Genomic DNA, 72,089 nt, shown 5'->3' on the forward strand with positions numbered 1-72,089 from the left:
TAGATGTACCCTCTACTTGTACCACAAAGGATGTACCCTCCAATGTGTTAAGACAAAGTTCTCAGGCGGTTAAACCTTTGAAACTTTGTGAATGGGGATACAAAAGAATTCTCAGGCAGTTAGTCCTTTGAAATCTTTTGTATATGGGAAAGGGAAGAATCAAAAGAATTATGAGACTGTGTTGTTTTGAATTCTTTGACAAGGGAGAAGGGAGACGCAAAAGAATTCAGGCGGTTAGTCCTTTGTTCTTTTGGAAAACGGAGAAGAGAGACACCAAAAGAATTCAGGCGATTAGTCCTTGGCAAATTCTTTTTGGAAAAGGGAGAAGGGAATGAAAAAGATGAATAGCATAGTTTTAAAGGTTTGGAAAACCAGAAAACTTTGGAAAGCTTTTGTCAAAAGGAAGAAGAAGTTGAAAGAGATTCTGAAATCAAAGTGGAAAAGTTGTTGTCAAAAGAATTGTTGAATGAATAATAATTTTTAAATGCAAAGTGTTGCTTTTATAGACTCTTTATGTCTGGTCAAGAGAACCATTAGAAGAGTTATAACCTTTAGAAAAACTTAAAAACCATTTGGAAAAGTTACAACTTTTAGAAAAACTTGAAAACTATTGGAAGAGTTACATCTTTTGATTTTGTTTAGAAACTATCACTGGTAATCGATTACCAAATCAGTGTAATCGATTACACAAAGCTTTTTTGTGAAAGGATGTGACTCTTCGCATTTGAATTTGAATTTGAATGTTCAAACACACTGGTAATCGATTACCAAATCATTGTAATCGATTACAACATTTTGAAAGCAACTGGAACATTGTAAATTCAGTTGAAAGCTTTTTGAAAACCATTTTGCTATTGGTAATCGATTACAATAATCTGGTAATCGATTACCAGAGAGTAAAAACTCTTTGGTAAAAGGTTTTGAGAAAAATTCATGTGCTACTCAGTTTTTTGAAAAAACTTTTTAATACTTATCTTGATTGAGTCTTCTCTTGATTCTTGAATCTTGGTCTTGATTCTTGGAACTTGAATCTTGAAACTTGATTCTTCATTCTTGAAATCAAATTTCCTTTTGAACCTTGAAGTGTTCTTGATTCAATCTTGAACTCATTCTTTGATTCTTGAAGTCATCATCTTTGTTAACATGAAGTGTTCTTGACTTTTGAACTTTTTGTCATCATCTTTGTTATCATCAAAACTCCTTGAATCAATCTTGATTCATCATGAAGCTTGCCTCTACAGCCTTGTATGTCCATGCATTCTCATGATCATGCAACATTTATCCATGCGACAAAAACATGGGCATCTTTTTGCATGATGGTGCATATTGGGTTAGCGAATGTTAGCTCATCACCTCTTAAAAAAGAGAAGGGGGGAAGGCCTTTCATGGATATTAAAAATGATATGCACAGTCAAGCGAGGAATCTTTGTTCCCATTGCTCTTCGTGTTCATTAATCATAGATCTTGATCATTCATCGCATTTTAATTTGTTTGAGTAGGTTACTAAAGATTGCTAATTGGAAACACTGCTCTAAAACATGTGTTCAAATCAAGCTTTTTCATTCACCAAGAGGTTCATAGATGCTAAGGTTCTGACTCCCGGCTTATCTAGTTTGAAAGCACTGAAATAGTTGATGACACCGCAGCAGTGTCAAGATTTTGTCGGTACTTATGGGAAGATTCAGGACTTAGCCATGATAGAAGTGCCTATAGCCACCATTACTGCTTTGGTCTAGTATTATGATCAGCAAATGTGATGCTTCACTTTCAGAGATTTCCAGCTAGTACTTATAATTGAGGAGTTTGAAAAGATTGATGGATGCCCTCTAGAAGGAACTAAGCCTTTCTTCACTTCAGGACACTCTCCATCCATACCTAGATTATCCGAAGTGTTGGGAATTCCTGTGACTAAACTCAGAGAAAAGGAGATGAATAGGAATGGAGTTAGGAGCTTCCTGAAGAAATTAATGGAGGATAAGGCGCGAGAATGTGCCAGTAAAGGAGAATGAGGGTATTTCATGAGTATTCTAGCTCTCTTAATATATGGAGTGTGTGAATGTATGTATACATGATTTTGATGATGTCAAAAGAAGAATCAAACAAAGCTCATTTTGCTTCAAGATTAATACAAGATTGTTTCAACAAACAAAGCCTTGATTCAAGATTTCTTCAAGATCAAGCCTTGCCTCACAATGAAAGGTTTCAAGTCATTCAAGGCACATGTAATCGATTACCAATGGTTTGAAAGTGTGTAATCGATTACACATCATATGTAATCGATTACCAGAGACTCTAAACGTTGATAATTCAAATTTTAAATGAAGGGTCACAACTGTTCAAGAAAAACAACTGTGTAATCGATTACACTAATTCTGTAATCGATTACCAGAGAGGATTTTCAAGGAATATCGCCAACAGTCACATTTTTTCATTAGATTTGTGAATGGCCATCAAAGGCCTATAAATAGGTGACTTGGGCACGAATTTTATGCAGAGAGTTTTGCTTGGCAAAAATGTCTTATCCTCTCAAAAGACAATGAGAGAGATTCCAAAAGAACTTCATTGTCAAATGCTCTCTTAAAAGAAATCCTTGGCCAAACACTTGCAAAATCTATAAGGATTCCTACATGATCTTTATTGTAATATTCTTCTCTTGAAGAGAGAATTCTTCTTCCATTCTTCTTATTTAATGAGATTGGTTAAGAGACTGTGAGTCTCTTGTTGTAAAGCATCTGAACACAAGGGATGGGTTGTCCCTGTGTGGTTCAGACTTTGTAAAGGATTTTACAAAGATAGTGGAAATCTCAAGTGGGTTGCTTGAGTACTGGACGTAGGCACGGGTTGTGGCCGAACCAGTATAAAACTGTGCTTGCATTCTCTCTTCCCTTATCTTATTTATTTTGTTGCAATCAATTGTGTCTTGCATGTTTAAAGAACATTGTTAAATTGATTGTTGTTGCTTCTTCTGTATTCTAAGTCTATCCCTCTTAAGATTATTGAGGCCACAAGGTCCAACAGAGTGGTCCTTTTCCCTAGCATGATTAACCAGATTGATCTGACAGCAATTGACGTGTTCTTAGCCTATTATTATCGACGGGAAAGTCCCATGGTTGCCATCCTTGCTGATGTGTATTGTACTCTGGACTTGATTTGGGAGAAGAAAAGTACTAAAGTCATTTCTTTTTTGCCCGCATTCTTTGTATGGATGGTGTCTCGTTTTGTGATGCACAATGGTAGGCCTACTTGTCCATTAGAAGATTTCCGCATGGCGCCCGATAAGAGCAAGATTAATTGGGAGGAGCTTTTGGCTAGCATGACAGGTTCAACAATTCACTAGTTCCCAAGGTGGAAGGAGGTGCCTAATGTGTTATGTTGATGTGGAGCTTTCCCTAGCATCCCTTTGATGGGAACAAAGGGTTGTGTCAACTATAACCCTATGTTGGGGGATCAGGCAGTTAGGATGCCCGATCTATGGACCGCCCTTAAATGGAGCTATCCAACTGTTCATTACTCGAGGATTGAACGAAGAACATCTTGGTCTACACAAACAAATTAGGAAGGCGTGAGACTCACCAAATATGAGGGACAAGGAGTTAAGGAAGAAAGATGAGGGTTTTGTAGACAGCTATCCACAGTGGTTGGAGAATAGAGTGCGAGAAGTCAAGTTGTCTAAGAAGACAAATGGTGAAAGGGTCGAGATAGATGTACCTATTAAGGTGGAGGAGGTCAGAGAATTGAAAGCAGAATTGCAGAAATCCATGGGGACGAAAGAAAAGTTAAAGGGAGTAGTTATCAGGGTAAGGAAACAATGCAATAGACTAAGGGATGTCAACATGTCAACAACTGAAACATTGGAGCGAGAAATAAGAAGGGCTAAAGGGGAAGAGACGAACAAAAAAAGGTACCAAGGAGCTTTGTCAAACAATAGTAATGAACTCAAGCTGAGAAGGGCAGAGAGGGACCAAACAATATCGGAAAACATGACACTGAGAAATGAGTTGAAGGATTTTTGGGTGTCAAAGGAAAGCTTGAAGGAGCAGCTAGGCATGATGGAAAAGAATATGCTAGTAATTGTCTATCAATATGAGGTAAAGATGATGAAGGAGAAGCAAGATTTGGCTACTATACATGGGCAGGCTTTGAGAAACGAGTAGGCGGAAGTGCTAGCCTTACAAGGTGAAAGAGAAGCAAAGGGGAAAGTGATAGAGCTACTACCTCAGGAAAATAGGAAGTGGATGAATAGGTTTGTGCTTACACTAAATGAGAGTCAAGAGCTCCCGAAACTGCTAGCTAGAGCCAAGGCAATGGCTGATATATACTCTGCTCCCGACAAAGTTTATATGAAATTCTGATACTGGGGACAGATGTCGTACAGGATGTCACGACATCACGCTTCAGAACATGCAGATTATATTTGACAGTGTGCACAGTTTAAGCAAGTAAATAACACAAGAGAATTGTTAACCCAGTTCGGTGCAACCTCCGGTGCAACCTCACCTACATCTGGGGGCTACCAAGCCAGGGAGGAAATCCACTAAAATAGTGTTAGTTCAAGGTCTAACAGCCACTGTTTACAACCTTCTCACCTAACCACTACCCGTGCGATCTCTACCTAAGAGCCACTCTTAGATATGAGAAACCCCGCTCACTCCCTCTCAAACACTCTCCCGTGTTTACAAATAAATCAAAGACACACCAGAGATCAACTCTGAACACTAGAGATCAACTCTACACACAAGAGATCAACTCTACACACTCAGGTCCAACACTTGATGTTAGGGTATCATCAAGGTGGTTCACAAAACACTCAAGTCCCAAAACTCACAAAATAACTCTTCAATCCCGGACTTGGTACAGAACTCGTGCAGCCTCCATGTTTATATAGCAGTGTGCGTTTCTGGGCTACAACTTCTTGATGCTGGATGAGATCTATCTTCTTTCCTGAAAATCTGCACTTAGAGATCTAAGAGATCAAGTTTGATCTTTCAGTTTTTATCTTTAATCTTTAATCCCTGAACGAACTCTTCTACTTTGAAATTCGAACTTTAATTATCTTTTAATTCGTTCCTAAAGATAGATCATCCTATCTCTTGCTAACTGCACAATAATCTGTTAAAGATATAACAGAATTATATGTCCAGTATTATCGGGCCGGATGTCAGGACATCGTATCCGACATCGTGGATCCTGCAGCTTCACTACTTGACTTTTATCTTGCATTATACAGCAACTCCAGTATTCTCGGGCAGGATGTCCTGGACATTGTATCCGACATCGTGAATCCTGCAGCTTCAATTCTTCATTTGACATTTCATCTTGCCTTGTACATTGTGCAGCCCGATCTTATTCTTTGACATAGCGTTGGACATCATGTGCAGCAACTCCAGCTTTCCTTCATTGTCTAAGTGCTTATGTTTTAACAAAATCTTAGCCAATCTTTTAAAACTCAGTAGAGCTAAGCACTAACATTATAGTCTCTTCAATTATTGCCAACACATGGTCGAACTAATAACTCACAATTAAGAACCGCTGATGCATTATTATTTATTTTTGGTTGCACCCTGATGCGATGTAATGAACCTAGTTTTGTTTTAATGAAAAGTGGGTTTGGTTTGACCCTATGTTCTTTTGAGCAGCTTGTATAAAATTTGCAATATTGTAGCAACTTATCATTTTCATGCATTCATGATTATTGGTTGTTACATCTTTATGCATTGCTCATTGCATTCTTTCCTTGAAATAGGAAAAGTAACTATTGTAATCAACAAGAAAGATAACGCTTTACAACACCCTTACTAGATGCTTGCCAAGACCAAGATAATGAGTGAAATAGAGCAGGTGTAGGAACAAATGAAGGCTGATATGGAGGCCATGAAGGAGCAAATGACGACAATGATGGAGGCGATGATGGATATGAAGAAGATAATAGAGGTTAACGTTGTTGTAGCTGCTGCTGCCAGTACCATTACTAAGAGGGACCCAACTCACCCACCCATTTTTAATCAAGAAAGTCACCTAGTGTCAGATGTGGAAGGTCAAGGATGTGCGACGGGGGTAACTGTATACGGGCCTCAGTACACCTAGAGCTATAATAGATATACTTTTCCACCATATGGTATGCCTCCTAACTATACACCACCCATGGTTGTACAGGTGCCTGCCAAGAATGTTACTAATCCTATCCCTGTTTGTATTGAGATTCATCAAACTCAACCCGATCAGACTCAAGCCTATAACTCTAATGCTAGGGAGGAGGCATGAGAAGCTCCCATAGACCATACTGTAACTGGTTTCGGGCTCCATCCAGGATACATCGCTGAAGGGCATGCATTTTCTAGCATCCCTATGTTGAATGCTCATAGAGCCTCTCAATATCACCCGTTATCATAACCCTTGCATTTCGTGAGGGCAGAAGGGCCTCTCAGAGTATCTGAGAAGGAAAAGATTGAGCATATAGAGGAGGGGTTACATGCCATCGAAGGAGGGGGAAGTTATGGTTTTTTCGACATGTTAAAGCTATGTTTGGTACCCGATGTGATTATTCCCCCAAAGTTGAAGGTGCCAGGTTTTGATAAATACAAAGGGACCACTTGCCCTAAGAACCACCTAAGGATGTATTGCAGAAGGATGGGGGCTTATGCAAAGGACGAGAAGCTGTTGATGCATTTTTTTTCAGGAAAGCCTGGCTGGGGCATCTATTATCTGGTAACCTTGAACCCTCTCGGATTCTCTCTTGGAGGGATCTGATGGATGCTTTCATTAGGCAATATCAATACAACTCTGACATGGTGCTAGACAGAATGCAGTTACAAAACTTGTCCAAGAGAAACAATTAGTCATTAAAAGAGTATGCTCAGACATGGTGAGACCTGGCAGCTTAGGTAATGCCCCCTATGGCAGAGAGAGAGATGATAACGATGATATTGGACACATTGCCTGTGTTCTATTATGAAAAGATAGTGGGATATATGCCTATGAGCTTTGCAGATTTGGTGTTTGCTGGGGAAAGGATTGAAGTTGGCTTGAAGAAGGGGAAGTTTGATTATGTTGCTTCAACGAATTCTTGCAGTAGGAGGCCTGGGATGAATGGAGTGAAGAAGAGAGAGGGAGAAGCCCATGTCATGGCTGTAGTTCCCACATGGCCAAACTTCCCACAATCCCCTTATAATCCCTTGTATCAGTATCCCTTACACCAATACCACTGCTCAGACAATATCAGCCCTCCCCCTTGTCCAATACCCCTTCGTCCAAGAGCACCCAATCAACCATCAAGACCACCCCTAAATCACCCACAAAATCCACCCTATATATAACCTAAACCAAACACTAATCCCAATTCCAACCTAAACACTAACCCAAGAAGAGATTTCCTAGAAAAGAAACCATTCCAATTTGCCCCAATTCCAATGTCATACACTAACCTACTACCATACTTGCTCGACAACCAAATGGCAGTAGTAAGCCCAGGAAAGATCTATCAACCTCCATTTCCTCGATGGTATAATCCCAACGTCACATGCGCATATCATGGTGGTGTCCCGGGGCATTCCATTGAACAATGTGTGGCCTTTAAGCATAAAACACAATGCTTGATTTATGCGGGGGTGGCTTACGTTTCAAGATGATAGTCCCAACATCAGAATTAATCCCCTCACAAATCATGGAAGCTCCTATGTGAATGCTATTGAAAAAGGGGAGGGTCGAGAGTTGAAGAAAGTGGAGGATGTGTCGACCCCAAAGAGATTTATTTTAGGGGCGTCACGCAAGGCTGGTATGGTTGAATACGATGGTAATGAGGAGGATCAATGCCTGCTACATCCAGGGGAGTTTCATAATGTAGAAATATGCCCAGTATCCAAGGAGTTATTGTAGAGGTTGATAAATGAGGGTCGAATTGAAATTGGCCACATAAGGAAGGAGGAAGGTGAGGTGTTTATGCAATCAAGTGACACCAACCTAAATAATCCTAGACCTTTGGTAATTCATTTTACTAGAGATGTTACCACTCATATGCCTCAAGGTTTGTAGCCTTTCGTGATAAGGACACCATCACCATTCCTTTATGAGAGTAACAAGGCAGTGCCATGGAGGTATGACGTACAAGTGTTTGACGGAGGGCAGGATGTATCCGTCATGCGTGTTGGGTCTAGCATGCCAATTGCTAAAGTCACAAATATTTCTGGCCAGAATGGCATGACTCGTAGTGGATGTGTTTATACTCTTCTCGAGATACTAGCAGGGTCGAAAGACAAAGAAAAAGCGAAGGAGAATGTGATTGAAAGGGAGAAAATGGACCCGGTAATGAACAACGAGAATCCTATCGAAAAGCCTATAAAGAAAGAGGAGAATTCTAGCAAGAAGGAAATATCTGCTGAGGAAGCAACAAAATTCCTGAAAATCAGCAGAGTGAATTCAAAGTGATTGAACAATTGAATAAAATGCTAGTCAGGATCTCTTTATTGGGGCTGCTCATGCATTCTGAGCCTCATAGGAAGTTGTTGATGAAAATTCTAAATGAGGAACAGGTAGCATAGGACATCTTAGTGGAGAAGTTTGGGGGAATAATCAGCAAAATCCCTGCGAGCAATTACTTGAATTTTGCTAATAAAGAGATGCCAGTTGAGGGTAGGGGACACAACAAAGCTTTGAACATGTCCATCAAGTGTGTGATCATATAGTAGCCAAGGTGCTCATTGACAATGGCTCTACTCTTAATGTCATGCCCAATATGACGTTAGATAAGTTTCCATTTAATGCATCATATATGAGGCCAAGCTCCATGGTGGTGAGAGCTTTCGATGGCAGCCGACGTGATGTGAGAGGGGAGATCGATCTCTCAATTTAGATTGGCCCGTACATATTTCAAATAACTTTCCAAATCATGGACATAAATCCTACCTACAATTGCTTATTGGGTCGACCCTGGATCCATTCTATTGGGGTGGTCCCATCGACCCTACACCAAAAATTAAAGTTTGTGGTAGGAGGCCAGCTCATCATAGTTTCAGGAGAAAAGGATATATTGGTTAGCTACTCGTCTACTATTCCCTATATTGAGGTGGTAGAGGAATCTCTTGAAACAACTTTCCAAGCATTAGAGGTCATGGACAATGCCTATGTGGAGTCTTTCCCAATACAGCCAATAGTGTCTAAGGCCTCTATAATGGTGGCTCAAATTATGTTGAGGGATGGATATGAGCCCAATATGGGGTTGTGCCGAAATAGTGATGGCATGGGGACTTTGCTAGAAGTTTCCAGAAATCGTGGGAGGTTTGGATTGGGTTACAAGCCCACTAATACTGACAAGAAAATAATAGCTCTGGAGAGAAAAGAAAAGTTCTTTGCTCGTCTTCAAGGGTGTGAACCACTGGTAGAGGGGTACCTATTTGCCACATTAGCAAGAGCTTTAGGAGTACGAGATGGATGTATGCGGGCTAGGTTGCCATGCTAAAAGAGGAGGTCGGTGATGATTGGCCAAACTGGGTGCAACCATGCCCTTTGGACTTTAACTTGGGAAATTGGCAAAGCATTGAGCAATCGAGGATTTCTGTTTCAAATTTGATGTAATTGAATAGTTTTAGATCCTATAGTTGTGCATAAGGCTTTAGGAGTTACATTTTTTTGTCGAGCGTACTTTTCTTTAAAATTCTGTGATCATTAACATACTGCATTTTATATTCCTTTTTGCATCTTTGTCTGTTTCATCTCTCTGCATATTTATTTTTGCTGCTGATTGAATAATGAGTCCTATGAAGGTAGAGATACTAAGGCCCTGGATGTCGATTTTGAGTAGTCAGCTAATCAAATTGAAGAGGAAGAAGATGAGGATTGGGGATTGCCTCCTGATTTGTTGAGAATAGTGGAGCGGCAAGAGAGAGATAAAACAATATCAAGAGGAAACAAAGTTTGTTAACTTGGGCACTAGTGAAGAGAGAAAAAAGGTTAAGGTTGGCACTTGTATGCCAGCTAACGTCCGAGAAGAGTTGGTGGCCCTGTTGCAAGACTACCAAGTCATTTTCGCTTGGTCTTATTAGGATATGCCTGGATTGAACTCAGAAATTGTGTAACACAGGTTATTGTTGAATCCTGGATGTTCCCCGGTGAAACAAAAATTGAGGAGAATGATAGAAGAAGAGGTGAAGAAACAATTTGATGCGGGTTTTTTAGCCGTTGCTCGATATCCAAAATGGGTTGCCAAAATCGTGCTAGTCTCGAAAAAGGATGGAAACATTTGAATGTGCGTAGACTATTGAGATCTAAATCGAGCTAATCCAAAGGATAATTTTCCTTTACTGCACATTGACGTTCTGGTGGATAATACAACTTGTTTTGCCTTAGTATCTTTCATGGACGGGTTTTCAGGGTATAATCAAATAAAAATGGCACCAGAGGACATGGACAACATGACTTTCCTTACTCTACGAGGAATCTTCTATTATAAGATGATGTCATTTTGGATAAAAAAATACTGGGGCAACATATCATCGGGCTATGGTGGCATTGTTCCATGACATGATGCATTAGGAGATTGAGGTCTATGTAGATGACATGATTGAAAAATAAAAAATGGAGGAAAACTTAGTCAATTTGTGGAAGTTGTTTGAGCGACTACATAAATACAAGTTGAGATTGAATCCCACGAAGGATTCATCATGGAAGTATGAGAGATTGAATCCTACAAACAAGAATCAAGATTCAAGATCTCAAGAATCAGGATCAAGATTCAAGACTCAAGATTCAAGAATGAAGAAAAGACTCAATTAAGATAAGTATTAAAAAGTTTTTCAAAACTTTGAATAGCACATGAGTTTTTGACAAAACCTTTACCAAAGAGTTTTTACTCTCTGGTAATCGATTACCAGTAGCAAAATGAGTTTGAAAATGTTTTCAAACTGAATTTACAACGTTCCAAATATTTTCAAAAGGCTGTAATCGATTACAATGTTTTGGTAATCGATTACCAGTGTCCTTGAATGTTGAAATTCAAATTTAAAAGTGAAGAGTCACATTGTTTCACTCATAAACTTTGTGTAATCGATTACACATATTTGGTAATCGATTACCAGTGTTTGTTTCTGAAAAATCTAAAGATGTAACTCTTCAAAAAGGTTTTGACTCTTTCAAATGGGTTTTAAGTTTTTCTAAAAGATATAAATCTTCTGAATGACTTTCTTGACCAGACATGAAGAGTCTATAAAAGCAAGGCTTTGTTTTGCATTTTGAATCAATCATTCCAAGTCTTTCTAACAACCTCTTACAATCCTTTACAAGCCTTGAATTTCTTTGAACTTCTTCTTCTCTGTACCAAAAGTTTTTTGGTTTTTCCAAACCTTGAAAACTTGTGTTATTCATCCTTTTCATTCTCTTCTCCCTTTGCCAAAAAGAATTCGCCAAGGACTAATCGCCTGAATTCTTTTTGTGTCTCTCTTCTCCCTTTTCCAAAAGAAGGAAGGACTAACCGCCTGAATTCTTTTGTGTCTCCCTTCTCCCTTGTCAAAGAATTCAAAACGACACAGTCTGATAATTCTTTTGATTCTTCCCATTCCCTAATACAAAAGCGTTCAAAGGTTTAACCGCCTGAGAATTCTTTTGTATCCCCATTCACAAAGTATCAAAGGTGTAACAGCCTGAGATCTTTGTCTTAACACATTGGAGGTAGTATTTTGAGTGACTACATTAACCTCTCATACTTCCTTTTAAGTTATTGCTCTATCCTTATTTCCCAATCTAAGTAAGTCTCTACATTATCCTTCCCATGGAAGTATGAGAGGTTAATGTTAGCCTCTTGAGGCTTTCTTTCCTTTCGTCTCCTATGGGAGTGAGGTCTAAGATGTGACCTATGCCTTCCTTCATAATAGTCACGAAGTTCTTCACTTAGGCTCTTGCAAGAGTCATGACTACTATAGGAGACATGATTTTCTTTTCTTAACTCTTTTATTTACCTTCTTTCTTCTTTCCTTTTTTGTTCGCTCTCATCTTGATTTATTTCTACCCTCTCTTTTCCTTTTTCTTTCCATAACTTGAGGGAACTCAACTCATCTAAGATTCTAGATAGAGGGTCCTTGTGACTAGTACCCTCACCATTAACACTAGATGAATGATGACTCATGTTGGTTCCTAAGTTCTGGTTCTTTCTTGTTGGGGGTTTGCAAAAGTAAAATCTAGGGTTCAAAAGAACTCAAGATAAGCATGATAAGCAAGAAGAAAGTATTATGCAATAACAAGATAAACTAGGCGTGACTAGTAAAGAAAATAAGCTATGAAAGTAAGCAAGAAATTAAAGTCCAAGAAATGTAAACTAGGCAGATCCTAAGAGTGTTTAGATGACCACATTTAAGGTTCCCAACAAAACACTCACTATCCTAAGGGAAAAATTGCTTAAAATTATTACACACAAATGGAAGTTTGGTAACCTATTGGAGGCTCCCAACACACTTCTAATGAAAGGCATTTTTGTTACAAAATTTGAAAGCAATGAAGGTAAGTAAATTGCCAATTACAAAGTTAAAAAAAATTTCTCAATGTTTGTGGCTGTTCTCTCTTTGGTGTTTCACTTAATTTGGAGTGCTTCTTAGTCCAATAGCTCTTAAGGTGGCTGACCCCTTGCTTCTTGACTCAAATTCTTCAAGGGATGACATCGATCCTCCTTTCCAATTTTCTATATGACAACTCACAAACGAGGAAACAAAGAGACAAGCAATAACCAAAGACAAAAAATGAAATGAAAGCTAAAACAATAGAGTTTTAACAAGACAAATTTTCAAGGATTATTCAACAATTAAAGCAATGAAAAACACATAAAAGCAAGCTAGGACTCAAATTGAAACCTAGAAAGGCTCTAGAGTAGAGTAAAAAAGAACTAAAAAAAAGACTCAAGAAACCTCTAGTTTTGGAATTTTTTTCACACTACTTTTCAATTGAAATTTCAGAACTAAGATTGCTATAAAATAAGCACCAATTATAGAACAAATTTTGAGCCAAAACAACAAGTACACTTTCCTTTCACTTTTATTCTAGACACTGATTTTCCTTCCAAATTGTGTGATTTTTCTTATTTTTTCCTTTTATCCAAATCACTTGGTTCTTTTTTTCTAATTTTTTTCCAGATATATATAAAATTCAATAAAAACGTTCAGCTCAAAATTCAAAGTATTAAAGGCATGGTGGAGTTAAGAACACAATGTGCCAAAACTGACTGCAACCAAAATATCAACCTACAAATCAAGAGTAGTGTTTATGTGCTTAAGGCTTGGATAGTTACAATTTGTGTTTGCTTATGCTAAATTGTCTTGAATAACACAATTTAAGAGAGTTTAAGACTTATTTTGATTCACAAATCCTTCCACAACTCAATTTCTTCATAGGCATCATATAGGAAACTTAGAAAATAAAAAAAAAAGGTTTAATAACAAGACTACTTCTAGGAATTGATTTAGAACATATTATGAACTAAATAACATGCATGAATTAGACTCAAAATTCAAATGATAGACTAAGAATTTCAAGAATACATGAACAAATGTATCTAGAATTCAATCAACAAAATCCAAATTAAACACAAAATTAGAACATAATGTTACAATTATTATGACTATACATGACTTTAAGACAACATGGATTAAGTGATTTACACTTAGATTTTTTTGTTTTTTTTTTCTAATCAATATTTTGCAAGAAAATTGAGATCAAAAGGTTTAGCACAAGAAGATTATGTCTAAAAATGATAGAACCTAAACTCAACATAAAAACATGACTCAAGAGTAGATCTATAAAATTTGAACCATAGAAATGAAAGAATAAGTGTAGATCTAACATTTAATCGGTTTATTTTTTGGATCTACTCTAAATAGAACCAAACCACAAGACAATGGAGGATATAAATGGATAATAAGATGAAGAACAAGGAATTAAATTGAATTGACCGAACAAAAAGATAGAGGAAGCAAAAGAACATCACCTAGTCGAAGATGCCCTTGATACCACATGATGTAGCTCCATGTGAAGTTTGTAGCCTTGGATATTCTTCATCAATTGAGTCCTTTGCTTCTTGAAGATGAATGGTAGCGGAATGGAGGAGGAAAAAAGATGATTGGAGACGCCACTTCATGGAGAAGATGAGTCATGAACAAGCTCACCACCATAGGAAGCCATGGATAAGAGCTTGAATGTAGGAGAAGATGAGTGGAGGGAGAATGAGAGAAGGAGCACAAAATTTTATGCCTTAAATGTGGTCTGAACTTTGAAGTTTAATTCTCAAATGATCAAATTTGAAAAAATGCACACACAAGGCCTCTATTGATAGCTTAAGTGCCACATAAAATTGGAGGGAAATTTGAATTTTTATTCAAATTTCACTTGAATTTGAATTTGAATTGGTGGAACCAAAATTTCACTAATTATGATTAGTGAATTTTAGTTATGGTTCATCCCACTAATCCAAGATCAAGACCTAGATTCTCCATTAAGTGTGCTTAGGTGTCATGAGGCATGTAAAGCATGAAGGACATGCACAAAGTGTGACTATATGATGTGGTAATAGGGTGTAGCAAGCAAATGCCTACCTCCCCCTTAAGATGGTCCAAAATTTAATTGGATTTGACTTCTCCCAATTCAATTAAATTTATCTCCCAACACACATACATCAAATAGTGCACTTAATGCATGTGAAATTGCAAAATTATCTCTAATACAAAAACTAGTCTAGGTGCCCTAAAATACAAGACTGAAAAATCCTACATTACTAGGGTACCCTCTTATGGACCTTGTGGCCTCAATAACTTATGAAGGGGTGAATTAATTTTCCACTAACAAACTTTTAACCCCCTTCTAAAAGAGATAGGCTCAGAATGCATAAGAAGTAGTAATCAATTTAATAATGTTCTTTAAACATGCAAGACACAATTGATTACAACAAAATAAATAAGATAAGGGAAGAGAGAATGCAAACACAGTTTTATACTGGTTTGGCAAATTACGTGCCTACGTCCAGTACTCAAGCAATCCACTTGAGATTTTCCACTCCCTTTGTAAAAATCCGTTTACAAAGTCTGAACCACACAAGGACAACCCTTCCTTTGTGTTCAGCATTCTTACAACTTAAGAGACCCTTAATCCCTTAATCAATCGCTTTGAATGAGAAGAAAGAAAAAAGAATTATCTCTTGAAGAGAAGGATATTACAATTGAAGTCCATGGAGAAACTCTTAATGAATTTGCAAGTGTTTGCCCAAGAATTTCTTTTGAGAGAGCATTTGACAATGAAGTTCTCTTGGAATCTCTCTCATTTCCTCTTAAGAGGATAAGAAATTTTGAATAAGCAAAACTCTCTCTTCAAAATTCGTTCCCAAGTCACCTATTTATAGGCCTTTGATGGCCATTCACAAATCCAATCAAAAGATGTGACTATTAGCAGATTTTCTGAAAACTCTCCACTGGTAATCAATTACAATGTTTGTGTAATCGATTACACAATTATAATTTGAAGGGTTATGACTTTTGAATTTGAATTTCTAGAGTTCTGTTGCTGGTAATCATTTACAAACATATGGTAATCAATTACATGTCCTAAAATTCAAATTCAAAACCCTTTTCAACAGCTTTTTTTCAACCTTTCCTTCTGGTAATCGATTACACTTCCTAGTAATCGATTACCAGAGCCTTGCATGACTTTGAAACCCTTTGTTTTGAGGCAAGGCTTGATCTTTATTGAATCTTGAAACAAGGCTTTGTTTGTTGAAGCAATCTTGAATTAATCTCGAAGCAAATGCTTATCCTTTGAAGCGGCCTTGTTTGATTCTTCTTTGGCATCATCAAAATTCATGTATTCATACATTCACATTCTCCCCCTTTTTGATGATGACAATCAAGTGATTTCATTTCAACATCATCAAGATATGCATGATTCACATTCTCCCCCTTTTTCAAGCAAATTCTTTTTGACATCATCAAAACCTACATGGTTTACATTCTCCCCCTTTTTGATGATGACAACCATTATCCAAGGCTTGATCTTTTTGACATCATCAAAATCTTCATGATTTACATTCTCTCCCTTTTTGATGATGACAACCACCTGTAGGTTAGGAGCAACAACAAAGAAAAAATATCTATTTGCATATAGTTTACTCCCCCCTTGGTTTTGCAATGATTTCTTATATGAGACAATTGAAGATTTCATATTTTTTTTCATATATAAAAAGTTGTCTCATAAAGAATAGATAATTTTTCCTTACTATTTTATCTTTTATCTTTCTCTCCCCCTTTGTCAACATAAAAAACAAATCATGAATAGAGAGGAGAAAAATGTTACCTCTTGTTGCAATGTATGAGAATCAAGTGATACCAAAAGGCATTAAAACAATCATTCAATATTAATCAAGCAAAAACAACTACAATAACACATCAATCAAAAACACAATCAATCAAACACACAATCAAAAGCAATCAACAAAACACAATCAAAAACAATTATTAAAGACAATCATCAAATACAATTAAACATAATCAATCAAACACACAATCAAAAGCAATCATCAAAACATAATAAAAAACAATTATCAAAGACAATCAACATAACTATCAATCATAATCATCAAAGACAATAAAAAATTTAAGCAGAAAACAAGCATCAAAACTCAATCAAAAGTTAACAATCATAGACAAAAATCATCAAAAGTAATCAATCAAAGACAAGTGTGTTGGTATCATTTGATATTACTTTTTGGGCTTGTTGGTCAAGTGGCCTTTGTTTGTTGTCTCCATAAATCATATATTCACTTTTCTTGGGATTCAATTTTCTTGGGGAGAAGCGTGACCTTTGTTTGTTGTCTTCATAAATCACATATTCATTTATCTTGGGGAGAAATATGAATAAACTTTGATGCATGCCATGTGTTTTGAGAAATTGCTATCAATGTATCTACTTTGCTCTTCTCCGTTTTCATAGTCTTTCATCATGATACCCAGACTTATGATTTTATTCTCTGAATCACTTGAAGAATTTATGACATTATCTTCCCAAGTAATGTATCCTTTCTTTTCTTTCTTATCTTTGAAATTCCTCTTGTTAGATTTTTTATTTTTCTTTTGAAGACAGGACAATTGAATCTCATGTGCCCAGATTGATCGCATTCAACATTTTGGGGCTAAGGAGGAATCTTCTTCTTTCTTCTTTCATCATCATCTTCTTTCTTCTCTAGTTTTTTTTTATGTAGTTGCATTTCTCTCTACCATTGTAGGAATAAAGGAATCAAATTCAATGACTTCCTATATCTTTAAATCTATGGCTTCTATAAAGATCTGCATTCGGGTTTTCCAATAATGATAACCCTTACCATTGAACATAAGAGCCTATTGATAGAATTTCCCTCAGGAAATTGAAATTTGGATGAGGCCATATCTATTCTTGAAGTTTTTAAACTTTATACAAGAATCTTGCTCTGATACCACTTGTTGGACCTTGTGGCCTCACTAACTTACGAAGGGGTGAATTAATTTTTCACTAACAAAATTTTAACCCCCTTCTAAAAGAGATAGGCTCAGAATGCAGAAGAAGTAGCAATCAATTTAATAATGTTCTTTAAACATGGAAGACACAATTGATTGCAACAAAATAAATAAGATAAGGGAAGAGAGAATGCAAACACAATTTTATACTAGTTCGGAAAATTATGTGCCTACGTCCAGTACTCAAGCAATCCACTTGAGATTTTCAACTCCCTCTGTAAAAATCCGTTTACAAAGTCTGAATCACATAGGGACAACCCTTCCTTGTATTCAGCATTCTTACAACTTAAGAGACCCTTAGTCCCTTAATAAATCTCTTTGAATGAGAAGAAAAAAAGAAGAATTCTCTCCTGAAGAGAAGGATATTACAATTGAAGTCCATGGAGAAATTCTTAATGGATTTGCATGTGTTTGTCCAAGAGTTTCTTTTGAGAGAGCATTTGACAATGAAGTTCTCTTGGAATCTCTCTCATTTCCTTTTGAGAGGATAAAATATTTTGAACAAGCAAAATTCTCTCTTCAAAATTTTTGCCCAAGTCACCTATTTATAGGCCTTTGATGACCATTCACAAATTCAATCAAAAGAAGTGATTGTTGGCAGATTTTCTGAAAACTCTCCACTAGTAATCGATTACAATATTTGTGTAATCGATTACACAGTTATACTTTCAAGGGTTATGACTTTTGAATTTGAATTTCTAGAGTTCCGTTGTTGGTAATCCATTACAAACATATGGTAATCAATTACATGTCCTAAAATTCAAATTCAAAATCCTTTTCAACAGCTCTTTTTCAACCTTCCCTTCTGATAACCGATTACACTTCCTAGTAATTGATTACCAGAGCCTTGCATGACTTTGAAACCCTTTGTTTTGAGGCAAGGCTTGATCTTTAGTGATCTTGAAACAAGGTTTTGTTTGTTGAAGCGATCTTGAATTAATCTTGAAGCAAATGTTTATCCTTTGAAGCGGCCTTGTTTGATTCTTCTTTGGCATCATCAAAATTCATGTATTCATACATTCATATTCTCCCCCCTTTTGATGATAACAATAAAGTGATTTCATTTCGACATCATCAAGATATGCATGATTCACATTCTCCCCCTTTATCAAGCAAATTCTTTTTGACATCATCAAAACCTGCATGATTTACACCCTCCCTACACTATGAAGCCCTAAATACAAGGCTCAAAAATAATGAAATCCTAATCTAATATGTACAAAGATAAGTGCGCTCATACTGAGCTCATGGGCCTAAAATCTACCTTAAGACTCATGAGAATCCTAAGCGAGCTCAATTTTCTTGTAGTGAGATAATAATTTCCATGCAACTTGACATATGTTGCATAGTTCCATTTGATATATAGTACTTTGGATGTAATATATGTTTCAAACTATCAATGCATTACTACAAAAAGGTCTTTTAACGACAGTTAAAAAACCCTTTTAACGATGGTTTACAACCATCGTTGTATGTAAAGTTGTTAAAAATGAAACATTTTTAATGATGGTTGTTATAGTAACCGTTGTAAAAAGTAAAATGTTTCTAAGACGATCATACACATAAAATCGTCTTAAAAGGTGATATCAGACGTGACATTTTAAGATGGTTATTAGTAATAACTGTCTTAGAAAGTGAACTTTCTAAGACGATTCTCAATTAATAACCGTCTTAGAATGTATATTTTCTAAGATGGTTTTCAATTGAAAACTGTCTTAAAATATCGTATGAGACATGACTTTCTAAGACAGTTTTTGGCTAATAACCGTCTTAGAATATGTACACATTAAAAAAATGTCATACATTAAAAACCTGGTTATTGCACATAATACAACCTAAGACTTTCTCAAATAAACATATGGTTTTACCCATCATTACCTACCTAGGTGGTTCAAGATAGATTTAAAAACTAAGCATACCTCAAGTGTGGTGCCCCTTCTAGTCTAGCAAAATAGCATTGAACAAAAAATTCGAAGGGTCTAATATATATTGAACTGAGATCATGTATTAGCCATTAATTCATGATAAAAAGGTACTTCAACAACTACAAACTTCCGACATTAATTAATAAAGAAAAAGAGAGAACATTCCACTAAAGCCAAATCTAGTTCCAAATATAACAATTGATGTTTGCCTCAAGATACACAGCAAATTTCCAGCATAAAACATTTGTTTTCTACAACACTCAGGCAACCTCAAAAAATATTCTAGAATAGAAAATAATCAAAATTATAATATAATCCATTTATATAATCTGTTGAAATGACATGCAAATTAAACAAACAATAAATTTAAAGCTAAAACCAAATAAAAATGTTTTCAAATGAATGAGCCAATGAGATATGCCCTGTAGAAAGCTCCAACACTTCCAAATGAATAGCATTAGAAATGTCACTCAGCGGGAAAAGAAATTGCGTCATAATCTGCTTCTATGTTTAATGCCTATTGCCCAATTTAATCATGCCACCGGTAATAGACTTTGGGGTGATGATCTTCCAAATTATTTTGAAACAGGATAGTTTACAAACACTTCTTGCTTAAAATCAAAATTATAAAAATTCATTTTTCTCATGTACTATTGTGTTAGGTTAGGGTGCAATGAATTGTCTGCAGTTACTGTTGCAACTCCATGACATGCAGTCCCTAAATTTATTTTACAATATTTTTTAAAAAGAATAAAGAACTTAATGGTGGTAATCTTCTCGGTTATAAAAAAAGGACCTTAACCAATTGCATGATAACGCTAAGTTAACAATACAGCCAAATAAATTAATATATTTTGAAACTTTTAATTAACACCTTATCCCTATGAATTCAAAAACTTTTACTTAGATGCCTAGATGCAACTTATTATGTATAAGATAATGATGCTCCTGTGGTATACTAGATATACGGATTAAATTAAATAAATAAAAAATAAAACTTAGTTATTAAATATTTAAATTTTTTTAAAACATAAATATACTTACAAAATAATTTAAACATTAGTTATATTGTTGTTGCGAAGAGATAAAGAGGTAAGAAACAGATTACATGTTTCGTAGCCCAACCCACAAACTAGGGGTCCAACTAATTTCATTCAAATAAAAGGTTACTAATTTTATTTAATTTATTATAAATTTACTATTCCAGCTAATTAAACCATTTAATCTTTATTAAAACTTTACAAATAAAATAAAAGTTTATGACGACATATGTTAAATATGATTATAATTAATGTGTTATTAAATGATATATATATATATATATATATATATATATATATATATATATTACAAACCTTATACAAATATTATTAATATAAAATTTATTAAAACTAATGAAGGTTAAATTAAATATTATTTTCACTAAAACTTATAAGAACTAAATTAAGAGGGCCATAAAATTTTTGTACATGGTGGTTTGACTTAAAAGTAAGTGGGGTTATATGCGGTATTTAGTTAATTTTATTTATGAAGAATCTTTTGTTAATATTATTTCTTTGTGTGTTGAGTTTTTGTGTATGATAGATTAATTTTTGTACGTGGATTGGGTGTAAATTTTAACTTAAGAATTAAGTTAAGGTTAATTTTTTGTCAAAATCATGCTAAAAAAAGTTTCCTAAATAGTGAGTTTCTTTAAATATTTATTTTCATGCATATTTAATAAATTTCTTGCTAATTGAAAAATACTAGTAGTTAAAAAAGAATGTACTTATAGTTTAGCATGAGAATCACATAATGCTGATTGTCGCAAGTCAACAAGACGAATTGAATCCTTTGAACTGCTATATGCCAACGTATTACAATGTGCAGGGTGAAATTCTGGTGATGTTGTAACCTCTGCAATAATAATATCTAGGGGTCAAGGCTCAACCAATACTTTTAAAATGGAACTGAGCAGCCAAAAAAACAGAAAGCAAATTATTATATGTTAAAAGATACTTTATACCAGTTTCATTAAAATAATACAACCCCCCACCTCACCCCCACCCCGCAATAGGTATCAATAAAAACAGATCCACAAAACAAGAAATTTGGCAGAATGATAGAGAAAAAAAATTGTGGTTCTATATTAAACCTTTTTTTGCTTAAAAATAGTTAACAATCACAAGCTCAGATAATCAATGGGTGACAGTAACTGTAAAAAAGTAAGGCCATCATACTCAGTCTTTTACCAATTACTCATCAAACAAATGAAATTTTTTCCTTAAATGGACAAGGTTTGGTTGATATCCTTTATTCTACCATGGCATGCACCTTATTGCTTAAAATAAATTGTTAACAAAATAACTTGAGAGCTTAGTCTAATATCCAAACCAAGACTTCTGCAACATCCTAATATCAAAACATAACATAGCCAACATAAAGAAATATCTAAAGGTTACTAAGAAATACATAGTATACAGTACCAAGCTAGGATCGAGATGACATTGTCCTATGCCAAGTGAAGTACTTAACAGAGTTTTTACCAGGTTCTAAAAAGGTGTAGTGAAAAAAATCAGATATAGGATCCCATAAATAGCTTTCAACAAAACCAAGCACTATAGATAGAGACAATTTTAAAAAGCTTATAATCTCACAGCACTTTGGAGAGTCATTATAATCTCACAGCACTTTGCCTAAGCAGAGACAAATGAATTAATTAGATTATAAACTTGGAAGGCGGAAAAACAAAATGAGGGAAAAAGAAGGTTATTGTATATTGTAACACCAACTAGTCTTTAAAAATCAAAAGCTGCCAATACAACACGTCTTAAGCAAAGGCTACATTCAATGTTGGCACAATGAGCAACTTCAACCTGTTGCAGCAACAATAGAACAAAGTTGAAAAGGACCTGTTCCCCAACAGGTTAAAGCTAATTATGATGCCTCAGTACACAAGAATATAGGTATGGTTTAGGAGTTGCTTATATAGCTTCCAACAACAATGTTTATAGGAAGAACTGTCAAACCAAGGCAAGCAAGAAATTAAACTTACCACAGGTGGGTTGTCTAGTGCACTGGTTGCCCATAGTCGTCTTTTATACTTTTCATGACCGGTAAAACTCCTAATAGGATCTAAACGTGGTAACAGTATCATAGACATAACATAAAAAGAGTGGCAGAGCTTGAAAATATTTATTGGAATAACTAAACTATGATATCAATTCTTAAGAATGAAGGAATAACATCATTAAAGTTTTTGAGATAGTTAAACGTCTTTATGTTAAGAATTTTGCTAATGAGTGTCTTAGGAGTACTAAATTTTTTATATAAAAAAACAATAAAATCATGTTAACACTTAATAACATTAAAGGAGAAACCACAATCAACAAGAAATCTGAAACATGAACATAAAGGAGAAACAACATTTAATTTCCATTAGGAATTAATTCAGTTTTGGGGTATAATCTTTAGTACTACAACATTCCACCAATTTTCCCTTACAAGTTTGACAGCTTGGTCAAATTTCCAATTGAATGTAGAAGTGAACCAGTTAAGCCTTTATTGTGAGAGAGGTCTCTACAAATCAGAAACAAGGAAATCAAAAGTGATGAAATCATAAATAATTTATTGTAGAAGCATGCTGAATGCAATAAATTAAAGACCTATAGCGTCTCCAATTCAAACACTAACCCGATATCTTCTGAAAGCTCGCCTTTTATATCCAAGCCTGTTAATCTTCTGAAATACTTGCTAGCAAGCAAGTTAATATCAAATTAAATCTACAAATTAACAACTTTGAAAGGACATTCAGAATAGATATATGTGTGTATACTACATGGAAGTAACTCGTGACGCGAAGGGTTAATAACCTTAAATGGATACCACATTTAGAGTAGTGAGTAGTTTCCAACATCACCAAACTGATCAAGATCATCAATCCCTCAACAACTCCACCACAAGCAGCAGCTCTCGATCCTCCAGACAAGAACAAAACTATCCCTACCCACAAGAAGACGACGAAGAATGCTTCAACTTTTTCATGGATGAAGAAGACTTATCCTCGTCTTCTTCCAGGCACTACTATCCCTATCAACCCCACCCTTCCTCCACTACCGGCATCGATGATGCCTTCCCCTTCGAGTTCTCCTCCGGCTAGTGGGCTCGAGACATCCTCCTCGAAACCGCACGTGTCGTTGTCTACAAGAACACCACCCGCCTCCAACAACTCATGTGGATGCTAAACAAGCTCAGCTCCCCCTACGACGACACCGACCAGAAACTAGCCTCGTACTTCCTCCAAACCTTCTTCAGCCACATCACCCAAGCCGGGGATCGAACCTACAAAACCTTAGCTTCAGCTTCAAAGAAAACATGCTCCTTCAAATCAACCCGCAAAACATGCTCCTTCGTCACCGCCGGCACCACCGCACAGAAGGTCATGAAGGAAATCAAAGCCAGAATGGAGAAGGAGGCTGATTTGGACATTGGATTGGAAGGGTTTGAGTTCGTCAAAGGGTTTGAAGAGTGTTTGAGGTGGTTTAGGGTTTACTTTGAAGCCTTGGACAGGATTTTTCCGAGGACGAGCAACGAGCATTTGATGCTTGAGAGGGAGGCGGGGAGGGCAATGGTGGACCTGGTGGCGTGTTCTCTGGTAGAGTCTGTAGAGAGGTGGGGGGTTTGGGTTTTTTATGGTTCCACTGGAGGATAGGAGAATGGGGGCGGAGGAACGGACATGAAGGTGGCGTTGGGGCGAAGGTGGAGATAGGGAAAAGGGAAGAAGAAGAAGGGGAACAGACGCAAAGAAGAAGAGGAACGAACGTGAAGAAGAACGGACGCGAGCCATGTATAAAATTAAAATTGCTCAAATTCAAAGACGAGTCCGCTACAAAATTCACAATATTTACAAAATTGCCACTGTTATACAAACAAAAACAGTTATTATTAGACAACCGTCTTAAATACTGCGTCGTAAAAAATATTGTGATGGTTTATTTATAGGATAAAATGAATCATTTTGAAGATTGTGGTGTAAATATTGTGAATAGGATAAAATGTCAATTACATTTTGTAAATATTGTGGTGTAATTCTAATTCTAATTCACAATATTCACAATATTTACAAAATTGCCACCCATATGTTTAGGTTGTATTTGAGAAAGCATATTGTGACTATTGTGGTGTAATTCTAATTCTATCAAAAATGTAATTGGCTTATTGGTGCAAAGTATAATTATAGGATAAAATGAATCATTTTGAAGATTGTGGTGTAAATAGGAATAAATGAGAAAGGAAAATTATATAAAAACTAGAGAAAGATTAATGTGTTTTTTATATAAAAAAATATTGTTTTGGTGGGGAAAAAATGCAAAAACACACTTCGTGGCTGTTTCTTACCCACTAGAAAAAGAAAAAAATGTGAAAAAAATGAACTTTGCTGTGATTTTTAACCTCCACAAATTTTCTGACGAATTTACCAATGTTGATCTTAAAACCACCACAAATTGTTTCTGTCATTGGTACTTCTAGCAGTTGAGTCTGACTGTTAAAAATATATTTTGTGTGGTGGTTTTAATGGTAAAAAATATTATTTTTACCATCACAAATTGTTGACTTTTTTAATGGAATATTAATTAATATCATATTTTAATAAGTTTGAGAACTCAAATCTTGATTGATCCTTACATATAAAATAATTATATATGTTGGGAGAAGAATGCCTATATTGTATGCACCTATTCCGATGAAGATTAATCAATGACTGACTACTTATTACAATTTCATGGTTAGAAAAAAAAATTAATCAGTTTAATTACTGGGCACGCGCATGACATTAATATCATATTTAATAAGTTTAATTACCCGTGTTAATGTGTGTTAATATTCTAATATGTATAATTACCCGTCCAAGGGGCTCAGTCCATGACATCTGCATATCACATTCAGCTTGCACTGCACACACTCAGCGTCACAATCACGAACAACATAAGATATCATAAAACCCGTAACTCCAGTCCCAACCATCACGGCTTTCAAAGCAAACATGCAAACAGAAGCAAAGCAACAAAAATTGTTGAAGGGTAAATCCCCCCTTGATCATGATCCCGGTGAAGCAAAGAAGAGTGATCAACCCTCACAATTCCTTTGTGGTTTATGTTTTAATGACAAACCAGTGTCTCAAATGTTCAAAGAAGGTAAGTGTAACCACCCCTTTTGTACTCACTGCATATCCAAACACGTGGCTACTCAGATGCACCAAAACATTCTCAAGGTGATGTGTCCAAACCCTAACTGTCCCGTGGAATTGAAGCCCGAATATTTTCACAACATTTTGGCCAGTGAAGTCATTGTTAGATGGGAAACCGTGAGGTGTGAGTCTTTGATTGTTGGGTTGGAGAAGACCTACTGTCCCTTCAAGGACTGTTCTGTTTTGTTGGTGAATGATGGAGAAAAAGATGTGATCAGTGCTGAGTGCCCCTCTTGTCATAGGCTATTTTGCGCACGGTGTAAGGTTCCTTGGCATGGAATTATGAGTTGTGAAGAATTCCAAGAGATAGAAAGGAGCAAAGATGAAATAGTGTTGAAAAACTAATGGATGTGAACACATTATCTGCAGGTTGTGTTTTGTATCATTGATTATTTTCATGGCTTTTGACTTGCATTCTATGTACTATTGTAATCACTGTATTATATATATATATATATAAAAGTTTGTTAATACATTCTCTGTTAGAGTATTTTAATTTGTTTGATATATCAAATTATTTGGACTAAAAATTCAATTACTTTTTTTATAATAAATTTATTTAGGAATAATATGTTAATTTAATATTTATATTTTTAAAACTTATTTATTTCTCTCTCCTCTTCCTAAATATTTTTTAATTTTAATTTTAAAAACATAAACATTAAATTATATTGGGTGAGACAAGGGAGAGGAGAGAATAAGTGAAGGAAAGAAATAAATGAATTTTAAAATATAAACATGAAAATATCATATTATTCTTAAATAAAATTATTATCACAAAAGAAGAAGTTGGATTTTTGGTATAAATAATTTGGTATAGGTTGTTAAAATACTCTAACATGAGAATATGTCAGCAAACTCATATATATATATTATATATATATATATATATATATATATATATATATATATATATATATATATTATAAATGCTTATTTTCAGATGGGTGGGTTCTCTTATGTAGGCTGATAAAATCTTTGTTCATATCAAATGCTTGATAATTTCTCTCTTTGCTTAATGCAATATGATACCAATGGGATATTACTTAGTTGGTTGAGTAACGTGTGTAAGTATTGTAAAGATCTTGATATCATGTTCAATTCCTAGAGATTAAAAAGAGGATCACTCCATAACAACTTTGCCACCGTCACCGCAAACATCTTCCTCTGCAACTGCCCCACAATAGTAACCTCGATCCATAAGATCTGTGTTGCACTACAGTACTTCGTCATCCCATTTCCTCCACCACTACATCACGTTGTTAGGAACTAGGAATTGCATATCGCACACCCCACCCCATCAAGATCAAATCACCCCTAGTCAAGAACCTGGATTTCTCGTTTTTCAATTTTATTGTTGGTTTGGTCCTAATAAGTGAGGGGGTTGCAAAGAAGGTTGCGGGGAGGTGGGGGGGGAGGGAGTGTTTGAGAGAGGAAAGGTTGGACTTATGAACACAAGGAGGGGGGCAAAAAGGTTTTGGTCTGATAGGAGTGTTGGAAATAAGGCTTTTATGTTTAGGAAAAGTGTTTAGGAATATTGGAGACTTTGAATAGAAACTTGATAGGAAGGAGAATTCTTTATGGAGGAGAGAACTTTGTATTTTTGCTTGATACAAATGTGTAGGATTACATCTCTATTTATACTACTCTAAGGAGAACTCTAGACACACTAATTCTAGAGAGTTCTCAACTCTAGAGATCCAAAGAGTATTCTAGAGAATATTACAACCATAAGAAATATCTAGACACTCCAAACACTACAAGAATTCTCTAGAAACATGACCCATAATTACTTAAGCCCAAAATAACTAAGTCCAAGGAACCAAATAATTAATTTGGGCCCAAATCAAGTTTATATTTCAACATCCCCCCTTAAACTTGATTTGTGACTCCAAGCATACTCCTTAGCTTCACGAAAGTTTCCAACTTAAGTGGCTTTGCGAAAATGTCGGCAGTTTGATCTTGAGACATCACATACTTCAACTTTACCTCCTTCTTCTCAATGCATTCTCTTATGAAGTGGTAACGGGTGTCGATGTGCTTACTTTTTTCATGAAAGACTGGATTCTTTGCCAAAGCGAGTGCTGATTTATTGTCAACACATATTTCCATAGGTTCTTCTTGTGGCATTTTTAACTCTTTCAACAAGTTCCTTAGCCAAATTGCATGACAAACGCATGATGTGGCAGCGACATACTCGGCTTCACAAGTTGATAGTGTGACTATTGGTTGCTTCTTTGACATCCAAGTGAAAGCAGTATCCCCATAAAGAACACAAAACCAGTAGTGCTCTTTCTATCATCCAAGTCTCCACTCCAATCGCTATCACTATAGCCAACAATGTTATAATTGTCAGAAGAGTAATAGTGCAAGCCAAAGTTTGTTGTACCTTTGATGTATCGAAGGATTCTCTTTGCCGTCTTGAAGTGAGTTGTGGTTGGAGCTTCCATGTAGCGACTTACTACTCCTACAGCATAGAGAATATCCGGCCTTGTACATGTCAAGTAACGTAAACTTCCAATCAAACTTTTGTAAAGAGTTGGATCCACATTCTCTCCTTTTTCATGCTTGCTCAACTTGCTGCCACATTCCATCGGGGTGCCAAATGGATTGGCGTCATCCATCTTGAACTTCTTAAGGACTTCTTTGGCATAGCCTTCTTGGGTGATGAAAATTCCTTTGTCTTCTTGTTTTACTTCGATGCCGAGATAATATGCCATGAGCCCCATATTCGTCATCTCAAATTCATTTGACATATCTTTCTTGAACTCTTCAAACATGCTTGGATTATTCCCTGTAAAGATCAAGTCATCTACATACAAACACACAATCAAAATATCTCCACTTTGCGCTTTGATATAGAGTGCACGCTCATATGGACACTTGATGAAGTTCTTGTCTTGAAAGTACTTGTCGATTCGAACATTCCAAGCTCTCGGTGCTTGCTTGAGACCGTACAACACCTTCTTCAACTTCAAGACTTTTCCTTCTTGCCCTTTTACTTCATAGCCCAGTGGTTGCTCAATATAGACTTCTTCTTCGAGAAAACCATTCAAGAAGGCTGACTTCACATCCATTTGATAGATCTTCCATTTATTTTGGGCTGCCAAAGAAATGATCAGTCTAATAGTTTCAAGACGAGCAACAGGAGCAAATACCTCATCATAGTCAATTCCTTGTCTTTGACTATAGCCTTTATCCACCAATCTTGCTTTGTATCTCTCCACTTCTCCTTTAGCATTCTTCTTTGCCTTGTACACCCATCTTACTCCAATTGCTTTGTGTCCTCGTGGAAGTGTAGTAAGTTCCCACATATCATTCTTCGTGATTGACTTGATTTCTTCGTCCATGGCGTCTTTCCACTTTATGTTTTCCACCGCTTCTTGATAGCTTAGAGGCTCACAATCACCAAAAAGACAAAAGAGGTTAATGTCGTTTAGGTTTTTGGTTACCTCATAAATCTCTTCAATGCTCCTTAGTCGCGGTGTCCTCTCACTTGAACTTGTTTCATCCAGCCTTGGTGTCGGTGAGGCAGGTGGTGTAATATGTTCCTCTATGATTGGTTGTTCAATTTCATCATCTTCTTCAAAATAAGGAAGAAAATCATACTTATCTTCTTGAACACTCCAATCCCAACAATCTTCTTCGTCGAACTCCATGTCGCGACTTATGACGATCTTTCTACTATTTGGATTATAGAGCTTGTACCCCTTGGATCTTGAGTCGTAACCCACAAACACATACTTCTCGCTTTTATCATCGAGCTTTGTCCTCTTTTTGTCTGGAACATGGGTATAGGCAATGCTTCCAAACACTTTGAGGTGAGAGATCCCGGGCTTCCTTCCACTCCATGCTTCTTGTGGTGTCTTCTCATGCACGCTTCTTGTTGGGGAACGGTTTGTTAGGTAAACTGCACATGCCACTACTTCAGCCCAAAACTCCTTCGGCATCTTCTTGCTCTTGAGCATGCTTCGCACCATGTTAAGTATGGTCTGGTTCTTTCTCTCTGCTACTCCATTTTGTTGTGGCGATCTTGGCACTGTCAGTGGGCGACGAATTCCATGGTCTTCACAATATTTGTTGAACTTATTTTAAGTGAACTCTCCTCCTCGATCAGATCTCATGGCCTTGATGGAAAGACCACTTTTTTTCTCCACGAGGGCTTTGAACTTCTTAAAGTTTTCAAACACTTCTGATTTCTCCTTCAAGAAATAAACCCAGGTTTTTCTAGAATAATCATCAATAAAGAGGAGAAAGTACTTATTCTTACCAAATGAATTGGGTTTGATTGGTCCACAAACATCGGTGTGTATGAGCTCTAGCGGCTTTGTTGCTCTTGTTGTTGATTCCTTTGGAAAACTTTTACGAAATTGCTTCCCAATTAGACATCCTTCGCAAAGTTGGTCTGGGTGGTTGATGCTAGGCAAGCCTCTCACCATCTCCTTCTTCGCTAAACATTCTAGACCGTCGAAGTTGAGGTGCCCAAACCGTAGATGCCATAGCCACGAAGAGTCGGTATAGCAAGCCTTGAGACACTTTGCCACATCATTTTGAATGTTCAAGAGGAACATTCTATTCTTTGACATAGGCACCTTAGCAATCAAGTTATGTCTACAATCTCTTAAGAAAAGACTATGTTCTTTCAAATGGATGTCATAGCCTTTCTCTAATAATTGTCCCAAGCTCAAAATATTATTCTTCATGTTAGGCACATAGTAGACATTGGATATGAATTGATGACTCCCATTCTTCAAACGTATGAGAATTTTACCTTTGCCTTTGACTGGTATCTTTGAGTCGTCTCCAAATGAGACATCGCCAGTTGCCGCTTCATTGATCTCCACGAACATGCTTTTATCGCCGCACATGTGGTTGCTTGTGCCGGTGTCGAGGTACCACTTGTTTCTTTTCTCTTCAAGTTTGTTTTGGCACGCGAGTAGCAAAGTTTCTTCTTCTCCGCCTTTCTCTTCTACAAAGTTAGCTTTCTCTTCAACCTTCTTCGAGAATCTACACTCGGATGCATAGTGACCAATCTTGTTGCAATTGAAACACTTGATTTGTGATTTGTCATACCTCGACCATGAATTTCCTCTTCCACGACCTCTTGTTACTTGTGGATTCCAACTTCTTTCTCCATTGTTGAATTTGTTGGAGTGGCTTTTGTAACCACCTCTTCCTTCTCCTCCATGTCCTCGTCCACGTCCACGATCTTGGCCGCGACCTCGTCCTTTTTGGCTCTTGTAATTTGCATAGTTTGCTTCCTTTACGTTGAGTTGTAGTAGTTGCTCCGTAGCCTCCTTTTGTTTAATTTTTCTCTTTTGTTTTTCTTCGTATGCTTGTAAGGAACCCATGAGTTGCTCAATAGTCATGGTCTTTAAATCCTTGTTTTCTTCAATGTTGGTAACAATGAAGTCAAAACTTGGATTTAAAGTTCGAAGTATTTTTTCCATGACCTTCACCTCATCATCATCTTCACCATTTCTTTTAAGTTGATTGACTACGGCCAATACTCGAGAAAAATAATCAGAAATTGACTCGGACTCCTCCATAAACAAACGCTCAAAGTCACCTCTAAGAGTTTGAAGACGAATCTTTTTTACCTGCTCAACTCCTTTGTTGCAAGTTTGAAGCTTATCTCATGCTTCTTTGGCCGTCGTTGCGTTGGATATCTTCTCAAATGTATCTTCATCCACCGATTGATAAATGAGAAAGAGAGCTTTCTTGTCTCTCTTTCTTGACTCCTTCAACGTCTCCTTTACACCTTGGCTTAGCGAGGCTTCATCTTGCTCCTCGAAGCCATTCTCTACGATATCCCACACATCTTGAGCTCCTAGTAGCGCCTTCATCTTGATACTCCAATTATCATAGTTGTTCTTTGTGAGCATCGGCATTTGGAAAGGAAAACCTCCATTCGCCATCTTTTGAGGATCTTGAAGCTCTGATACCACTTTGTTGGAAATAAGGCTTTTATGTTTAGGAAAAGTGTTTAGGAATATTGGAGACTTTGAATAGAAACTTGATAGGAAGGAGAATTCTTTATGGAGGAGAGAACTTTGTATTTTTGCTTGATACAAATGTGTAGGATTACATCTCTATTTATACTACTCTAAGGAGAACTCTAGACACACTAATTCTAGAGAGTTCTCAACTCTAGAGATCCAAAGAGTATTCTAGAGAATATTACAACCATAAGAAATATCTAGACACTCCAAACACTACAAGAATTCTCTAGAAACATGACCCATAATTACTTAAGCCCAAAATAACTAAGTCCAAGGAACCAAATAATTAATTTGGGCCCAAATCAAGTTTATATTTCAACAAGGAGAGGGTTCCAAGGAAGGGGAGGAAGGGTTACAAAAACAATAAAAATATGATTTGTTGTTGTATAGTGTACAATGAAATCGTATTTTCATTACGCACATAGAGGTGAAAAAAAGTAATAACAAAAATGTGATTTTATTATGCACAATAATAGAATCATATTTTCGTTATTATTTTTTTCACTCCAACTCAACAACGGCAACAAGATTTCATTAAGAAAACACATTTCCATTAAGAAAACACATGCATTTCCAGTATTTTTGTGCAAGGGATAATTTTGAAATATGACTAAAAGACACCCATGTTTTATAACACAAATTATAGTGATAAAAAATATATCACTCCGTATTTGACTAAGTTATATTTAGATAATTATAAAAGAATATCATGTTGGTTTAGAGTATAGTTCGAAAACAAAGGTAAAACTGTTTATAATTGGTATTTTAAAATGGTCAAAATGAACAAAATTATTAAGCTAGACTATCTGTAAATGTCAGTCATATAAGACGTACGGGATGGAATAATTTAATAAGTTCATATAATTGTTAATTATGAGAGTACATGTGGATAATTATGTGTAATTGTTTTTTACAGTAGTTTTCAAATGAATGAAAATTAATTTTTTTAACATTATATCATAAAATGACATTTATAAAGGCTAGGATTTAAAACGATTAGATGAAAATAATGAGTAACATGGAAACTAAATGTTATATGTTCGTAATACATCATTATTGATTAAGTTTTATAATTCTTATTATAGTTTTTTATATTTTAAAAAGTTTTATTTCGATTTTCTTTATTTTTTTCCAAATTTTCATTTTGATACATAAGTTTTAAAAGTATGATTTTATTCTTTTATGTTTCCAAAAAAAATTATTTTGATCATTTTATTCATTTTTCATTAAAAATGTCAGTGTTATATCAATCTTCTATATTTTGAAATAATTAATTATTTGGCTTAAATATATTTTTCACACACACTTGTAATATACCCTTTTTCCTATTGTTACCTATTAAAATTTGTTTATTATTTTGCTATCTAATCTTTTTAAATTTTTGCCTTTGTGATGAGAATCTTAAAACTACCCAAATATAAGGACCTATAACCAGGTGTAGGACCAAACAGTCAGTGGATATTTTTCACCAAATGGTAGCAGACATACTTAACAATACCCAAGTGGAGAAGGATGAAGGCTCAGCGGTAGAGACACTACTAAGAATATTAATTTGTGAATGTATGTGTATGAACATTTCGATGATGCCAAGATATAAGCAACACAAGATTACTTCAAGTCAAAATTCAAGATCAAGAGAAAGATAAGACTTAGTTTATTTTTGTTAAAAGAATCTTTTATTGGTTAAAAGGGTTTGACCTCAAAAACATGATTTTCAAATGATTATAAAAAGTTTTGAAATATTTTATCATTGCTATAATAAGTATTTTTTCACTGGGTAATCGATTACCTAGCATTATAATCGATTACTAGAGGCAAATTACTATAGAGCAAAAAAGTTTAAAATTTGAAATTTAAAAGTTGTAATTGATTACCACTTTCTTGTAATCGATTACCACTAACGAAGCTTCAGAAATTCAAAATGAAAAGTCATGACCCCTCAATGTATAACTATGTAATCGATTACCAAGAAGTTGTAATCGATTACCAGTGAAAGTATTTTAAAAAAATATTCTTAAAAGTCACATCTTTTCAAAAGTTTTTAAAAACACCACCAAAGGCCTATAAATATGTGACTTGTCTATGGAAATCTTTAGAGTTTTTCATAACCTTATTGTCTTATTCTCTCAGAAACAAATCATTATCCAAACACTTGCAAATCAATTGAGTATTCTTCTAAGATCTTTAACTTGTATCATCTTCTTTAAAAGAGACAAAAACTTTTGTACTTACTAAAAATAATTGTTGGGATCAAGAGACTGTTTGTCTCTTGAATTGTGAAAATCCTAAACCCAAGGGAGAGGAATCACTAGGTGGTTCAGAAGTTGTAAAAGAGTTTTACAAAGATAGGAAAAATCTCAAGTGGTTTGCTTGAGTTTGCATTTCTTTCTTCCTTTATCTCAGTTATTTTATTGCATTTTACTTTATCTTGTGCATTTAAAAGAACATTATTAAATTGATTGTTTTTTCTTATTCTTCATTCTGAGCCTATCATATATCATTTAAAAGGGGACTAAAATTTGTTAGTAAGAAAATTTTAAAACTTAATTCACCCCTCTCTTAAGTTATTGAAGCCACTTGTATAACAAGTGGTATCAATGCTTGATTCTTGTATAAAGTTTAGAAAGTTTAGAAGTCTCATCAAACTTTCTATTTCCCGAAGGAAACTACATTAATAGGCCTCCTATATTTAATGGTGTGGGTTATCATTATTGGATAACCTGTATGCAAATCTTCATAGAGGTTATAGACTTAAACATCTGGGAAGCCATTGAAATTGGTCCTTACATCCCTACAATGATAGTAGGAAATGCAACTATAGAAAAACCCAGGGAACAATGGGATGAAGAGGAAAGAAGAATGGTATAATATAACTTAAAGGCAAAAAATATAATTACTTTTGCATTAGGCATGAATGAATACTTTAGAGTCTCAAATTGTAAGAATGCAAAAGGAATGTGGGATACATTACAAGTAACCCATGAAGGAACAACTGATGTAAAGAGATCTAGAATAAACTCCCTCACACATGAATATAAACTTTTTAGAATGAATCAAAACGACTACATACAAGATATGCAAAAGAGATTTACACATATAGTTAATCATCAAAATGAAAAATAGTCTCTTGATCACAACAATTCTTTTCAGAAAGTACATAAGTTTTTCTCTCTTTTAGAGAACATGACACAAGTTGAAGATCTTCATTCAGAAAGAAAAGAAAAGGCAACAGAAGCGTCAACAAACTTCAGTGTCTTGGAAGCGACAAAGTTGGACAACCACGACACTTCTCTACGCCATTGCACTCGATCATCCCTACTGTCGCAACCTACCCTTCGACGGGAGGGCGACGCGTGACTCGCGGGTGCGTGTTTCAAGAAAGGCATACGCGCGGAGTCGCCACCAACGTTTATTTGAGGAAAACGTCGGAAAAAACGGAAAAGACGTGATCTACGAACTTTAAGTGAAAGGTTCGGGAGTTGTATTTATGCACGGGGAAGGTATTAGCACCCCACGCGTCCGTCACAAGAGACGACAACCTTTAATTAAATGTGCAAACATGACTTCAATTTTTATGTTCCCTTTTACGTCTTTATTTCTTTTTGTACTTTTTATACTTTTTATCTTTTTGTGGTCGACGAGGGGGTTTCCCTTGCTCCTACGTATTCCTTAATTGCGATAAGGAAATTAGACATACGTAGTTCTTTGTGAACAAAGTGTTTGGTTAAGTTGTCTTTATTCTTTTTGCAAGACATGTTTTTATTGAATGAAAGGTCATTTAAGGCGTCGGACCATTAAACAAACTTTCGATTCTTTTGAAAAGAGAGAAGACATTAAGGCATTGGACCATTTAATGTTCTCTTTATTTTTTTGAAAGAGGTAATATAGCTACATGTTGATTTTAGCCCCTTTTGAAATTTACACTTAATCGATAAAAGCGGAAAAGACCATTTCAAGGCTTTGGACCTTTGAAAATGGCTTTTTTAGGCAACGTCAAAAGTTTGGTTTATGAATTGATTTTAGCCTTAGTTTCACTTTGGTTATTAGTCGATTCGATTAAGAAAGAGAAATCCCAAAGGAAAATGTCCGATTGATTCTTTTTGATTTATTTTACTAAAAGATATTTTTGATTATTATATTATTATTTTACCCTCTTTTTTTTTTGGCTTCCAACGTAGTTACAGCATGACCGAACGGTCGGATTTCATTTTAACAGAAACTAACGGATATTACAATTTAAATGATCGGTGGAAATTTATTTTATTTTTTGATTAGATGAGAAAATGACTTAAGCAAATGACTAAAGCACGTCAAAAGGGGGTACGGAAAGTAAATAAAATGAAAATAAAAAGCACGTAAAAACAAATGGGGACCACCACGGGTACATAGAATGAATTGAAAAGCTTGATTTGGAAACTTACCCGTTGAAGATCGAAGAACGATGACGAACGAACGAAGAACGTCGAAGAACGACTAAAAATCTTCGCGAAAATCCCCACGGAAATGTTACGGAAACCTTACGAAAGTGCCTCGGCTCGGATTTTCTTCACGGAACCAATTTTTTTCACTAATTTCAAGTGATCCTTGAATTACCAGGAGGGTTGAACGAAATTCCACTTCATTTCTCCCCCTATTTATAGGAAAATGGGGGAGATGCTTTCCACCTAGCTCGCCTAGGCGAGCAAGGTGACTTCCTCCAGAAGCAACCGCCTTCTGGAGGAATCTTCTGGAGGGGCCAAGTGGGCCTGGTTGCTATTTGCACCCCATTTCTGCTAAATACACCCCCCTGCCCTTTTTTTTGGTGATTCTTTTTTGTAAAGTTATGGAAACTTATGAATTTCGTAACGATACCTGTTTTCTTTCCGTAATGTTACGGAATCTTGCGGATTACATAATCATCCCCTTTTTGACTTACAGAATGTTACAGAACCTCACGAATTGTGTAACGATGCTTCCTTTTGAGTTCTGGCATGTCACGGAACTTCACAAATTGCCTGACGATGGGTGCCAAGTACCTCAAAATGGTTAAATGAAAGTTGCATGCCACCAAGCAAAGGTCCCCAGACGAAATTAGGGTATGAAAGTTGCCCCTCTTTACTTGTCTTTTATTGGAGATAAAAGGGAAGTAAAGATAAGACACTAATTTCATTCGAGCGAAACACCTTTCGGCCAGTGAACCTTTCTGTCAGCGGAACCTGCAAAAATCTGAAAATGATCAGTACCGACACATCATCCTGATACTGTCGAATTTGTTCCTCTCGGTTGATACAAGATGCAGAATGACCATAATTTGTCTCCGCATTTTGTTGGACACGATCGCCTCTGGGTGGCAAAAAGATGTGCGGAATGACAAAGGGCACAAAATTTGTCTCTGCGCGTTTATCACCCAACTTGCGAAATCTGAATGGTAAAGGGCGCAAAATCTATTTCTACGCGTTTACCCACTCAGCTTGCTGTTCCTGAATGATAAAGGGCGCAAAACATGTATCTGCAGGTTTATCCACTCAGCTTGTTGTTCCTGACTGATAAAGGGGTGCGCGTTTATCACCCTACTTGCTTGTTCCTGAATGATAAAGGGCGCAGAATATGAATCTGCGTGTTTACCCACTCAGCTTGCTATCATGCTTTGAGTCTTAGAGATAGCAACAGAAAGTTTATACGGATAACCACTCGGGTATCTCCGCCTGTCAGCGTGACTCAAACGTCAGTATGACAGATCTTGTGAGCGCGGAAGATGACGTAAATCTTCGCGTGTCAACGGGCTTGTTGGGCCGCGATTGAAAAAGGGTGCAGAAGACGACGTTAGTCTCTGCATGCTATCAGGCTTTCTGTCTTACAGATAGCAAAATAATGTTTATACGGATAACCACTCGGGTATTTCCGCCCGTCAGCGTGACTCAAATGTCAGGATGACAAATCTTGTGAGCGCGGAAGATGACATAAATCTCCGCGTGTCAACGGGCTTGTTGGGCCGCGATTGACGAAGGGTGCAGAAGACGATGTTAGTCTCTGAATGCTATCAGGCTTTCTGTCTTACAGATAGCAAAAGAATGTTTATACGGATAACCACTCGGGTATTTCCGCCCGTCAGCGTGACTCAAATGTCAGGATGACAGATCTTGTGAGCACAGAAGATGACGTAAATCTCCGCGTGTCAACGGGCTTGTTGGGCCGTGATTGACGAAGGGTGCAGAAGACGACGTTAATCTCTGCATGCTATCAGGCTTTCTGTCTTACAGATAGTAAAAGAATGTTTATACGGATAACCACTCGGGTATTTCCGCCCGTCAGCGTGACTCAAATGTCAGTATGACAGATCTTGTGAGCGCGGAAGATGACGCAAATCTCCGCGTGTCAACGGGCTTGTTGGGCCGCGGTTGACGAAGGGTGCAGAAGACGACGTTAATCTCTGCATGCTATCAGGCTTTGTGTCTTACAGATAGCAAAAGAATGTTTATAAAGATAACCACTCAGGTATTTCCGCCCGTCAGCGTGACTCAAATGTCAATATGACAGATCTTGTGAGCGCGGAAGATGACATAAATCTCCGCGTGTCAACGGGCTTGTTGGGCCGCGATTGACGAAGGGTGCAGAAGACAACGTTAGTCTCTACATGCTATCAGGCTTTTTGTTTTACAGATAGCAAAAGAAAGTTTTGAAAGTGCAGACAACCACTTGGGTATCTCCGCATGTCACGTGACTCCAGTGTCAGTATGACAGAAATTGTGGGGCGGCCGACAAAAGCGAGGCTCTTGCTCCTACGTATCCTCAAATGAGGAATTCAGACCTACGTAGTTCTGGATAACTTGTGAGACTAAAAATAGTCTCGGTGTTTTCTTCACTAAAATGCGAACATGCTTTAGTAAAGAGACAAATATTCCAAATGATTAGAGCAACATATGCTTTTTGGGAGAAAAACAATGTGTCTACCGGGGAAGGAGAGTACGCTGATGAAATCCTCCCATAACCTCAAATGAGATTTTGGATATTAGCATTTCGTTTCTAAATGACCATTTAGAGGAAACACTAGGTTCAACAAAAATAGAAGAAAATCACTCAAAGTGTATCAATCTCACACAGGTAAGTGTTTCATCCTAATTCCGAACCATAGATATGTCATGACTTGACTTTGCAAATCATTTCCTATCAAATCAAAGATTACATGCGCGATCATGGATCAATAGGACTTTTCTTGGGAATGGGTTCTTTTGGTGGGAAATTTGGCTTTGAGTTTTCTGGCCTTTTTCTTTTCTGTTTTTGTTTTACTCGAGGCAAACAAGTCATCGACGCACAAGATTTTGGTTGGCAATCCAAGGGAGAAAACCACTTTAGGTCGTGGTTTCCTTTCCTTCTTTTTGTTTATTTGGTGACAATTCTGTATTGTTCAGATATCGTCAGGTCCAACGACCTTTCTGCACATTTCCTCTGTTTTCCTTCGATCCTTGATCGGGAATTTTCTTTCCTTCCTTTTCTTTCTCCCACTCTTTGATTTGGGAATTTTCCTTCTTTTCTTTTTTTGCTTTCTCCCGCTCTTTTTCTTCCGAGGGTAAGGATTGACATTCTCACCTTGGGTCAAGGTTTATGGTAAGTTGGGATTTTAGCTCAAGGCTTGTAGCACGGTTGGACATGATATATGTCAGGGTTTGGTTTAGTTCAAGGATAAAAGGGGATGTCTCACATTATTTCCATGACACAAATGCAACAATGATGATTTGGAAATTGTATGCAAAACTAGTCATGCATGCACCTATGCGGACACTCAAGTGTCAAACTTTTATGGTCATGTGATGCTAGGGCTCATGACTCATTTCCTCTATTTTAAGTCAACCCAATGTTTCCAAAAATATTTTCTTTTATCAATTTGTGCATTTATCCGAGTCCATTTTGGGTCTTCGGGAAAAATTTTCACAGCATTCACCCTTCAGGTGTATACACCTTTTTTCTCAAAAACTAGTCATGATCAGTAAATTTTTCAAAGAAAAGTTGGAAGTCATCTCTTTTCAAAAGCATGTTGGTTTTTCAGCTAGACAACTTATTTTTCTCTTTTCTCTTTTTCTTTTATCATTATCATTTGTTTATTTCTTTTTCTTGTTTGTTTTTGTTTTTTCCTTTTCTTTTCTTCCATGAGGTATTTTGCTACCTAAACATGTGTATATTTTTGTGAGGTAATTTTGCTATATACATGCATATCCAAGGTATCTTGCTACCTAAACATACATATATATTTTGTGAGGTATTTTTTGTTTACATACATGCATATCTAAGGTATTTTCTACCTAAACATACATATATATATATTTTGTGAGGTATGACTACCTTTCGAGCTTGTGCTTGATTTATTTAAATTCCTAGGATCATGATCAACTAGGTGTGTCCTACTATGACTTGAGAAACAAAAGTGATCAAATAACAAGCAGAGATTTAAAAGGTACTAGGTTGCCTCCTAGTAGCGCTTCTTTAACGTCTTGAGTTGGACGCATGATGACTTGTCGGTGACGGACCTAGTACTTTGCTTACCTTTGGCTTTGGAATATGGTCACCTATTGGTCGGCCATGTGTCGTATGGAATGCTCTAACCTTTTTGTGGATGAGCAGAGATGAACTCTAGAGGTGGTGGCGGTGCGTTTGTTGCCCGTTGCCAGCCATCCCTAGGTTGTTGTGGTGTTTCGCCCTGCGCCTGCCTGGGGGTGCAATACTTCTTGATGAAGGCTTGATAAGTAGGGGACCTGATGACCTTGCCGGGGGTGACAGGCACTCCGTAGAACTGACAAAAGCACGTAATCAGAGCTGGAAACCCCAAGACCCTGTTGGACTTCTCCGGGTCCACTGGGAGTCTTGCGAGCACGATCCCTGCAAATAGTGGATGGTATAAGAAATCAGTTGAACCATATGCATACTTACCTATGTCAGGACGACACAAACCAACTGATACATCCGCAGGGGGAGATCGGCATTGCGGTCACTGGGAAGAACATTGCTAAGTAGCAACGTCATCCATATCTGTGTAAGAGTGGTCATGTTCGTGCGCATGATCCACACTTGTCTCTTTGTAGCGGCACGGGTGAAATCTTGCCTCGGTATGCATAGTAGCTGCGTGATAGCCTCCCTCTCTGGTTGTGCTCGCACAGTTGGCCCTCCTCCAATATCAGGGGGTGGCCCAGGAAAAAGAACTGATAAAGGGAAACTGCTATCCCCTTAACCGGGAGCGCAAGTCTCGATTAAGCATTAAGGGTAGAGGACCTTAAATTATCTTAAGGTGTGGATGTAGAGCCCACTGAAAGTGAGGACGCGTAGCCCTCTAAAGGCGAGGGCGTGCAGCCCTCTGAAGTTCAGGACGTGTCACCTTTTGAAGGCGAGGCAGTGTAGTCCTATGATGGCGAGGACGCGCAGTCCTCTAAAGGTGAGGGCATGTCGCCCTACGAAGGCGAGGGCGTGTAGCCCTCTGAAGGTGAGGACATGTAGTCCTCTGAAGATGAGGGCATGTAGTCCTCGGAGCTAAGGGCGTGTAGCCCTCTGAAGGTGAGGACGTGAAGTCCTCTGAAGGTGAGGGCGTGCAGCCCTCTAAAGGTGAGGACGTGAAGTCCTCTGAAGGTGAGGGCATGCAGCCCTCTGAAGGCGAGGACGTGCAGTCCTCTGAAGATGAGGGTACTAGTACCCAAGGGTCCATCCTTATGAGAAAGCAAGAGATCGACTCATCGAGGGAGCCGGTGATCCCAAATTCAAAAGATTTGGACATTTAGATGTTGGAAATCTATGATGTTTAGGGATGCAGATGCATGCAACCTTTGTTGTGAAATTTGGTAAATGCGGACTTCATATGAAACAATGCAATGTAATGGAAAGTTTGTACAATGTTCATGACATTCTTTCCTTATTTTATGATTTTGAAATTTTTTTTTTTGGAAAACACAGATTGACTGTCCTTTTGAAAGAGGTGATAATTCATGCAACCTCATCCTATCTTTTGCAAATCTCTCCGGGAACTCCCTTAGAGTGTACGTTCTGTTTGAATTCCAGGGCTTGTCTCCCCCCCTTTTTCTATTTTAAAAACATCGATGGGTGAGAACTTTTGATCAGCTCCTGTGTTCACTTGAGGCTCATGCACGATGCCCCTCATTGCCCCAGTGTAAGGCTTTGAGGTACCAATTGTTATCTTTTGTCATGACCTTACAGCTGGGAACCTATTGGGTGAGAACTTCTAATCTGCCCCTAGGTTCACTTGAGGTTCATGCACGGTGCCCCTCATTGCCCCAGTGTAGGGCTTTGAGGTATCCATCTTTGTTTTGTCTTCATAACCTTGTAGCAAGGAAGAAATAATAAAAGCGGTTGATTCTCGCAAAAAGAATTTTTCAAGGACGACAAATAGTTGAAGGATTTTTCAGTTGATGGATTAAGTCAAATGACACCTATGTAGAAGCAAGATGTTTTGATGTCTTGATGATGCTAAAGGATCAAGTGCTTCTAAGTTTTATTCAAGACAAGAATCCAAGAAAATCAAGATATATGATCAAGATGATCTCTAGAATCTTTAGGAAGAAGTTTCCAAATTGAAAAAACAAAAGGTTTGACCAAAGAATTCTATCATTCCAAATTGAGATTTTCTCTCTAGTAATCGATTACCAGCAGCTGAAAATGTTTATAACAGTCACTAGAAATTTGAATTCAAAATTTATAATGTGTAATTGATTACGCATGGATGGTAATTGATTAGCAACAATTTATTGAACGTTTTAATTCAAATTTTAAAGCCTGTAATCAATTACAAAAGTCTTGTAATCGATTACCAGAGGGGATTTTCAGAAAATAATTTCGAAAAGTCACATCTATTCAAATGTTTTATGAATGGCCATCAAAGGTCTATTTATATGTGACTTGGAAACACGAATTTAAGGAGAGTTTTCTTTGCCCAAAAAGTTTTATCCTCTCAAAAGATTAAGAGAGTTTTTCTGAACTGAAATGTCTTATCCTCTCAAAAAGATTCCTTGGTCAACCACTTGCATATTCAATAAGGAATTTTGATTGATCTTCATTGTACAATCTATCTCTTTCATGAGAGATTTCTTCTTCTCTTCTTCTTACTTCTGAAAAGGGATTAAGAGGCTGAGAGTCTCTTGTTGTAGAGGATTCTTGAACACAAGGGAAGGGTTGTCCCTGTGTGGTTCAACTTTGTAAAAGGAGTTTTACAAAGAGAGTGGAAAATCTCAAGTGGGTTGCTTGAGGACTGGACGTAGTACGGGAAGTGGCCGAACCAGTATAAATCAAGTTTGCATTCCTCTCTTCCCTTAAACTTCTTTTATTTATTGCTATTTATCTTTTGCTTTAGAGAAGTTTATTTTGAATTGTCTTCTAAGGGTGCATTGTTAATCCAAAAAGAGAGAGTGAAAGTTTAATTGGGGAATAGTCTTTGTATCTTAATTCAACCCCTCCCTTCTGAGGCCATTTGTCCAACATCCTATTCTTGATAACTCACTTCTCTCTAAAAAGACAAACTTTCCGGAATGAGGTCACATGAACGTCTTGAAAACACAGTCAATCAAATGCTTTTTTTTTTCTTTTTCTTTTTGAACTTTTTTTTAAACTTATTTGTTTTGAACTTTACTCGTTGTTTTACGGCACCCCCACCAACGTGCAAGGTGAGTAATTTCTGATTGAACGGTCTTGGAAGTCAGCACTTAGGAGCGCATGTCGCTCGAGCAAACAAACCAATGGCCTACACTTACATTCCGGTGGAAGTTGAATAAGCAAAGATGTGTTTCTGAAAGGATGAGAGACAAGGATGTCAAATTCATCCATTATTTAGCATTTGTAATTATGGTTTACAATAATGGCATAAACTTGAAAATCCTGATGAGTCATTAGAGACATCTAACAACATCTTTCAAAATTGCCCCATGTGTGGTGTTGTTTGTCAATGTTAGGATTCACAAGCGATTCTCCTCAAATTTCAGCCAGACCACATCAATTTAGACTTTGCACCTTACGCTTCAGGGTCATACAATGCTCAATGGAATGCCCCGGGGCTCCTCCATGATAAGCACACATTGTGTTCGAGCCGTACCCTCGGAAAAATGGAGGTTGAGGAACCTTGGTTGGGGTTATGGCTACCATTGTAGTATTTAGCATAGGACACCAGAATTGGGGTGAATTCTATAGGCTTTTTTGCTGCAAAATTCCTTTCTTGGTTGGTGTTTTGGTTTGTGCTAAAGGTGGTGTTCGTCATTGGAAGTGTGGTAGACAGGCTTTGTGGTTGATTTAGGGATGGCCTTTGTGGATAACTGGGTGGTGGGTAAGAAGAGGGTTTGTTATTGGCTGAGTAATGACATTGTTGGGTTGGTGGGAAACTTGGCCGTATAGGAATGGCAGTCACAACATGGGTTTCTCCCTCCTTCTCATCCTCTTCATTTGCCCCAGTTTTCTCATTCCTCAAAGCAGGATGATTAATTTTGACTCTTTTCAGACCCACTTCGATCCTTTCGTTGGCGAAGACCAAATCTGTAAAACTTGAAGGTGTGTAACCCACCATTTTTCATAGTAGAACACCGGTCATGTGTCTACTATCATTGTGATAATCTCTTTCTCTGTTATTGGGGGTGCTACTTGAGTTGCCAAGTCTGTCCATCTTTGGGCGTATTCTTTGAAAGATTTGTGCCCCCTTTTTGCACATGTTCTATAGTTGCATCCTATCCGGAGCCATATCAGAATTGTACTGACACTGCCTAACGAAGGCAACCATTAGGTCCTTCCAAGAATGGACTCGGGAAGGTTCCTAAGTTAGTATACCAGGTGACAATTGTCCTACTAAGACTTTCTTAGGAAAAATGTATCAACAGTTTCTCATCTTTTGCGTATACCCCCATCTTCCGACAATACATCTTTAGATGGTTCTTGGAGCAAGTAGTCCCCTTGTACTTTTCAAAGTCTGGCACCTTGAACTTGGGAATGACCATGTTTGGGTATTAGGAACAACTCTTCTAGGTTAGCAAAGGCATAATCTTCACCTCCTTCAATGGCCCTGAGCCTTTCCTTTAGATGATCCACCTTTCCCTTTTCAGGCATAGCAGGAGGGGCTCTTCCCACCGCAAAATGCAAGGGTTGTGGTTGTGGGTGAAACTGAGGGCCCTCCAAAGTGTTTGGCATGGGTATACCACCAACTGCTTTCCCTTCAGTGGCATATCCGAGGCAAGGCTCGAAGTCGGTTAGATTGTGGTGGGGAATTTCATGTGCCTCCCCCATGGGTTGAGAGACATGTGCATGATCTATTTTGGGGTTGTTGGCTCTCAATGAGTATGGGTGCGGAGTTATTGACATCCTCATTGGGAGTGTACGCCACATTGGGAGGCAAGCCATATGGCGGGAAGGTATGCTTGTTTTGAATTTGCACATCATGTGGTCATCCATACTTCCCAAATCTTTGCCTACCATATTTGAGGTTGGATGATACATTTGCTTGAGCCAGATGGGGGCATTGGGTTCGCCTTAGCGACAGTGCTGGTAGCAGCAACTATAACCGCATTGGCTTCCATTATCTTTTTCATGCTCATCATGGCCTCCATCATTGTGGCCATTTGCTCTTTTCATGGCCTCCATGTCGGCCTTCATCTGCTCTTGCACCTTCTCTCCTTCACCCATTACTCTAGCTCTAACACGGGTTTGGTAAGGGCGCCATAAAGCGTGTTCTTTTCTTTTTGATAACAATGATTAAGTTCGTTTTTATTTTATATTTATTATATATATATATATATATATTTTATTATTATTATTTTATTTTATTTTTTGTTTTTTCATTCAAGGAAAGAATGCAATGAGCAATGCAACCAATGAAAAGCATGGATGTATGCGAATGATGCACAATTGAAGTATTGCGAATTTTTACGCAGGATATGGGGTTGAATCAATTTAGATTTTCAACATGGTCCATGACATCTTTGTCAAGGTGAAACTGGAAGCAACAAGGACATCAATAGTCCTAAATGTGTTTGGCAGTAGAAGAAGCAGCGATGTAACTCGATTCATCTTTTGCCCCAATTTTTGCAAGATGGTTACTTCCATACTTCAACTTGACTTGATGAACCTTTTTTGAAAAGCATGAGCTTAATTCAACCCTATAATCCAAGGAATGGCAATTCTGATTGCCAATACTTCAACAACCTTTCATAGGGATGAATGACTCGAGCATACTTTAAGCTATGCATGGAAAATGTAATTATGAAATTGAGATGCCCGAAGAAACATCATTTCCTGGTTAACCATGCATTAGGTACCATGTTCACTCATTTTGTTTTTAAGCGAAACGGGTTTATGATCCCAACATGGTTGGCTCATGGTACCGAATATATGCAACCAAGAATGTATCATAAATTTTCATGCTTCCCTTTTTGTTTTTGTTTTGTAGAGGAAAATGCAAGGATCACACATGAGCGAACATGAAAACAAAAGGTATGCATTTTGTAGAACAAAAAGCATGTTGAACGCATATGCATGATGATGCAATGACTCATGCAAAATGTGAGGCTGGAATATGATGACGGACAATTGCAGGAACGATATGTTCATTATGATGCCATGAAGAGATGTTTATGCGATGCATGATATGAACGCATGCTAGAGATAAAATGCGGGAGTGATTTGATTCGCACTGATCTTTGAAGTAAAAGCACGGGATAAACTCATTTTATTCAGAAAGTTATAACTAGTCAAGATCTGAGTGACAATACAAACTTCCTAGCGGTTTCTAATTATATGGGCCATTAAGTCTATCATATGCTAACAATAGCTGAGAAGTCCATGGATCTCCTCGGGGGCGGAGTAGGTGTCTACCATAGCTTTGGCTTGGCTAGCAATCGGGGAAGTTCTTGACTCCCATTCAAGGTAAGAGCAAATTGGTCCATCCACATGGTTGCCTTTTGGTGTAACGAGTCGATCACCCTTCCTCTAGCCTCCTTTTCCGGTACACTTGGGCATACTCGTCTGCCACCCTATGCTCGTGGGCCGTGGCTAGACTTAGTTCCTCTTGGTACTTGCTGATGATGGCTAACATGTTGGTCTCCGTCTCGCATAAACGCTGAGACAAACTTCTCTTGGACCTCGAGCAAGCCTTCAACTCATCCTTCAAGATCAAACTGTCTACCCGCGATTGGTCCCTTTCCTCCCTCCGGAGTTTAAGCTCATTGTTACTACCCCATAGAGCCCCTCGGAACTTGTTCCGGCCGTGCTCTTCCCTACGAGCCCTCTTGGTCTCTTGTTCCAAGGCCTTGGTGGTAGCTACATTTACATCCCTCAGTTCGACCTTCTCTTTTCGGATCCTAAGAGCCACTGATTTGAACCTTTCTTTGACTGTTTGAGCTTGCTCGAGTTCTGTCCTAAGAGCCTGCACCTCTTCGTCTTCCTCCGCTGCCTCAACTTCCTCCCTTTTAGCGGTTCTCAGACTTGGGAGCTAATCCAAACCTTGCACGTGGGCTTTCAACCACTCACGGCACCTCCAATGGGCCCATTGTTACTGCCTCTGAGCTCTTTGTCCTTCTTTTGTACCACCTCCCATGCCTTGCAGACCTTCTGAAGTGTCTCCATGTTGGTCTTATTGAAACCTCGTGAAATGACAGGTGCGAGCTCTTCCTCTAGTGGTGCCCCTCTCATCGGGTAGCCAAGTTGTCTTGTAGCAAGAACGAGATTGTAGCTGATGCAACCCCTCGTCCCCATCAAGGGAACATTTGGAAATCCTCCACACGAAATCAGAACTCCAGTTCTTCCTTCCTTCCATCGAGGGAACCAGTTGACGGATGCTCCTTCTTTGCTTGCTAAGAGTTGGTCCCAATTCGCCCCTCCTTTCTCTGTGCATGAACGGTAGCTTTCTAACGGGCAAGCATGCCTCACCTCTTGGCGAAAAAGGTGCGAAACTAACCATACATAAAGAGCTCAAGTACAGCAAACAATCCTTGTATTGCTCTTTTCACATCTTCGGTCGAAGGTGTCATATAGGTCGGCTAGCATAGCGACAACCGGGCTTTCCTTGTGGTTATGATAGGCGAGAAAAGTGTCGATCGCTGCCAGGTCCACCAACCCATCCACATTCGGAAAGAGGACTCCCCCAAAAATCAACAGTGTGAGAATATCTATGAACGGGGCCCACTCGCCTTTACCTGCCAAGATTCTTGATTTTGCCTCCAAACATTTTCTCAGTATTCCTAACCACCCCATTTTTGACTTGCTTTTGGTGGTCTAATTCCTGCGCCAAAATTTGGACTATTTTAGAAATTCTGGCCAATGAGGGGTAGAACCCTGAGAAGAGGTATGGTTTCCTTCCCCCTAGAGGACATCCTAGGATCTCTTCAAATTCTTCCACCATTGGTGATAGCTGGAAGTCCCCAAAGATGAAGCACCTCAACGGCTGATCATAATACTGGGCGAGGGACGCAATGGCCTCTGTGGAGACTTCTACCATGGCTAGGTCCCAGATTTTACCGTAAGCTTTACGAAAAGCTTGCCGCTGGAGCTGACCCATCAACTGCCCTAACTCTCTTAGACTGGTGATCCCTAGGCTCTTGACCTTGACTGGATAGAACCTCTTTTTAAGTGAAGGCTTTTGACTTGATCCCATGTTTTACTAAAGTGAAACAAAACCCAGTGCGAATCAAAACTCCGACATCTATTATGGGTGGAAATGGATGAATGCATGAAGAAATGCATATGACACAAATGCAATTTATGAATACAGGAGCCTGGGAAATTGTCTCCTTTTTAGATACAACGTCACAGTGCCCGACGTATGTATTTAAGAAGGTGACACGGACCCTCCGTTGGTTTTCCAATGTGCGTGATGCATATGCGAAAGGCGCAACATGGGAATGTACAATATGACAATATTCACAAAATATAAGCAAAAGGGTACATGACACTTATGCATGGCAGTGTGAAAAATGGCACGCAGCGTGTCCGCTCCGTGCCCCTATTCAACGGACCTATATGGGAGGGAGCTAACAAGGCTTTTAGTGATAATTCCCAAGGTGGTCATATCTCTCTTGATGGTCTCTAGAGGTATCATCCCCTTCGAAGAACATATTGCAGCAGTAGGGACTACTAGCAACAATACATTTTCAAAGAGGAAAACTCTAGATGAGGGTTCACTGTAATCAAGCAAGTCGGAGACCTAGCATGATCACAGATTCACCTCCACTCCTTATGTTCCCATGAACCTGGGTATAGGGCCCTTTTTCAACTCACAGTGTGTGCAAATAGTGTTGGTGTTTGTGTGCATCAAATGAATAAATATTTACCTCATGCATACATTTTGAAACACACTAAAAGCATCAAAGAGTTATATACAAAGAACGTAAGAAAAATAAAGGGAAGCCAATAAAGGAGAAAGTCATGATGAAACATTTGCACAAGATTAAATGGCCTAACTCTCAAAAAATAGTCCCCAGTGGAGTCGCCAACTGTCGCAACCTACCCTTCGGCGGGAGGGCGACGTGTGACTCGTGGGTGCGTGTTCCAAGAAAGGAATACGCGCGGAGTCGCCACCAACGTTTATTTGAGGAAAACGTCGGAAAAAACGGAAAAGACGTGATCTACGAACTTTAAGTGAAAGGTTCGGGAGTTGTATTTATGCACGGGGAAGGTATTAGCACCCCACGCGTCCGTCACAAGATACGACAACCTTTAATTAAATGTGCAAACATGACTTCAATTTTTATGTTCCCTTTTACGTCTTTATTTCTTTTTGTACTTTTTATACTTTTTATCTTTTTGTGGTCGACGAGGGGGTTTCCCTTGCTCCTACGTATTCCTTAATTGCGATAAGGAAATTAGACATACGTAGTTCTTTGTGAACAAAGTGTTTGGTTAAGTTGTCTTTATTCTTTTTGCAAGACATGTTTTTATTGAATGAAAGGTCATTTAAGGCGTCGGACCATTAAACAAACTTTCGATTCTTTTGAAAAGAGAGAAGACATTAAGGCATTGGACCATTTAATGTTCTCTTTATTTTTTTGAAAGAGGTAATATAGCTACATGTTGATTTTAGCCCTTTTTGAAATTTACACTTAATCGATAAAAGCGGAAAAGACCATTTCAAGGCTTTGGACCTTTGAAAATGGCTTTTTTAGGCAACGTCAAAAGTTTGGTTTATGAATTGATTTTAGCCTTAGTTTCACTTTTGGTTATTAGTCGATTCGATTAAGAAAGAGAAATCCCAAAGGAAAATGTCTGATTGATTCTTTTTGATTTATTTTACTAAAAGATATTTTTTATTATTATATTATTATTTTACCCTCTTTTTTTTTTTGGCTTCCAACGTAGTTACGGCATGACCGAACGGTCGGATTTCATTTTAATAGAAACTAACGGATTTTACAATTTAAATGATTGGTGGAAATTTATTTTATTTTTTGATTAGATGAGAAAATGACTTAAGCAAATGACTAAAGCACGTCAAAAGGGGGTACGGAAAGTAAATAAAATGAAAATAAAAAGCACGTAAAAACAAATGGGGACCACCACGGGTACATAGAATGAATTGAAAAGCTTGATTTGGAAACTTACCCGTTGAAGATCGAAGAACGATGACGAACGAACGAAGAACGTCGAAGAACGGCTGAAAATCTTCGCGAAAATCCCCACGGAAACGTTTCGGAAACCTTACGGAAGCGCCTCGGCTCGGATTTTCTTCACGGAACCAATTTTTTTCTCTAATTTCAAGTGATCCTTGAATTACCAAGAGGGCTGAACGAAATTCCTCTTCATTTCTCCCCCTATTTATAGGAAAATGGGGGAGATGCTTGCCACCCAGCTCGCCCAGGCGAGCAAGGTGACTTCCTCCAGAAGCAACCGCCTTTTGGAGGAATCTTTTGGAGGGCCCAAGTGGGCCTGGTTGCTATTTGCACCCACATTTATGCTAAATACACCCCTCAGCCCCTTTTTTTTGGTGATTATTTTTCGTAAAGTTACAGAAACTTACGAATTTCGTAACGATACCTGTTTTCTTTCTGTAATGTTACGTAACCTTGCGGATTACATAATCATCCCCTTTTTGACTTACGAAATGTTACAGAACCTCATGAATTGTGCAACGATGCTTCCTTTTGAGTTCTGGCATGTCACGGAACTTCACAAATTGCCTGACGATGGGTGCCAAGTACCTCAAAATGGTTAAATGAAAGTTGCATGCCACCAAGCAAAGGTCCCCGGACGAAATTAGGGTATGACACCTACCCAGCAGAGAAGAATCTCGAGCGTCGTTGGGCTTGAATGTTTCCGGACGACGAGAGTAAAACCTGCAAAATTTTTGAAAATAATCAGAACCGAATGACCAACATCATCCTGATATCGTCGAATCCGTTCCCCTCGGTTGACGAAAGGTGCAGATGACCATAAGGTATCTCCGCCTGCCACCTAACTCACTGTCCCTGGATGAAAAAAGGTGCAGAAGATGATGTTAGTCTCTACACGTCAACGAGCTCGTTTGCCCCCTGGTTGACGAAAGGTGCGGGTAACCATAAGGTAACCCCGCATGTCACCTGACTTCACGGGTTAGGACGACAGAAGGTGCAGGAGACGATCTTAGTCTCTACGCGTCAATGGGCTCGTTTGCCCCCTGGTTGACGAAAGGTGCGGGTAACCATAAGGTAAACCCGCATGTCACCTGACTTCACGGGTCAGGACGACAGAAAGTGCAGAAGACGATGTTAGTCTCTGCGCGCTATCATGCCTTGAGTCTTATGGATAGGGAAAGAATGTTTATACGGATAACCACCTGGGTATCTCCGCCTGCCCCCTAACTTCACGGGTTAGTATTTGCAGAAATTGTCTGTGCGGTGAAACTACTTGTGTATCTCTGCCTGCCCCCTAACTTCACGGGTTAGTATTGGCAGAAATTGTTTGTGTGGAGAAATTACTTGTGTATCTCCGTCTGCCCCCTAACTTCATGGGTTAGTATTGACAGAAATTGTCTGTGCGGAGAAATTACTTGTGTATCTCTACCTGCCCCCTAGCTTCACAGGTTAGTATTGGCAAAAATTGTCGGTGCGGAGAAATTACTTGTGTATCTCTGCACATCACCTGACTTCACGGGTCAGTATGAAAGACATTGTCTGTGCGGAGAATTACTTGTGTATGTTCGCACGTCACCTGACTTCACGGGTCAGTATGACAGACAACACGAAAGATTATGTAAATCTCCGCGTGTCAACGGGCTCGTTGGCCGCGATTGACAAAGGGTGCAAAAGACGACGTTAGTCTCTGCATGCTATCCTGCTTTGAGTCTTACGGATAGTGAAAAAGTGTTTATACGGATAACCACTTGGGTATCTCCGCCTGGCCCCTAACTTCACGGATTAGTATTGACAAAAATTGTCTGTGCGGAGAAATTACTGGTGTATCTCTGCACGTCACCTGACTTCACGGGTCAGTATGACAGAAAGTGTGGGGCGGTCGACAAAAGCGAGGCTCATGCTCCTATGTATCCTCAATTTGTGACGAGGAACTCAGACCTACGTAGTTCAAGCTAAAGAAGTGTGAGACTAAAATAGTCTCTACCGGAAGATGCTGACATCTCTGAAAAAGGTGCAGATGACCACATTGGTCTTTGCTTGTCAATCCGACTTGGGGTCTCCCAATGACGAGGTGCAGATAACCGTAAGGTGTCTCCGCATGCTACTGGACTCTCGGGTCACTGGATAGCAAAGGGTGTATGCGGGTTACTATCGGGTGTCTCCACATGCCACTGGACTCTTGGGTCACGGTAGCAAAAGGTAGGGTGGTCGAAAAAAGCAGGGCTTTTGCTCCTACGTATCCTCAATTTACGATGAGGAACTCAGACCTACGTAGTTCTTGCTAACTGTGTGGGACTAAAATAGTCTCGGTGTTCTTTAACTAAAATGTGAACATGCTTTAGTAAAGAAACAAAACTCCCAACTGATCAGAGCAACATATAATTTTTTGATGGAAAACAATGCGTCTATTGGGGAAGGAGAGTATGCTGATGAAATTTTCTCATAACCATAAATGAGATTTCGGATGTTAGTGTTTCGTTTCTAAACGATCATCTAGAGGAAATTTCGGGTCCAACAAAAATAGAAGAAAATCACTCAAAGTGTATCAATCTCACATAAATAAGTGTTTCATCCTAATTCCGAACCATAGATATGTCATGACTTGATTTTGCAAATCATTTCCTATCAAATCAAAGATTACATGCGTGATCATGGATCAATAGGACTTCTTCTTGGGAATGGGGTTTTTGGTGGGAAATTTGGCTTTGAGTGTTTTGGCCTTTTCCTTTTCTGTTTTTGTTTAGTGCGAGGAGAGAAAGTCGCTAGCGCACAGGATTTTGGTTGGCAATCAAAGGGAGAGGACCACTTCAGGTCGTGGTTTCCTTTCTTTCCTTATTTGGTGGTGACAATTCTGTATTGTTCAGATATTGTCTGGTCCAAAGACCTTTCTGCATATTTCTTTTGTTTTTTTTCGATGTTTGATCGGGAATTTTCTTTCTTTTAAGCTTTCTCTCAATCTTTGATTGGGAATTTTATTCTTTTGCTTTCTCTCAATCTTTGATTGAGAATTTTCTTCTTTTGCTTTCTTCCGATCTTTGATTAGGAACTTTCCTTTTTTTGTTTTGCTTTCTTCTGAAGGCAAGGATGGGCATTCTCACCCTGGGTCAAGGTTTATGGTGTGTTGAGATTTTCGCTCAAGGCTTGTAGAACGGCTGGACACGATATATGTCAGAATGTTGGTTTGGCCAGCGGTTCAGGGATAAAGGGGAAGTCCCACATTATTTCCATGACACACATGCAACCATGATGATTAGGAAATTTTATGCAAAACTGGTCATGCATGCACCTATGTGGACATTCAAGCAAGTTTTTATGGTCATGTGACACTAGGGCTCAGGATTCATTTTCCCTATTTAAGTCAACCCAGTGTTTCCAAAACATGTTCTTTTATCAATTCATGCATTCATCCGAGTCTATTATGGGCGTTCGGGAAAATTTTCACAACATTCACCCTTTAGGTGTATACACATTTTTTTCAAAAAACTGGTTATGATCAGTGAATCTTTTTCAAAGAAAAGCTGGAAGTTATTTCTCTTCAAAAGCATGTTTTCAGCTAGACAATTTCTTTTTCTTTTTCTCTCTTTTTTTTTTCTTTTTCTATTAAGTTATTATCATTTGTTTATTTCTTTTTTTCTGAAATGGTCGTGTGGATGACAGCGCACACCGCCTACTCACGTCAAACCACAAGGTAAATGAAAAAACATGCAATGGTAAGTTGCAATTAAAACAGTGACGAAATAACTGAGAGCCATAACGCCAAATTCTAGCAGAAACAATAACTGAAAGCAGTAATGTTAATAACAACACAAACAATAACTGAAAGCAGTAATGTTAATAACAAAAAGTGCGGCGACCTTGGTCACACGGCTCCGCTCCCTCCCAAGAAACCGAGCAGGTTAGTCATATCTTCCTCCATACGGGATTCATCTGCCTCACCGGGGGATCCTGCAGGCTCCTCCCCTGCCAGGGCATCGGGCCAGTCTCCAGGCCATGCGACCTCAACCCCAAACTACTCCAGGATAGGGCACACAAAAGGGGCGGAACCCTGCCCCTGCTGACTGAGGCTGAACCGGTAGAGACACTCATGTATCTGCACCTGCCCATGGTGGTTGGCCGCTTGCTGGCGAGCCAAATGCTATAGATAACACTCCACGCCCAGTGGCCCACCTGGATCGGCCTGCCGAGGTGGTGGCGGTGCGTCTGCTGCCTGATGTGCATCACCTTGCGCCTGCCTAGGCGTGCAGTACTTCTCGATGAAGGCTCGGGTGATCGGCGGTCGGATTACCTTACTGGGGGTGACGGGAACTCCATAGGACTGGCAGAGGCCCGTGATCAGTGCCGGAAACCCCAGGGCCCTGTTGGACTTATCTGGGTCCAGAGGGTGCCTAGTAGGCGCCATACATGCAAACAAATAAATGGCATCAACAATCACCTGGGCCACATGGATGCTCATCCATGTCAGGATGGCATACACCAATTGGCACTTAGGTAGAGGGAGGTCGGAGTTGTGATTGCTAGGCAAGACATTGCTGAGGAGCAGTGTCATCCATGTCTGGGTCAAAGTGGTCATGCTGGTGTGCATGATTCGCACCCGCCTCCCTGCAGCGGTCCAGGCGAAATCCTGCCCCGATATGCACAACAGCTGGGCGATGGCTTCCTCATCGAAACCATCGGCCCTGCTCCTCCTCTGGCTGAACTCACACAGCTGGCCTTCCTCCAAAATTAGCAGGTCGCCCAGGAATTGGCTGACGGCATATGCGTCGAAGGGAATCCGCTGACCCCTTACCCATGAGCGCATGTCCCGAACTCCCTCCTCTGTGGGCCAGGCATTTGCATAGAACTCTGGGACTATCTTAGGGTCGAACTTGGCCATGGGAGTCACTAGCGGTGTCCAACGTCTGCGAACTATCTCCTCCTGGAAGTCCGTATACTCATTCTCCCTGAGCTGGACACGCCCCTCCCTGTGGAATGACCATCCCCTGATGGCCTCGAAGCGCCGCTGGTGCTCGGCACTCCGGAAACGATGACTTTTAAACTCTGAGGCAGCACAGGATCCTTCTCCTATGGCGTCTCTTCTAGACCTCTTCGTGGAGAGTTTCTTTTGGATCCATTTCCTGCAAAAACATTTGGGAAGTTAGTTCAAGAAACTTAATCAAAACGAAAGCCAGATCAAGCTGTCATACCCTAATTTCGTCCGGGGACCTTTGCTTGGTGGCATGCAACTTTCATTTGACCATTTTGAGGTACTTGGCATCCATCGTTAGGCAATTCGTGAGGTTACGTAACATTCCGTAAGTCAAAAAGGGGATGATTATGTAATCCGCAAGGTTCCGTAACCTTACGGAAAGAAAATAAGTGTCGTTACGAAATTCGTAAAGTTTCGTAATGTTACGAAAAAAGAATCAACAAAAAAATGGCAAAAGGGGTGTATTTAGTAAAATGGGGGTGCAAATAGTAATTTTCGAATCTGGACAATTTCTTGCTTAAGGTGGAAGCAACCTAGCTCGCCCGGGCGAGCTAGGTGGCAACCACCTCCCCCGTTTTGTTAAAAAATAGGATTCCGGGGCTTCCGGGACACCCGTAATGCATCCGTAAAATTCCCATAACCCTAAATAAGCATATTTCACTTAATACAGGTGAGAGAGAAGAGAAAAAAAGAAGAAAATCAAGTCCTATAGGCTTCCGTAACTTTTCCGTAAATTACGAAAGAAGGGGGTGAACTTATCAAAATTGGGGGGGGGGGTGCAAATAGCAATTTCGAAATTTTGAATTGGGCCTTCTTGATCCCCCTGGTGATGTATTTCAGCTGTTTTGGGTGAAAAAAATTGTTTCTGTGAAGAAAATCCAAGCCGAGGTGCTTCCGTAACGCTTTCGAGATGTTTCCGTAAGCAAATCCGTGAAGGTTTTCCTCCGTTATTCACCGTTCTTCATCCGATCTTCGTTCTTCAACGGGTAAGTTTCCAAATCGAGCTTTTCAATTCATTCTATGTACCCGCGGTGGTCCCCATTTGTTTTGTGTATATTTATTCTCGTTTCATTTACTTTCCGTACCCCCTTTTTGACGTGCTTCAGTCTTTTGTTTAAGTCATTTTCTCATCTAATCAAAAAATAAAATAAATTTCCACCGGTGATTTGAATTGTAATATCCGTTAATTTCTGTTAAAATGAAATCTGACCGTTCGGTCATGCCGTAACCACGTTGGAAACCAAAAAGAGGTAAAATAATAATATAATAATAAAAAATATCTTTTAGTAAAATAAAAAAAAAAAATCAATCGGACGTTTCTCTTTGGGATTTTTCTTTTTTAATTGAATCGACTAATAACAAAAGTGAAACTAAGGCTAAAATCAATTCATAAACCAAAACTTTTGTCATCGCCTAAAAAAGCCATTTTCAAAGGTCCAAAGCCTTGAAATGGTCTTTTCCGCTTTTATCGATTAAGTGTAAATTTCAAAAGGGCTAAAATTAGCATGTAACTTTACTACCTCTTTCAAAAATAAAGATAACATTAATGGTCCAATGCCTTAATGTCTTCTCTCTTTTCAAAAGAATCAAAAGTTTGTTTAATGGTCCGACGCCTTAAATGACCTTTCATTCAATAAAAACATGTCTTGCAAAAAGGATAAAGACAACTTAACCAAACACTTTGTTCACAAAGAACTACGTAGGTCTGATTTCCTTATCGCAATTAAGGAATACGTAGGAGCAAGGGAAACACCCTCGTCGACCGCAAAAAGATAAAAAATATAAAAAGTACAAAAAGAAATAAAGACGTAAAAGGGAACATAAATATCGAAGGGTAGGTTGCGACAGTTGGCGACTCCACTGGGGACTATTTTTTGAGAGTTAGGCCATTTAATCTTGTGCAATGTTTTATCATGACATCCTCCTTTGTTGGTTTCCCTTTGTTTTTCTTATGTTCTTGTGTATATAACTCTTTGATACTTTTAGTGCATTTTAAAATGTATGCATGAGGTAAATATTTATTCATTTGATGCACACAAACACCAACACTATTTGCACACACGGTGAGTTGAAAAAGGGCCCTATACCTGGGTTCGTGGGAAAATAAGAAGTGGAGGTGAATCTGTGATCATGCTAGGTCTCCGACTTGCTTGATTACAGTGAACCCTCATCTAGAGTTTTTCTCTTTGATAACATATTGTTGCTAGTAGTCCCTACTGCTGCAATATGTTCTTCGAAGGGGATGATACCTCTAGAGACCATCAAGAGAGATATGACCACCTTGGGAAATATCACTAAAAAATTCCTTTTAGCTCCCTCCCACATAGGTCCTTTGAATAGGGACACGGAGCAGACACGCTGCGTGCCATTTTTCACAATGCCATGCATAAGTGTCATGTACCCTTTTGCTTATATTCTGTGAATATTGTCATACTATGTACATTCCCGTGTTGCGCCTTTCGCATATGCATCACGCGCGGATTCTGTTGTGATCCCCTCTTTCGCAAACCAACGGAGGGTCCGTGCCACCTTCTTAAATACATACGCCGGGCACTTTGCTACCCCAAGACATTGTACCTAAGAAGGAGACAATTTCTCAGGCTCCCGTATTCATAAATTGCATCTATGCATTTCTTCATGCAATCATCCATTCCACCCATGATAGATGTCGGAGTTTTGATTCGCACCGATTTTTGTTCACTTTAGTAAAACATGGGATCAAGTCAAATGCCTTCACTTAAAAGGAGGTTCTATCAGGTCAAGGTCAAGAGCCTAGGGGCCACCAGTCTAAAAGAGCTAGGGTAGTTGATGGGTCAGCTCCGGCGGCAAGCTTTTCGTAAAGCTTACGATAAAATCTGGGACCTAGCCATGGTAGAAGTCTCCACAGAGGCCATTGCCTCCCTCGCCCAGTATTATGATCAGCTGTTGAGGTGCTTTACCTTTGGGGACTTCCAGCTATCGACCATGGTGGAAGAATTTGAAGAGATCCTAGGATGTCCTCTAGGGGGAAGAAAACCATACCTCTTCTCAGGGTTCTACCCCTCATTAACCAGAATTTCTAAAATAGTCCAAATCTCGGCGCAGGAATCAGGCTGCCAAAAGCAAGTTGAAAATGGGGTGGTTGGAATACCAAGAAAATGTTTGGAGGCAAAAGCAAGAATCTTGGTAGGTAAAAGCGAATGGGCCCTGTTCATGGACATTCTTGCACTCCTCTTTCCAAATGTGGATGGGTTGGTGGACCTAGCAATGATTGACGTTTTTCTTGCCTATCATGACCACAAGGAAAGCCCGGTCGTTGCTATGCTAGCCGACCTCTATGACACCTTTGACCGAAGATGTGAGAAGAGCAGTACGAGGATTGTCTGCTGTACTCCCGCTCTTTATGTATGGTTGGTTTCACACCTTTTTCGCCAAGAGGTGAGGCATGCCTGCCCGTTAGAAAGCCACCGTTCATGCACATAGAAAGGAAGGGCGAATTGGGACTAACTCTTAGCAAACAAAGAAAGAGCGTCTATCAACTGGTTCCCTCGATGGAAAGAAGGAAGAACCGAAGTTCTTATTTCATGCGGAGGATTTCCAAATGTTCCCTTGATGGGGATGAGGGGTTGCATCAGCTACAATCCCGTTCTTGCTATAAGACAACTTGGCCACCCTATGAGAGGGGCGCCACTAGAGGATGAGCTCGCGCCTATCATTTCACGAGGCTTCAATAAGACCAACGTGGAGACACTTCAGAAGGTCCGTAAGGCATGGGAGGTGTTGCAAAAGAAGGACAAGGAACTTAGGGGCAGTAACAATGGGCCCATCGGTGGCTATCGTAAGTGGTTAAAAGCCCACGTGCAAGGTTTGGATTGGCTCCCGAGTTTGAGAACCGCTAAAAGGGAGGAAGTTGAGGCACCAGAGGAAGACGAAGAGGTTCAGGCCCTTAGGACGGAACTCAAGCAAGCTCAAACAGTCAAAGAAAGGTTCAAATCAGCAGCTCTTAAAATCCGAAAGGAGAATGCCAAACTGAGAGATATAAATATAGCTACCACCAAGGCTTTGGAACAAGAGACCAAGAGGGCTTGTAGGGAAGAGCACGGCCGGAACAAGTTCTGAGGGGCTCTGTGGGGTAGCAAAAGCAAGCTTAAACTCCAAAGAGAGGAAAGGGACCAATCACGAGTGGACAATTTGATCTTGAAAGATGAATTGAAGGCTTGCTCGAGGTCCAAAAGAAGTTTGCCTCAACGGTTATGCGAGACAGAGACCAACATGTTAGCTATTATCACCAAGTACCAAGAAGAACTAAATCTAGCCGCGACCCACAAGCATAGAGTGGCGGACGAGTATGCCCAAGTGTATGCAGAAAAGGAGGCTAGAGGAAGGGTGATCGACTCGTTACATTAAGAGGCAACGATGTGGATGGACCGATTCGCTCTTACCTTGAACGAGAGTCGAGAACTTCCCCGATTGCTTGCCAAGGACAAAGCAATGGCGGACACCTACTCCGCCTCCTAGGAGATCCATAGACTTCTCAGCTATTGTCAGCATGTGATAGACTTAATGACCCATATAATTAGAAACCGCTAGGAAGCTTGTATTGTCGCTCAGATCTTGACTAGTTATAACTTTCTGAATAAAATGAGTTTGTCGCATGTTTTTACTCCAAAAGTCAGTACGAATCAAATCACTCCCACATTTTATCTCTAGCATGCATTCATATCATGCATTGCACAAGCATCTCTTCATGGCATCATAATATTGTTCCTGCATTTGCCCGTTATCATACTCCAGCCTCACATTTTGCATGAGTCATTGCATCATCATGCATATGTGTTCAACAAACTTTTTGTTCTACAAATTGCATACCTTTTATTTTCACGTTTTCTCATGCATGATCCTTGCGTTTTCCTCTACAAAACAAAAACAAAAAAAGGGAAGCATGAAAATTCATGATGCATTCTTAGTTGCATGTGTTAGGTATCATTAGCCAACTATGTTGGGATCATAAACCCATTTCTAAAATAAATAAAAAAAACGCAAAACAAAACAAAATGATTAAACATGGTACCTAATGCATGGTTAACTAAGAAAAGATGTTTATTTGGGCATCTCAATTTCATAATTACATTTTTCATGCATAGCATACGTATTCCCGAGTCTTTCATCTCTATGAAATGTGTCGAAGTATTGGCGATCAAAATTGTCATTCTTTGGATTATGGGGTTGAACCAAGCTCATGCTTTTACGAAAAGGTTCATCAAGTCGAGTTGAAATATGGATGTAACCATCTTGCAAAAATTGGGGCAAAAGATGAATCGAGTTACAACACTGCTTCGTCTACTGCCAAACACATTTAGGACTGTTGATGTCCTCGTTACTTCCAGTTTCACCTTGACCAAGATGTCATGGACCATGTTGAAAATCTAAATTGATTCAACCCCATGTCCTGCATAAAAATTCGCAATACTTCAACTATGCATCATTCACATACATCCATGCTTTTCATTGGTTGCATTGTTCATTACATTCTTTCCTTGAAAAAAAAGAAAAAAAACGAACTTAATCATTGTTATAAAAAAGAAAAGAACATGCTTTACGGTGCCCTTACCGAACCCGTGCTAGAGCTAGAGTAATGGGTAAAGTAGAGGAGGCGCAAGAGAAGATGAAGGCCGACATAGAGGCCATGAAAGAGCAAATGGCCACAGTGATGGAGGCCATGATGAGCATAAAGAAGATAATGGAAGCCAATGCGGTTACAGTTGCCGCAACCAGCGCTATTGCTACGGTGAACCCAATGCCCCCATCTGATCTCAACCAAACGAATCATCCAACCTCAGATATGGTGGGCAAAGATTTGGGAAGTACGGACGGCCCCATGATGTGCAAATTCAAAATGAGCGCGCCTTCCCATCATATGGCTTGCCTCCCAACTATACACCACCCAATGTGGCATACACTCCCAATGAAAATGTCAATAACTCCACTCCGATACTCATTGAGAGCCAATAACCTCAATCTGATCAGGCACATGTCTCTCAAACCATGGGGGAGACACATGAAATTCCCCACCAAAATCTAGCCGTCTTTGAGCCTTGCCTTGGATATGCCACTGAAAGGAAAGTAGTCGGTGATATACCCCTGCAAAACACTTTGGAGGGCCCTCAGTATCACCCACAACCACACCCCTTGCATTCCAACAATGGGTAAAAACCTTCATGCTATGATAGAAATGGGAAAGTTGGATCATCTGGAGGAAAGGCTCAAGGCCATTGAAGGAGGCGAAGATTATGCCTTTGCTAACCTAGAAGAGTTGTTCCTAGTACCCGAACATGGTCATTCCCAAGTTCAAGGTGCCGGACTTTGACAAGTACAAGGGGACTACTTGCCCCAAGAACCATCTAAAGATGTATTGTCGGAAGATGGGGGTATACGCAAAAGATGAGGAACTACGGATACATTTCTTCCAATAAAGTCTTACTGGGGTAGCTGTTACCTGGTACGCTAACTTGGAACCTTCCCGAGTCCATTCTTGGATGGACCTAATGGATGCCTTCGTTAAGAAGTATCAGTATAGTTCTGATATGGCTTCAGATAGGATGCAACTGTAGAACATGTGCAAAAAAGAGCATGAATCCTTCAAGGAATATGCCCAGAGGTGGAGGGATCTGGCAGCTCAAGTAGTGCCCCCAATAACAGAGAAAGAGATTATCACAATGATAGTAGACACGTTACCAGTGTTCTACTATGAAAAATGGTGGGTTACACACCTTCAAGTTTTACAGATTTGGTCTTCGCCAGCGAAAGGATCAAAGTGGGTTTGAAAAGAGGCAAATTTAATCATCCTGCTTTGAGGAATGAGAAAACTGGGGCAAATGAAGAGGATGAGAAGGAGGGAGAAACCCATGCTGTGATTGCCATTCCTATACGACCAAGTTTCCCTCCAACCCAACAATGTCATTACTTAGCCAATAACAACCCTTCTCCTTCCCCACCACCCAGTTATCCACAAAGGCCATCCCTACATCAACCACAAAACCTGTCTACCGCACTTCCAATGACGAACACCACCTTTAGCACGAACCAAAACACCAACCAAAAAGGAATTTTGCAGCAAAAAGCATGTAGGATTCACCCCAAATTCCGGCGTCCTATGCTGACTTGCTCCTATATCCACTCGATAATGCAATGGTAGCCATAACCCCTGCTAGGTTTCCTCAACCTCTGTAACATCCTGGAAATTTCTACCCGGAATTTTTGGAAACGATGTATTTTGAATGATTATATATATATATATAAGTATTATTCAGTGTATATGCATATATGTTCTTGGTAGAAGTAGGAATAGCGGGGGCAAGATACGCGGGTTAGACTAATTAAGGAAGAGAAATCCATAACTGGGAGGTTATGGGTTAATTCTTAATTAATTAGTTTAAAAATCATCGTTTTGCGTGCAACTTAAAATTTAACGAAACCAACCTCTAAACCACGCTCGGGGTTTTATTCTGAGCGTTTTGATATATATATTGCGTACTTTCGAAAACTGGCCCTGACGGACGCAGAGAAATGCGAGGAACTGGAACCAGAGAAACGACACGCAAACCGAGGCAGGATTTTAGCGTTTTGAGGGTCAGATTTTCTCACTTTTGTGGCTGAGTATGGGTCACAGTCAAAAAGGGAAAGTGGGCCCTTTTTGCTCCACTCAAATGGAGACATGTGGCATTGCTTAAATAAAATAATAGAAAAAGAGAAAACCCTTTTATTTAAAACCAAAAAGCTTTTCTCTCTCTTCACTCAGCCCCCACACTTTTTCAGATAGCTCTCTCTCTCCCTCACGTTGCCATTTTCTTCTCCCTCATTCTCCATTGAAGCTCCAAGCAAAGCTTCAACCTTTGGCCATCATTTCTGCTCCAAATCGCGAAAGGAGAGCATTTTTGGAGTCGTGAAGTGCGTGGCTACGAGTGGGTCTTCGAAAATTCAGGTTTGGGTGGACTTCTTTCTCTCTTAAATTTCGTGGGTATGGGGTTTTGGGAGATATGATGGGTAGTCTTGCTAGGTTTCTGCTGTGTGATGATTATTTGTGAAGACATTTGTTGAAAGCTTGTTGAAATTGCCATGTTTGGATGAGTTAGACATACCCACTCTGTTTTAGGGTTTTTGTGATGATGTTTGTGATGTTTATATGTTGAAATTGCTTATGGAAAACTGTTAGAGATGAATGGTAGAGTTTAACCTAGGGTTAGAAAGTGAGAATGTGATGTTATGAGTGGAAAAAGAATGAGGCTTTGAGAGTTGGAAGGTTAAGTCTGAATTCTGTGGTAAATGGAGGTTAAAGTGAGTTAATCCTAGCTTGAAATGTCATTTAGGACTTATGAGAAAGCTTGGACTGTGCTAGAGAGAAAAACAAATGACCAAAGTGAACAAAGAGCCATTTCTAGGGAAAATTTGGGTGTTGAAGAGTCAAATTTTGATTCGGTGAGATTTTAGGTGTAAATCCAGTTTGAACAAGTCTAAATAGATGTTATGGACTGGTGTGAGGTGAGAGTTTGCTTCAAATTTACCTCATTCTAAATTTCACCTTTCAAACCTAGAAAACCCATTGAATTGAGGGGTTTTGGACACCTAGATTCTGTGTTGCTGTGTTTTGAAGCTTGACTGTGGTTTAGACATGATTGATACATGATTTGGGACTTGTAGGAATTGATTTGGGCAAGATTGGATGAGAGGAAGTGTGATTTTCGAAATCTGCACTTTGTGCAGATTTTTGCTGTGAAATTGTGCAGCAGGATTTTGCACAAGTGCAGAAAAATGCTATGTATTTGCTGGTTGTGGAAAGAGTAATGTAGAATGAGTTCTGGATGTTTGCTAGTAGATCCCAACGGTCAAAATGTAGGCTTATGTACTATAGACTTCCAGTAAAATGTTTGAGTCGATCCAACGGTTAACGAATTGGATCGAAGGAATTGTTACTGGGGTCTATAAGTGAGAAAAGCTGTGATTTTGGTTGGTGTGTTGAGCAGAGTTTTCTGCCTTTGCCCTGTTTTGCTTGGCTGTGATAGCTTGTGCTGTTTGAATGTTGTTTTTCTTGGATGTTGTGGAAGCTTGGGAGGATTGATGGGGACCCGGTGTTGAGAGAAATGAGGATATGGGCTACGTGGGAGTACGTGAGCTCAGATGGAGGTGGGCAACAGGGGATGGTGGGTTTATGCGCGCATTGTGGATGTGGAAAACTTGTTGTGCACCATCGCCCGACCGCCACCTAGTACCACATGTGATGGGTACCCCATAATCCTACAAGCTTGAGATGAGGAAGTGTTGAAGGGTGAAACTTCCTGCTTTTATTGTTGACCACAGAGTGGTACCTGGAGATATGTCGCGGGGGTCAGGAGACCTTGGGGACGTCAGGTGGGGTGCTATTGCCCAAAACCAAGCTTGACCAATCCCAACCCAACCCGGGCATAGTCGGTCAGTGAGAACCTGTGATGTACCTAAACAGGCGAGCTCCTGGCAGTCAACAGATAAAAGAAACAAAGACCACAAAGCAAGGAGGCTTGTGGTGGCTGGCCAGCTGTGAATTTTGTGTGATATGTGGATTATGGCCTCTGGTAATCGATTACCAAGGGTGGGTAATCGATTACAAGGCTTAAAAATGAAGACAGGAGGCTAAGATGGTCTCTGGTAATCGATTACCAAGGGGTGTAATCGATTACCAGGCTTGAAAAACGAAGTCAGGAAACTATGGGAGCCCCTGGTAATCGATTACCAGCCTGTGTAATCGATTACACAGAGGGATGGGTCACTGGTAATCGATTACCAGGTAGGTGTAATCGATTACACAGTGCATGTTTGCATATTTCATGTCCTGAGGCTGTGTAATTCAAGTTTAGCCTCTGGTAATCAATTACCAAGGCTGTGTAATCGATTACCAGAGATGAAAAGCCTTAAGATACTCCTTTTAATGTCATGTAGTGGTTATGAGATGCATTGTGCGGCGGCATAGTTAGATTCTTGTGAAAGAGTCTACCCCTTTCTTTTCTTCATTGTAGATCGTGATGGCGGCGCAGCTAATCCATGATCGAGTAGAGATGGAGTGCCTAGAGGGAGCCTGGGAGACCCTCGAAGGCAACACGAGGTGCCGATTTCGGGGCACCATTCGATTCACGGCTACATCTTTGGTGCATCCAGATGAACCTGCACGGACGCATCAGCGCACGGTGGAGTGGACAGCTTTTTCGGATTAGTTTTGTATACTTTTGAGGGTGGGTGTATCTAGGACGGACTGTTAGGTTTACTCTTTTGTTTTTGCATGGGTAGACCTGATGTATAGGCATTTGATGATTGTATACATGTGGCTGAAGCCACCACTATGAACACCTTTGCTCTGGATGACACTATGTATTTTGTAAAACTCCCATATTTTGGACAGCTTTAAATGATGAATGCATTTATGATCGATCTTGTTATTTGAAAAGAAAGCATTAGCAACTTTATTTGTAAAAGAGTTTATCGACCGTATTTCATTCTTTTATTTCACGTGACGACCTAAAGTAATGGCTGGTACATTCTTCCTTTTTGAAAAAGCAAAATAATTTAGAGAATTATGAGCGGTAAGAAAGAAATGACTCCAAATAGAGTTGTGAACTGGCCATTCAGGACTTTATAGTGAGGATTTTCCTTCTAAACCTAGTTATGGTGAAAAGAGAAAGAAATGAAAAAGAAAAAGAAGAAAAAAAAATTTACCATGGTTTTTGTTATTTAAATTATTTCTATTAAACCAGTCATTAATTTAGGGACGCCACAATTGGTGGTATCAGAGCAAAAGTTGGATTCTAGTGAACCTGTTATGGTCTTGCTGTGTGAATGCTGTGTATCTCTGAAACTTGGGAGTCGGTTTCGGGGAGTGACGTTAAGTCACACATTGTGTGTATTTCTGCCTTCTTGTTTTGAGCATGGATGTGTGACTGATTCATAGGATCGTTGTGTGTATAAGTATGTATAAAGAGAAGGATGTTGTTATAACTGTCATAGCCTGTGTGGTACACTCTCTCATTAGGATTTCTTGGGTACAAATAGTTTCCCTACAGGATAGGTATGGCAGGACGTGGTAGGGATTAGAACCGTGATGTCCTCGACCGCATCACAGCTGTGCTGGAAACTCTAGTGCAGGAACGTGATGTGGAGCCGGCGGAGTATCGGGGACTCATGGCTCTCCGTAAGAACCACCCGCCAAAGTTCAGTGGAGACTATGATCCGGAAGGTGCTAGGTTGTGGTTAGCTGAGACGGAGAAGATTTTTGAGGCGATGGGTTGCCTTGAGGAGCATAAGGTCCTTTATGCAACATTTATGCTCCAAGGGGAGGCCGAGAATTGGTGGAAGTTCGTGAAGCCTTCATTTGTTGCACCTGGAGGCGTGATTCCTTGGAATGCCTTCAAGGACAAATTCCTGGAGAATTACTTCCCATGAGATCTGAGGAAGCGGAAGGCGAGGGAATTTTTGGATTTGAAGCAAGGAAACATGTCTGTTGGGGAGTACACGGCTAAGTTTAACGAGCTTCTGCAGTATTGGCCTCAATACCAAGATGCTCGGAATGAGGAGGATTTGTGTGCTCAGTTTGAGAATGGGCTTCGGTTGGAGATCCAACAGGCGGTTAGTTATATGCAGATCACGGATTTTAATCAGTTGGTGACAAAGTGCAGGATTTTTGAAGATAAGATGAAGGAGAGGCAAGCTAGAGGGCATTGGAGGACCTCAGAGAAACCATCCTTTTCGGGGGAATGGTAACAAGAGGATGAAGCCGTATGCTAGCAACAAGGGGAAGCAACCTATGGCTACCTCCAACATGAGCCAGTCAAGGGGGACTGGGGTACAATGCTTTCAGTGTGGAGGACTGCATCTTAAGAGGAATTGCCCACAACTCCAGCAAACACAGGAGAACCGTTGTTATGTGTGTGGCAAGGTGGGCCATTATGCTCGAGAATGTAGGGTGACCGGGAGGCCAACAGTGACGGCCAATTCCAACACCGTCAATCGTGGACCCACTAATTCCACAAGGAGCGGTAATGTTAGCAACAACAACACTAGTGGTGGAAGACCAAAAGTACCCTCTCGGGTATTTGCTATGAGTGGTTCAGAAGCGGCTGCCTCCGACGATTTGATACGGGGTAAGTGTTTGATTGCTGATAAACTACTAGATGTACTTTATGATTCAGGTGCCACACATTCTTTCATATCTCACGCATGTGTAGAGAGGTTGGGGTTATGTGCGACGGAGTTACCATATGATATGGTGGTGTCTACTCCGACGAGCGAGCCTGTAACCACCTCTCGGGTGTGTTTGAAGTGTCCCATAATTGTTGAGGGTCGATCTTTTATGGCAGACTTGATTTGCCTACCTTTAGCTCATCTAGATGTGATCTTGGGGATGGATTGGTTATCTACTAACCATATCTTTCTAGACTGCAAGGAGAAGGTGCTAGTGTTTGGTGGGGATGTAGTCCCAAGTGAATCTTTGAAAGGGGATGCGGCCAACGAAGGAACGGGTGATGTTCGAGCTTACATGGTGTTGTTCTCTATGTATGTGGAAGAGGACGCTGAAGTTAGTAGTATACCGGTGGTGTCAGAATTTTCGGAAGTTTTTCCTGATGACATTTGTGAATTGCCACCTGAGAGAGAAGTGGAATTCATTATTGACTTGGTGCCTGGGGCGAATCCAGTGTCGATCGCGCCTTATAGAATGTCTCCGGTAGAACTAGCAGAGGTGAAGGCACAAGTGCAGGTCCTTTTGAGCAAGCAATTTGTTCGTCCAAGCGCATCACCGTGGGGGGCGCCGGTCTTGTTGGTTAAAAAGAAGGATGGAAGTATGAGGATGTGTGTAGACTACCGGCAGTTAAACAAGGTCACTATCAAGAACAAATATCCTCTACCAAGGATAGATGATTTGATTGACCAATTGAGGGGAGCAACAATATTTTCAAAGATCGATTTGCGATCGGGGTATCATCAAATCCGAGTTAAGAAGGAAGATATCCCAAAGACTGCGTTTCGGACCCGGTATGGGCACTACGAGTATTTAGTCATGCCATTTGGAGTGACTAATGCTCCGGCTATTTTCATGGATTATATGAACCGTATATTCCATGATTACTTGGATCAATTCGTGGTTGTGTTCATTGATGATATCCTAGTGTATTCGAGGAATAAGGAGGAGCATGAGAAGCACTTGAGGATTGTGTTGCATATCCTGAGGGATAGGAAGTTGTTCGCCAAATTGTCGAAATGTGACTTTTGGTTGGAGAAAGTGCAGTTCTTGGGGCACGTGATTTCCAAGGACAGGGTTGCGGTGGATCCGAACAAGGTGGAGTCGGTTATGGAGTGGCAACAACCGACAACTCCGACGGAGGTTCGAAGCTTCTTGGGGTTGGCTGGCTATTATAGAAAATTCATTGAAGGATTTTCTAAATTGGCATTGCCCCTAACTAAGTTGACTCGTAAGAATGAGAAGTTTGTTTGGAATGAGAAGTGTGAGCAAAGTTTCCAAGAGTTGGAGAGGCGGTTGACGACAGCTCCAGTGTTAATTTTGCCCGACCCTAAGAGACCATTTGAAGTGTATTGCGATGCAAGCGGGCAAGGCTTGGGATGTGTGTTGATGCAAGAGGGAAGAGTAGTGGCGTATGCTTCACGTCAATTACGTCCTCATGAAGTTAACTATCCGACTCATGACTTGGAACTAGCAGCGGTGGTCTTTGCCTTAAAGATTTGGAGGCATTATTTGTACGGTACTCGTTTTGAAGTTTTCAGTGATCACAAGAGTCTCAAATACTTGTTCGATCAGAAGGAACTCAATATGAGACAACGAAGATGGATGGAGTTCCTTAAGGATTATGATTTTGGACTTTCCTACCATCCAGGAAAGGCTAATGTAGTAGCCGATGCGCTAAGCCGGAAGTCCTTACATGTTGCGACTATGATGAGTTTGGAGCAGAGATTGATAGAAGAGTTCCGAGATCTGAATCTAGCAATCGAGATGCGACCCAAGAGCTTATTTGTGGGAGCGTTGCAGATTACCAATGAATTCGTAGATCACATACGCAAGGCTCAAGAGGATGATCCGTTTTTGCAAGGCAAGGTGTTAGATGTAATGGGGGATAAGGGTGTGGAGTTTGAGAAGGACACAACCGGATTAATTAGATTCAAGGGGAGGATATGTGTGCCATCTTTAGATGATTTGAAAGTTAAGATCTTGGAAGAAGCGCATAAAAGTCGTCTTAGTTTCCATCCAGGAATGACTAAGATGTACCAGGATTTGAAGAGAAGTTTTTGGTGGCATGGCATGAAGAAAGATGTAGCTGAATATGTAGCAAGATGTTTGACATGTCAAAAGGCTAAGGTTGAGCACCAGCGACCATCAGGAGAATTGAAGCCATTGGAAATTCCGGAATGGAAATGGGAGAGCATATCTATGGATTTTGTATCTAGTCTACCCAAGACTAGCAGTGGGCATGATGCTGTGTGGGTCATAGTAGATCGACTCACCAAATCTGCTCATTTTATTCCGGTGAATATGAAGTATAGAATGGAGAAACTCGTGGAGTTGTACATCAAGGAAGTAGTAAGGTTGCATGGAATTCCTTCTAGTATTGTATCAGACAGGGATCCGAGGTTCACTTCGCGATTTTGGACGAGTCTACATGAAGCCTTGGGGACAAAGCTGAAGCTTAGTTCATCTTATCATCCTCAAACAGATGGTTAGACTGAACGAACCATTCAGACTCTAGAGGATCTACTTCGGGCGTGTATTATAGAGCAACAAGGTAGCTGGATGGATTGTTTGCCATTGATTGAGTTTACTTACAACAATAGCTACCAAGCCAGTATTGGTATGGCTCCTTTTGAAGCTCTATATGGATGAAAGTGCAAAACTCCTATTTGTTGGTATGATGATGGAGAAGCATTACTTCTTGGACCTGAAATGCTACAACAGATTAACGAACAAGTGAAGTTGATTTGAGAGAAGATAAAAGCATCTCAGGATAGGCAGAAGAGCTATTATGATAGAAGGAGGAAGCCACTAGATTTTCAGGAAGGAGAACATGTGTTTTTGAAGGTTTCTCCCGTAACCGGGGTCGGAAGAGCTCTCAAGGCTAGGAAGCCGACGCCCAAGTATCTAGGCCCGTATCAGATTTTGAAGAAGATTGGGCCTGTAGCTTATCATATCGCCTTACCTCCGAGTTTATCGAATTTGCATCCTGTGTTTCATGTCTCTCAACTAAGACGGTACAACCCAGATCCATCACATATACTTGCAGTGGACGAGGTACAGGTGAAGGATAACCTCACCTATAAAGCACAACCTCAAAAGATCACTGACCGAAGAATGAAGTCGTTGAGAGGAAAGGAGATCGCGTTGGTAAAGGTGCAGTGGGGAAACGATGAGGGTGATTCTGCATGGGAGTTTGAGGATAGGATGAGAGAATTGTACCCAAGTTTGTTCATAGAGTAGTTAATTTCGGGGACAAAATTCCTAAAAGGGTGGGAGTATTGTAACATCCTGGAAATTTCTACCCGGAATTTTTGGAAACGATGTATTTTGAATGATTATATATATATATATATAAGTATTATTCAGTGTATATGCATATATGTTCTTGGTAGAAGTAGGAATAGCGGGGGCAAGATACGCGGGTTAGACTAATTAAGGAAGAGAAATCCATAACTGGGAGGTTATGGGTTAATTCTTAATTAAGTAATGGGTAAAGTAGAGGAGGCGCAAGAGAAGATGAAGGCCGACATAGAGGCCATGAAAGAGCAAATGGCCACAGTGATGGAGGCCATGATGAGCATAAAGAAGATAATGGAAGCCAATGCGGTTACAGTTGCCGCAACCAGCGCTATTGCTACGGTGAACCCAATGCCCCCATCTGATCTCAACCAAACGAATCATCCAACCTCAGATATGGTGGGCAAAGATTTGGGAAGTACGGACGGCCCCATGATGTGCAAATTCAAAATGAGCGCGCCTTCCCATCATATGGCTTGCCTCCCAACTATACACCACCCAATGTGGCATACACTCCCAATGAAAATGTCAATAACTCCACTCCGATACTCATTGAGAGCCAATAACCTCAATCTGATCAGGCACATGTCTCTCAAACCATGGGGGAGACACATGAAATTCCCCACCAAAATCTAGCCGTCTTTGAGCCTTGCCTTGGATATGCCACTGAAAGGAAAGTAGTCGGTGATATACCCCTGCAAAACACTTTGGAGGGCCCTCAGTATCACCCACAACCACACCCCTTGCATTCCAACAATGGGTAAAAACCTTCATGCTATGATAGAAATGGGAAAGTTGGATCATCTGGAGGAAAGGCTCAAGGCCATTGAAGGAGGCGAAGATTATGCCTTTGCTAACCTAGAAGAGTTGTTCCTAGTACCCGAACATGGTCATTCCCAAGTTCAAGGTGCCGGACTTTGACAAGTACAAGGGGACTACTTGCCCCAAGAACCATCTAAAGATGTATTGTCGGAAGATGGGGGTATACGCAAAAGATGAGGAACTACGGATACATTTCTTCCAATAAAGTCTTACTGGGGTAGCTGTTACCTGGTACGCTAACTTGGAACCTTCCCGAGTCCATTCTTGGATGGACCTAATGGATGCCTTCGTTAAGAAGTATCAGTATAGTTCTGATATGGCTTCAGATAGGATGCAACTGTAGAACATGTGCAAAAAAGAGCATGAATCCTTCAAGGAATATGCCCAGAGGTGGAGGGATCTGGCAGCTCAAGTAGTGCCCCCAATAACAGAGAAAGAGATTATCACAATGATAGTAGACACGTTACCAGTGTTCTACTATGAAAAATGGTGGGTTACACACCTTCAAGTTTTACAGATTTGGTCTTCGCCAGCGAAAGGATCAAAGTGGGTTTGAAAAGAGGC

The 72,089-nt window shown here is 39.4% G+C and overlaps 2 protein-coding genes and 1 pseudogene across 2 annotated transcripts; all 3 read left to right on the forward strand.

Moving 5' to 3' along the window:
* Positions 1-3,578: 3,578 nt before the first annotated feature.
* LOC106795068 (uncharacterized) lies at positions 3,579-4,154 on the forward strand. Its single transcript, XM_014763602.1, has one exon. It carries the CDS (start codon positions 3,579-3,581, stop codon positions 4,152-4,154), a length of 576 nt encoding a protein of 191 aa, XP_014619088.1.
* Positions 4,155-23,285: 19,131 nt separating this feature from the next.
* On the forward strand, positions 23,286-24,119 carry LOC106795067 (protein SHORT-ROOT-like; annotated as a pseudogene).
* A 1,332-nt stretch (positions 24,120-25,451) lies between these two features.
* LOC102662752 (E3 ubiquitin-protein ligase RNF14) lies at positions 25,452-26,000 on the forward strand. The gene has a single exon (XM_006591582.1). The coding sequence runs from the start codon at positions 25,452-25,454 to the stop codon at positions 25,998-26,000; it is 549 nt and encodes a 182-aa protein (XP_006591645.1).
* The last annotated feature ends 46,089 nt before the right edge of the window (positions 26,001-72,089 follow it).

The sequence above is a fragment of the Glycine max genome, chromosome 11 (assembly GCF_000004515.6).
Source record: "Glycine max cultivar Williams 82 chromosome 11, Glycine_max_v4.0, whole genome shotgun sequence".
Taxonomy (NCBI): domain Eukaryota; kingdom Viridiplantae; phylum Streptophyta; class Magnoliopsida; order Fabales; family Fabaceae; genus Glycine; species Glycine max.

Excerpts from the sequence above, each read along its gene's own strand:
- LOC106795068 (XM_014763602.1), top strand. The coding sequence starts at position 3,579 with ATGAGGGACAAGGAGTTAAGGAAGAAAGATGAGGGTTTTGTAGACAGC.
- LOC102662752 (XM_006591582.1), top strand. The coding sequence starts at position 25,452 with ATGCAAACAGAAGCAAAGCAACAAAAATTGTTGAAGGGTAAATCCCCC.